The sequence below is a fragment of the Diplotaxodon limnothrissa genome, linkage group LG4 (assembly GCF_057381915.1).
Source record: "Diplotaxodon limnothrissa isolate DT_005_m linkage group LG4, D_limnothrissa_male_GT1.1, whole genome shotgun sequence".
Classification (NCBI taxonomy): domain Eukaryota; kingdom Metazoa; phylum Chordata; class Actinopteri; order Cichliformes; family Cichlidae; genus Diplotaxodon; species Diplotaxodon limnothrissa.
This window is the reverse complement of record NC_140599.1, coordinates 21,600,643-21,672,731: the sequence shown is the minus strand read 5'-3', so window position 1 is coordinate 21,672,731 and position 72,089 is coordinate 21,600,643. Positions and strand designations below refer to the sequence as shown.

Sequence of the window (72,089 nt, the reverse complement as noted above, 5' to 3'; positions counted from 1 at the left end):
CACCACTTAAAGAGATTCCTGTTATGGGCTAAGAGTCTAAAGACCAGCAGTAAGAGCAAAGTCCAACATCAGGATTATATCACCGCGCACCAAAGGAGAAGGGAGGATACTATTAATATAAAACCAACTTCCAGCACTATGTCAGATAAGCTGGGTATTGCATTAGTTTCATGCATCTTGCTTGACTGATGAGGTGAACAGTGTTGAGTGTAATAGTTTACTATAATCACATTACATTTTTCTGTAACACAGTAATCTGATGTTTTATTGTCCTAAATCTAGTTGTTCTAAATTTAGTAATCACTTTGCAGTTACAATTATGTCATTAAATCTTGCGTTACAAAGGTTCTTAAGTTATCTGCATGATCGGCCAATAGAGCAAAAAAAAAAAGAGAAGCATTGAAAAAGCAGTTTCTCAACAGCTCAGTTACTTCTTAAAACAGAATAATTGCTACGATGCCTTCCAGTCAGGTTTTAGACAGAACCACAGCACTGAAACCGCTCTGACCAAAGTGTTTAATGACATATGTCTGAATACAGACAGTGGAAAAATGTCAGTCCTAGTTTTACTGGATCTCAGTGCAGCATTTGATACAGTTGACCACAACATATTACTCAAACGACTGGAGAACTGGGCAGGTCTTTCAGGAACTGTACTAAACTGGTTCAAAACATACGTAGAAAACAGGAAATACTTTGTATCAATAGGTAACTTCACATCTGAGCAGACAAGTATCACATGTGGAGTTCCCCAAGGTTCCATCTTGGGACCCCTTCTGTTTAACATCTACATGCTCCCACTGGCACAGATTATAAACAACAACAAAATAAACTATCACAGCTATGCAGATGACACACAAATATATATCACAATGTCACCAGGAGACCGAGGCCCTGTACAGGCTCTTGGTAAATGCATTGAGGAAATCAATGACTGGTTGTGCCACAATTTTCTCCAGCTAAACAAAAACAAAACTGAGGTAATAGTCTTTGGCGCCAAAGAAAAACGATTACAGGTCACCAGAGAACTTCAATCTATACATCTAAAAACCACAAACCAGGCGAGAAATTTGGGTGTAGTGATGGATGCAGACCTAAACTTAGAAAAACACATTAAGACAATAACAAAGTCAGCTTACTATCACCTCAAGAATATATCAAGGATAAAAGATCTGATGTCTCAACAGGACCTGGAAAAACTAGTCCATGCATTCATCTTTAGTAGGCTTGATTACTGTAACAGCATCTTTACAGGTCTACCTAAAAAATCAGTCAGACAACTACAGCTCATTCAGAACTCTGCTGCTCGAGTCCTCACTAAGACCAAAAAAGTGGACCACATCAGTCCAGCTCTGAGGTCCTTACACTGGCTGCCTGTCCGTCAGAGGATAGACTTTAAAGTTCTGATGCTGGCCTATAAAGCTCTGAATGGTTTAGGACCAAAATACATCAATGACCTCCTGACCCAGTATGAACCATCCAGATCCCTCAGGTCATCTGGATCCGGTCTTTTATCAGTTCCCAGAGTCAGAACCAGACACGGAGAAGCTGCATTCAGCTTTTATGCTCCTTATATCTGGAACAAACTCCCAGAAAGCCTCAGATCAGCTGAAACACTCAGTTTATTTAAATCCAGGTTGAAGACTCACCTGTTCTCAGCTGCATTTGAATAAAGCACCAAATCCACACTTTAAGCTTAAATTTCAAAACTTACATTTAACTACTGATTTTATCTACTGTTCTGATTTTATCTGTTTTGATTTTATATACTGTTTTGTTTGTTTGTTTGTTTGTTTGTTTGTTTGTTTGTTTGTTTGTTTGTTTGTTAATTAGTTAGTTAGTTTATTTGCTTGTTTTAATCAATTTTAAATCATGCTTTTTATTTGTTCTTGTTTCTAATGTCTCTGTAAAGCACTTTGAATCACCTTGTTATTGAATTGTGCTATACAAATAAACTTGCCTTGCCTTGCCTTGCCATTAAACGTGTCGTTTTAGACGCACTTGCAGTTTGTGAATAGCTGAGACATGGGCATTACTTTTATTTTTATTGACCCAAAGAACAACAGGGCGATGGTAAAGTGCAAAAACTGCATCCAGGACAGAAACAACTACATCATACTGCTAACACAATATCGACTCTTTGTAAACATTTGCACAGACAACAGAGAAGAACCCGGAGTTCATGCCGCTCCAGCTGATCTTCAACGTGAAACAAAGGCAGTGATGAGCTGTCAGGCTTTTCTACCTGTACATGTTCCTACAGCACAGTCTGTTTGGCCTGGTTTTTGTGTTAATATTTAAAATCTAAAGAAAAGTCGCGCTCTCAGATGAGCAATTATGTAATGTACTTTGATACTTTTAAGAAAAGTAAAAAGTAAAATTAATTAATTTCAATTCATTTTTTTTTAGTAACAACGAAAACACGGCACATGCTATACCGTGAAAGTCAAAATTCGGCCCACGCCACAGACTATAATGGACATCCTGGGTAAACACTGAGAGTAACGCTGCATCTCAACATGCATTTCACTGTTCAAGTTGTCATTGCTCCGTGAGCCTGTCAGTGTAAGTGCTCAGCTGGTAAACAAATCAGAGTTTATTAAATACACACTTGTCACTCTCCACTAGCCAAGCGTGGAAAAATTTATTTTGACAAACATTGCCCCACAAGACTTAAGTGTCCCTCGCTGACGCCAACAGATAAATACCTCTGAATTAGGAGATGGATTTCAGCAAATGTATGCTTTTAAAACATGAATTTCACGCTGTCCCTGTGGCTTATCTAAGGTCAATAAACAGCCAGTGAGTGACACACACAATTACTTAATCTAATTCTCTTCCTCAGGTTTAAATATCTGACTACTGTACACTAGGGCAAAGTGGTTAGCTAGAAAAAAACAGTCAGAATATATGCATCCACAGAAGTATTAATTAATGTAGAACAGTCTGAATCAATTCTTTTCTGTTTGAAAAACAAAAAAAGAACATATCTCAGCTTGAGCGTGTTTATTGCACCACATACTTTTGCACACTGGTGTTGACAGAAGTGCTGGAGTTGATGGTAAGCTGCTTGTTTCATGTTCTATAATTGAAGTTTTTAAACTAAATATAAATAATTCAGCATTTTATATAGTGTTGGTTATTTGGTTAGTTTATGTATTTATTTATTTTTTAGGGGACATGCTCAACCATCTGTCTAATCTTTGCAAGGTAGACAACTGAGCTGTCAAACCTACAGCTCTATAACAGTAGCAGTTATTCTGTTTGAACTGTATTGCTTTAACTGCTAGATAGCTTGTCTATCTAAGATTCTCTTGCTCTTCAGCATTGCTGAATGCAACGGTTAGGCTACAGACTTTGGGGAACTGCAATGAGAGCTTCCAGACCTGAAGGAGACCCTCAAATATGCACGCACACACATATCGTGTGAAGTTCCACTGCAATCATGGTATTTGACGCTATATGAAAACACCCTGGAAAGGTGGGAATGATAATAATAGCTGCTGTGCATTTCTTTACTTTGTACAATTCTGGCTGACGCTAACCTTTTCAGGCCTTTTTACAATTTCTGTGCTTTAATCGCACATGCTGGACTCTGTCACAAAGCTATGAAATGTAAGAAAATAAAATACAGTTATGTTTCCATTCTCCTCTTTTTTTTTCCACTGGTAATGTTTAGGTTTCAGTAGGGAAAAGGTCATCACAGCCTGTCATGTATCTTTGCTACTTGGTTTGTATTTAGACAACTTTTCTCTAGATCTCTTAGCTAGTGCTATCTGATACGTATGCCACTGTTGCATTCCTTATACAAATATCTGCTCTACCCTCTTTCCTTTACTCTCTTTCCATGTACCTTTCTCAATATGTCCACCTGAGCCACTTGTTGCTCATCTCCAGTTACTGAATCCAGTAATCTGTCAAATGTTCATCGTGATTTTGTTTAAACTTTCTCCATGCTCTTCTTTTCCGTTATCACTTTCTCTTATTTTTACCAGGTTAAGGGAGATAGCCACTCTCCATGAGCATGATTCTGCTGGGGTCTCCTGTCTCCAAGTCAAAGGGAAACACTGAATAAATTATTATTCTTGTGATTATTTTCAATTAATAATTTTCTTTTGTAATTAAACTCTGCATATATTAAACCACACAGGAGGCTTGCAACATAAAAGATCAGGGAACTCTGGACAACTACATAATGTATTCAAATTAAATTATATTTACCCTTAAACAAGCCCAGCCAGTCCTCATGTAAGTTAAACAAGACAGGGTTGTTTGCATTCCATATGGGACTGTGGCTGTGTGTATGTGCGTGCATGTGAGCATTAATGCTAGTGTGCTAGCTCTTTTGTTTGGAAAGACTGACTTGACTTTCTGAGAGGAACTCAATAATTAATTAAGAATTCTTTTATATTTTGTCCTCTCTTTGTTTCCTATTGGTTTTCTCTCTTTCAATTTTGTCTGCAATCAACTTTTAACATCTCTCCTTTTTCTTCATCCCTTGTGGGCTGAAACATTACCATAACAACAGTCAGGCACAAAAGCCCTGTGGGCATGTGACAGACTTGTGGGACGGGGACACATGGACTGCAAAAGCAAGAGAGAGAGACAGAGAGAGAGACAGAGAGAGAGGGAGACAAAGGCAGGGAGAGAGAGGCTGCCCATGCTAATATCTGCAGCTGGGCCTTTGGTTTTGTTCTCTATGCAGCTGGGCTGGATGAGAGAGCCTGGATTCCAACACACCCCCGTCGGCATAAATCTTGCCATGCTTGAGGCTGCACACACTGCAACAATGCCACTGAGTCATTCTATGCCAAGTCGGCTGGCCCTGCACATACACACACAAATGCACACAGACGCTCACATGCTCACAGATAATTTGTTGTTGTGTGGTCATGTTTATAGCTACCAGGACTTTTTTTTTTTGTCTTTTAGATGGAATATATTAAGCATTTATCATCTGTTCAGACTGAGGGTAAATGAAATCCCAGACGATGCTAATTATTCCTTTCAGCCTCATTTGCATTGTCTACAGAACAAGACCAGACAAGATTGTGTCATGTGCAGGGGTCAAGTCCAAGATTAATTTTGTCAATCTCTTGTCAGTAAAGGTCTGGAATAATTGCAAGATATCCCTGCAGTTGTTGATGTAAGGTTGGGTGAATACTTCTGTATCGAAGCAGATCCCGGACTTTAGACACAGTATGACAATTTGATGTGCCGCCTAACCGCTTAAAAATTCAACACCCACAATATTGCTCCTCCATACCACTAAAATGCATCCTTACCAGGGCATCGTGCATTAAAACAAAGCAAAACCCACACACAGTAGCAAACTTGTTTCCAAAACATTTGTCTGCAGCTTTCAGCCTATCATTAATAACCCCATAAAGAGGTCTTTATGTCTGAGTGGACAGTGTCACTTTTTGGAGTCAACTTTGACGAGATGAATGTGCATGGTGAGCTTGAATGCTTCGCAGCTGGGTGTGAGCAGGGTGCTGGTGACAGCGGGTACCAGGGCACAAATCCCATGGCAGAAAGGGCATCTTTGTTTGGCCCAGGTGCTCTCTCGATGCACTGCCCTCACATCCTGTTTAGGCTTATTCATTATGCATGAGCCGTACATTTAAAATCATGAGCTTCCTGTCAAAAGCCAGAAAGGGCCAGCTTGGCCAAGTGTGCTTTCTGTGGCTTCAGAGGGAGAATAGAAGCGTAACATTTTCAAGGCTCTGAAAAGGCTAAAAAACGAAGGCCATTGTGGCATGGGGAAGCCTTATAAAACACATTATAGCTCTTTCTGAGATACAACAAGGTCTCATAAACCAGTCAAAGCTTTCAGCTCTGTTGACATGGACTTTCATAGTTGTCTGCCGCCTCAGGCAGCTCTGTATGGACCACATAAATATGCATGATTTTAGTGACATGCAATGAATTTTGTGCAGCTTCTTGGGAAACTTTTACTTGTATCAGTTTGTCATCATCATTGGCTGCCATAATGAATAAAAATGCAAAGTCCACTCCCCTTGTGTGCCCCACTGCTCCCATGAGAAGATGTGGCTCAGTAATTACTGAGGGATTACAATAATCTACGTTTAGAAGCGTAACCTCCCCCTAGCCTTTGTGGCTCAGCACGAGATGAATCCAGTACAATTAAGCCATTTTGTTTCACTGCATGACTGTTAATTAGCATTATCTACACCACTGGCTTCAACTCTCAGACTGGGTTTCTCTAAGGTTCTCATCATTTCGTCAGTTCCCTTGGTTACAGCTAGATCTCCCAGGGTCTGGGGTCACAGGGGTCACCACCTAATGTCGTGATCAGAATACAAGAGTTTTGCCTTCAAGTGTTAAAACTATCTAAGAGACTTTTCTCTTGTATGTCATAGCCTGTTGTACTCATTATGTATGTCGTCACAATACGCTTGCTTAAAATACTAATGTGGCTGACTGTATTCTATAGTCAGCAAATTAGAGTCTACGCTTTGCAGTTCACAGTGGGTTAACCTCAGAGCAGTGGGTTACCACACCTCTGGTAAAAGGTGTCACAACCCCAAGTAAATGCCATAGCCTGGAGGAGCTCTCCCCAGTTGCCACCAATCAATATAACCAGGATCTGAGCAACAGTCAGGAGCACCACAGGTGGAGACATTAACCATTAAGAAGACATGTCTACTGAGTGTCTGGGGATAAAGTGGACCCTGTGGCCTCACTGCTTGAAGTGATCTTCAGGGCAAGTTAGCACAGTTTGGCTTAAACAGGATTTGGGGAGTGAAAACCCCTTTATCATGGCTTACAAGGATGAAACTGTAGAGCTACTTAAAGAGATCCCAAAGTTCTGTGCTCTCTTAAAAGTGGAGACATAATAAAATAATAGTCTGTTATATGATTATGTGGGTCAAACTACCAAGTAGAAACAAAGATTTGCAGTCGTGCTGAATAATAATTGAAAAATATCACTGTGGACCCATGAATATATTGAATCTCTTATTTCATTTCACAAACAGACAAAAATTAACTCAAGCTACAGAAAGAAAAAAGCAATAATAGGCCTTCGTTTTCATCCACTTTAAGTGGCTTCATTCCAGTTCTTGTACAAACTTGTGATTAACTTTAATATGAGTCCATCATTTCTTAATTTAGGCCAAACCTGAGGTCACCTGGCCCACTGTTGTAGCTTTAATCATATCACAAGCAAAAGCTCAAGAATGTTTTACGCTTTTAAAATGTATTGCACATTGTTTCATTCGACGGCTATTCCAAATAAATGTAATATAGGAATGTAGGAATGTAATATACGCACACCCAGACACACACACAGAACAAAATCATACAAAAAATGCCTTTTAGCTCATAGCAGGGTGTGTCGATATTTAGTTTGAGCTTCCAAGTTTGACTTTCATTTGCAGTTCTTACAAGCTGTCATATTAAATATGTTACTGGTATAAACTGAGATCACCCATTAGTGAAATGGAAAAATTAATTTGGCTGCGAAGTAGATTCCACAGTGAAGTCAGTGTCTGACAGCTATAATCTGGATTGCTCGCAGCCTGCTGTGGGTCTGTCTGTCCCTGCCACAGGCAAGATATCCAGTCATAAGATCCAAAAAGAATGGCATCAGTCACACTTTAATGGATCCTGGATTATTGGGCCTTCATTCCTCCACCCCTACGGGGCCCAAGGGTGGGTGGTTGGCTCCGCCACAGTCTCCAGAAGCAACCTACATCTTCCCTTGTGACCCTTTCATCTGCCTGTGGGCAAACTCAGCATGATTGCTACTAACCACAGGGTCAGAGCCTGCTGTGTCATGCTGCTCACTGGCCTCAATTTTGTCAAATTAGTAACCAATCTTAACTCTTGTTCATTGAAAGTACTTAAAGTCACACTGGGAGCACTGAGGGATCGGTTTTTCCCACTGCAGGTGGACAGACAGAAACAAATGCACTCCCCCTTATCCTGCTGATAACATTCTTTCAGGTTAAAACTGGGAGGAAGCCACTCAGGATGTTTTTTTACATTTATATCTGATCATTAATGATTCAGTCAAACTCTATATTTGAAATTATTTACATTTAAACTTATACTTGCTCTCACTTTCATCACATTTTACAATGGTGGCTTTCAAATGAATGTGCATTATTGTGACTTATTTAGCCTAATACAGCCTCTCAAACCAAGGGGCTGCTATCTGATCATTGGTACCACTTAGTGCAGACCAGCTGAGACCTCTGTTTATGCTTTAACTGGGCAGCAATAATGAGCACTGGTCTCTCACAGTGCATGAGTCAAATTAAATTCCCTTGCCAATTAAAGAGAGATTTTCACAAGGCCCTGTAGCACTGACGCTAATCTACTTGGGTGATCTACAGTGTCCCTACACTAACACACCCTCTTATATTCCGGACCACTGGTGCTAGCCTTCGTGCTGGGATTTGTTCCTGTTTTCATATGTTTCTGCAGGACTGGGAGGATGGAGCCAGTCTGTGTGTGAGCATCCTGCTTGTGGAACAAACTTGGTAAATGGCCTACTCAGGACATTTGACCCTGTGGATTTTTGATTCTTCGGTGTGGGTATTTTGGAGCTAAGACTTTTCCTCTAGCAAGGGCTAAAAGGCTCAAAAGGGTGGAAAGCAAAATATTTTTATAAGTCCTGGACGCCTGGTTGCATAAAAGGTTCCACAGGCGTTTGCATCAAACCTGGGCTGAACTGTTGAGAACACTGATTGTTTCACACACACACACACACACACACACACACACACACACACACACACACACACACACACACACATATATATATATATATATATGTATACAAAACTCCATGATTTAGAGTCATGTAGAAACACTCTTAGCAGCACTAACCTGAAGTAACTGTTTTATGTATACTGATCAGTCTCTCCCTCAATAGAGGAATCTTAGCCCACTGTTCTTAACAATGTTGCTTCAGTTCATTGAGGGTTGCAGGGATTTATTTTTGCACGGCCTTCTTAAGGTCCTCCCCAAATCATTTTATTTGAGCTCTGGACCTTGATTGAGCCTAACACTAACACCTTGGTTATTTTTTTCAGCCATTTGTTATTGATTTACGAGTGTCTTAGTCCTCTTGCACAACCAAATTTAGTCCATGATCTGTGGCTGTAAAACAAGCCCAAATCACCACGCCTCCACCGCCGTACTTGACAGCTGATATGCGCTGTTTGTGTTGATATGCTGCGTCTGGTTTTCGCCAAATGTGTCACTATGTGTTATGGCTAAACATCTCCACTTTGTTCCTGTCTATTCAAAGTACATTATTCCGGAATTTGTTTGTTGCAACCCTTCTAACCAAAAAGGGTTGTTCAGTTGTTCAGTCTTCTTTTCTTTTTTTTCAAACTGCTGCCATGAACTTTAATATGTAACTTTCTAGCTGTGGCCTGCAGAGCCTAACATGTAACTCTTGGGGTTTTTGGACATCCTCCAGTTGTGATTACGTAGCAGTTATGATAACTGCCATAGTAACAGCTTTGTAACAGAGGTGCTAAATTAATTTGTCTAGGGAACACAAAAGGAAACCCCTAAGAATCTGGAGACCTCCCTTGTTTACTAATTCTTTGTGCAATTCTCCTTTGGTCTTATAGGGCAATGGACAAATCAGATATGTGTATGTGTGTGTGTGTGTGTGTGTGTTAGGGGGTGTTCCTCTGTCGGCTGTTCCATCTTCCTACTTTGCCTGATACTAGTGATTATAAGCTAGTTTGCTGAGGTTGTCTGGTCACAGTAAATGCAGGTTAGTTGTCAGTCACTCCGTGGTCTGTTGGTGGTGAAAAGAAAGAAAAACGCAGAGTGCTGGGAAGTATAGGATCCATTTAATCAGAGGGGGAAAGCGGACTCATATTGCATGGGGACTCTTCACAATGACGTGAATTCAAATAACTACAATATTGAAACGGGACTGATGCATCTTATAAATATCATATAGGATATTTTATACAGAACATGCAATATATTTACTGTGCGTCCTTATATATAACAGTGTTAGCATAAATACTGTGATTTTACTCCCTTTTTTAAAGGTTATTTGAGAGAACAGTTTAGCCATCAATCATTGCATTAATGAGGCTCACTGGTTACCCAAAAGTTAAAAAAAGAAAAATGTTCCAGTGATATTTGAGGGTGTGAAGTTATATAAGGCTGTTTATAACTTACAGCTTTATTCACTGCCTGGGCTTTCAGAGGTGGCTGTGCTGCCACCTGGGAGCTGCTAAGGTTGGAAAAGCTATGAATAACTTTTTACCACATTCCCAGCCTTAAAAAGAAAAGCCACAATATGGATATAAACTTGGATTCTGGGAGTGAACTGAAAAATCTACAGGTATGAACACAGGTATATGTTTACATAACAAGAGGATTCTAGGAATAAGGAGGTGCTCTGTACCCGCCGTGTATTATCAAGGTTATCGAGTCTTCAATAGGAGTTATAGGCTTCCTCGTGTATTGTCACTGCCTTCATTTTGTGTTTTCAGCGTAAGACTTGCTTTCGTGACTTTATCAGCGACTGGGATTAAGTATATTTGCTCAGGAACAAGAATGCAATTAGCACAGTCACACTCACTGATCAATGCTGGCCTATCGGTAACAGCTCATGAGCAAACACAGTTTTTTTTTTTTTTACTTTAAACAGATAGGAAAGGAATGTCAAATACAATTAAAACTCCAAATAGTTAACTGCAAGTGTTCAACTGATGTTATGTAAGAGAAAAATACAATTTCCCATGTAGTCTGGCTACAATGGCCACAAACCTTTGTGAAGTCGCCTGTCTAATGTGTGCTCACAAAGCCAGGGAGTCTATTTGTCACCCCTCCCTAGTTCTCATCCCTGTGTTTCAGGTAAACAATAGATATGGGACCCCCAGCTGCTGTGCCAGGTGACCTCATCACAGTTTCGCCAATCAGCCCTCGCTCACGCAAACAAAGGTCAGCCCGGTGAAAATGCCAGTGTCGGTTCTCACAGTCACCCCGATAATATCTCCGTCCTTCCAGCCACACACTCATTGACATGGAGCAACCACACAGATAGGGTTGCAAATGGGCACTTCTATGAGTCAAAGCAGGGGTGGGTGGGACACTGGACATCCCCCCAGCGGATACCTTGTTCTCCCATTAATTGATCGCTACTTGATCTTGGATGGTGATTCAGGGGTACTCTCTAGGGCAGGCCACCAGTCTCGGTGATATGTGTGGGAACTGTTCGGAGGCCACGAAGGTGCACCTGTTAAATGGCCGTTTCGACCTATTCCCCCGGCACTCTGCCCATTGTTGGGGATTTATATTCAGTTTCCTTCTCAGATGGACACACAGTAGAGGACTGGTGGAGTGGAGTACTCTCTTTTCAGAAAATGGGCTGCTTAAAGGCAGACCTGCTATGGTAGGGAGTAATGAAAGAGTGACATAGATCTTTATGATTACTTTATGTTCCACAGATCTGATCTTTTCAAATATTTCTGTAGCAGTCATTTATAATTTGATTCTGATGGAAATGTAATGAAACAATATAGTCATGAAGACCAAACAGAATCTTTTGTGGGACAGAGGACGATCACAAGCAAGCAATTAGCCTTAATGACAGCCTGATGTCCCGTGGCCTGCTTGTTGACCTATGACCTTCAGTTTAATGAAGGCTGTAATAAGTGCCATTACTCTGTCAGCGTGGCATCTCGGTCAAAGGTGAAAAGCTAGATGACAGGTAGCCACTGTAGTGAGGACTGCAGGTGGGATGACAGTTTAAACAGACAATGAGAGGCAGGTGCAGTAATGATATCTAACAGACAAAGTGTGACAGTTGCCAAAGTGGGAGGTGTCCATGCCAAAAAGTATTTGCTATGTACAGTATGCACATTATAATAGATGCAAATTTGTCACCATTTACAATGTTTTGCCCACTTTTTTAAAAAAAAATGCTGTTTTTTACCTCTTCGGTATCCACAGTATAATGAGCAAAATAGGTCAAATTAAACATTTGGAGGGAAAATAAAACTCTGTGCATCCTGAGATAATTATTTTAGTACATTTCTCTGTTAAACTGACTTTAATTTTATTGTTGCGCTCCTTTCAGCGCTCTCTCTGTGTGTGAATTAAACCGTAATCCATATCATCGCCGTGTCATTCTAGCATGTCCACGCTAAGCTGAAGCTGCTACCCACTGACACACCACTGCTGTGATCTTCAGAGAGAAGATAGAAAGGCAAAGGAGTGGAGGAGCGGTGGGAGTGGAGTGTTGTGGGGGGTGGGGAGGGGTAGGGAAGGAGCCGGAATTACCAGATTTAAATAAAGTCAACTTTCCGGCCATCTGGCCAGTGTTTGGGATAGAGGGGAAAGCCTTGAAGGCTTGTGGAGCCTGAGTGAGAAAGCTGTATTTTTAATACTCCCGATCCAAACCTCTTAGCAAAACAAGATGCATGGTAGGTCTACCTTACAATATAAAGCACCTTGAGGCAACTGTTGTTGTGATTTGGTGCTGTATTGAATAAATTAAACTTGCTTTTGTCCTTATCACAATCCACCAGCTACAGAAATAATGTCCTTCAGTAGCATTTATGATGGGGGACATATTTGCCTAAGATCAGATACAAACAACTGTGATACTAATAATGAGGTTTAGTTATCAGTATCAACTGAGTGAATTTTAGATTGATGAGTCAGTCACAGCACAGCCTGGAGTCAGTGTAAGTGGATCTTGAGACACGCATCATGGTCCAAGAAAAGTGGCACATGGGCTGGTGAGAGGAAATCAGGAGAGGGTGACCAGGAGGACATATCCCTAAACCAAGCACTCTAAAATTAAAGACAAAACAATGTGTCAGGGCATGATTGATCAGTCTGTAGTGTTTTGTCAAAATTCAGCCGTCTTTGCAGCCCCACCCCCAGGCACTTCCTATAATCAAAGGCCATGCCCACCCATGGCTAATTAGACATTAAGCAAACGTCAAGAGGGTCTGATTTAAAGCAGCCATCCTAGACCTGAGCAAAACAAAGGGAGCAGAGTGAGGAAATGGGAAAGATCCAGATCAATACTGAGCGGGACTTTTGTTTGCTGAAATGCCATAGAGGCTGAAATAAATCAGATAGAGGAGGGAGAGAAGGCCCAGCGATTGCGTTCTCACGGCTCCCCGGGCACTGCACTGAGAACAGGCACACCTGGCCTAACAAAGCCCAGAAAAAGGGGAGGGATGAGCATGCAGGCAGGCATGCATCCACAGAACCACACACCCACAGACGCTATCTGACTTCAACTAAATCATTTGAACAAGAGGGGATTTAAAAGGATTTCCTATTGACGCCATCAGACATATAGCGTGAAGTCTCAGTAGAAGTAATACTAAAAATAAGAGGACAATAAGAGCATTCATGATAATCACAACTTTTATATGTATGTATATTAATTATTGTCAGCATCATTGCCAATACAACTTCACCATAAAAACAATAAAGCGAAAGGAGAACAGCCATGATAATTTGATAAATTGATAAATTGAAAAGTAAATTAGAAAATTGATTAAAGGGCTTCAAAAGATATAGGTGGCATTTTAATTGGCATTTCATTTCATGTGATGATGCCCGGTGGTTTCCTGCTAATGCAGATTTAAGTAGTAATATTCATATGGCGGCACCACCTCTTGGTGTTCACAATGATGCCATCAAAATGAGTTTAATTCAGCTTTGGGTTTTCCCTGATCAGTGATCACTCCATCCTTCCCCCTTTCTGCAGCATCTGTGGCAGGGCTCCCCCTGTAAATCATACTGTCACTTCTCACACTCGGCACCTCTGGAGCGTGAGCACCCGAGCTGGTTTCAATTTGTGCCTTGAGCAAAGTTAATAAGTTTGAGATAAATTTAGCTGGCCTGGCTGGAGCTGATTTGGCACGGTGTACGCTTTCACCCCCATGATTAGCCGTGGTCCTAAACTTCACTGGTAAAGCACAAAGAAAGAGTCTGTTTCACCCTAATGCGGTGTGACCCCATGCAGAGAAGCCTGTTATCACTGCTTTTTAGTGAGTTCAGGTTACAGGTGAGCCAGGTACTAAAAAGATAATACTGACATAGCGTATGCTGCTTATGTGGGCAAGGGGGGGTTCAGTTAGGAGGAAGTAGTAAGAACATCCACAAAACGTTCTCTAGCAAAGAAGAAATTCAAGCAAGTTAATTCGCCGAGGAAAGATGAAGGAGGAAGCTGTCACAGAAGAGAAACTGAGAAGTAGCACAAGTCAGGATTATACAATGACTGAAATTGTTCACAGTCGACGAGCTGGGTTTAAGGGCCACTGCCATTTAGGTAAATTTACTTTACATCAAGCTAATACTCATCTATGCTAACCTTCAGCAACTGGCGAGATGCTAGTAAGCAGTCACTTGGCTATTAACCAGCTGGAAGTGACTAGAGCCCTTTTTGCTTACAACCACATGATTGGGGGCTACCCCCAGTAACCTAATGCAGGGACCAATTATACATAATTTAAGACTTAAGCAATTTCGACAGATTTCTGGAAATTACTGTAGAGCTCTTGTTGCTGTTGCTGAAGAGAAATGACAGTGGGATATTTTGACAGGTTTTTACTACAAACCAGTTCTCAGATACACAAAAGTAGGGGTACATGGCGGCTAATATCCATGTGTTGATTGGGGCTAAAGTCAGGGGGTTAAGTAAGGTCTAGTTAGCTGGGTTCTGAATTACCACAGAGGAGGTTAAGCAAAACAACAGGCCTTCATCCCACCTGTCTACAAATTACTGCTACATAAACACGATGGCCGGTCGGCTGCATGCACACGCATAAGATAAATTTACCTAGGTGGTCGAACGTCACGTAACACAGCTGACAACTGGAGACGGGCTCAAAGATCGTGAGTTTGAGCCTAATGCTAAAAAAACTGCGAGCTGTGCCAATCTTTGTGTGTTTTGGAGAGGCTACTATTAGTAATTTTATTCACCACAACTGTATTCCATGGTTAAATGGTTGTCATTGACATTACAGAAAGAGAAGCGTGAAACTGGAACAAAGGTTTTCTATCATGGTGTAAAAATACAGTTCAGCCTGAACCCTATAACATGCACATATCTCCATTAGGAGCTGATCCTGTCTCCCCTGCTGTTTTTGGCTGTGTGATTTGGCACTGTTAACAGGTGGATGCCCCTATGTTTACTACCCGTCTCTCTGTGTTTGCTGATGGTCAGACAGGAAGCTGGCCAGACTGTGGTCAGCCTGAGTCAGTACTGGAAAAAAAGAGACAATTTTCAGATTGGTGTGAGGAAGACTTGGTGACATCACTGTTATGGGATAGCCTTCTGAAGGTGGAGGCAACTTGAGTATTTCTGGCTCTGCTTATATACACACTATCCTAAACATGAAACGCTGAAGTAGTCTCAAAATATCTGAGCAATGACATCATTTTGGATTGGAGCGGTATCTGCCTCCGTGTAAGCGTCATGATTAGGTGAAGCTTAGTATGTGCCAGGGACTTCTGTGGACATTAAATATCCCAAATTAGTCATGTCTAATCCCTATAACTGTGATTGTACTTCATACATATTAGTATTTGTGTGAATGTGTGTGTGTGTGTTTGAAAGCATGTAATTGCGGTGTGTGGTCCTATTCACATCACACATAGGTGTCAGCTCCCCACTGCTGGGCCGCTACCACTTCACCTAGAGACACAATTAAAAGCCCCGGCCGGAAAGCGGGGCTGAGCGGGTGGATGCTGAGATGAGACAGGCTTACTGAGCAGTTCCTTTCCCTCCTCGTCTCTGAAGGCTACTTGGCAAGACGCAGACGGCCCGACATGTCAGTTCCAAACAAAAGTCCAATCTGTCTCAACACAGTTGGTTGACTGCAGGACTTGAAGCAAGCCCAACACGTAGCATCTCTGTGCTTGCTTTGCACTGAGCCATGCATGCTCACACAAAGGGAAACAGGAAGGCCTGATCAGGTCAGCATTTCACAGCTATTCAGGTGGTCTGCATGTAGAGCTGCAGAACTCAAGGGACACAGCCACTGATAATTTTCTCTGGCATACGCTGATTTTTCTTTAGAGGCAGTGAGAAAAGTGTTCTTTCTCATCAAGGCCACTGCTACATGGTCAGTAATTACCAACAGATGCTTGCCCTTTATTTGTATATGTCTTTATTTTTATTTTAATATGAGGCATTAGTCAAACACAATCAATCTAATAACTGAGATTTTAAAAGGATTTTTTTTTTTACTGCTGGAATAGTTTCCTAGCAAACTTTTAGATAAACATCATAATTGATGTATGAATAAGCTGTTGATCCATGTGGCATCTTAATTATTAGATCTAAATAACATTTTGAGCATATAAATCAGGAAACTGAGACAAATCATCTGATAAATTTCTGTTCCTGGGATCCAGTGGCAATCCTATAAAATCCCACATATAGAACGCTGTTTTGTATTGCCTCTAGCAGTACATTAACCTCTGACCTTAAACTTACATTTAGGACATCTGGTTTGTGTACTGGGACCAGCGATCATTCACCTGTCATACAGTCTTAATGCACTCATATTAACAAGGCTAACAAGACTAAAAGAGCTTCTCCAAATAGATGAAATCAAATGAGGGGAAGATTTGTTTTCAAGCCTCAGACGTGTACTCGGAACAAACAAACAGATTTACTACTCAGACAAGTAAGTGCTAAGTGAAAGTGTTGCATTTTGTTAGGTAATCAAGAGAGTAATCATCAAACCTTTAAGCTTCTCTCACATCAAGTGTTTTTTTTTACTCTTTTTCACCCTTTGATGTAACGACAGAGAAAGATTTGCTTCCTTTATCAGTTATGGTCCCTCATAGCTCATAGCTTTCCAAAGATTACATTCATAGATTTTTTTCCCTCTATAAAAAGATGATTCCCAGAGTTTACAGGGGAATACTCAAATTCCCATTTCCTAAATTCTATCTAATTGGTTTTTGGCACTTCACACCCAGGTAACAGGTGTTTGTAGTATTTCCCTTCCTGAAACCTACAGTGGGTTTATTTAGGTTTTCACACTCACACTATATCCACCACCCAGCTCCCACTTTTCCCCATATAACAGGAGAAAAGCATCACTTGCGTGACTCACAGCCCAGCCAGTCTGTTACACAGCTGAGGTCTTGGATGCAACTTAGCCGTGCGCCTCTATAACACAAGCTGTAAAATGACACAACTCCTCAAGTAGCTCCTCAGCAGCTATCAAACCCCAAGTGCCTGTTAAAGCTCACTGACTCCCCCTCACCTCTACCATTCCACCCTTGTCTTATAAAACCAGGAGCCATAAAAGTGCCCCAGGGATCACTCTTTTTTTCTCCACGTGTTCTCAGTGTTGTGACAAATAGACAATTCATACATAAACATGCTGTGGCAATATTTTGGACATGATTCTTTCAATTGGGGATTAATAAGAGCTGATTTATTTGCTGAAGATCAGAGGTCAGACCACAGATGGAGAAAAATAACCACAGTGGATGCTTTGTTTCAACGTGAGTAATTTCCAGTATAAGCAGGAAAAGCAGTGATTATTCACTAGTGAGGGTCAGAATCAAGCTCGCCTGATCTGCAGTTACCTGATCTGAGTATGAAAAATATCCCAGTAATAAAGCAATAAGTCAAAAGACAATTTTATGACCAGTGTCCGTGTGGACATGAAGAAAATATTACAAGCCTAAATAGGGCTGAGGACTTGGAATGTCAGCTCCAGCAGCCCCTCCCAGCCACTGCACCACCCCTCCTACCCAGTGTTTCCACCCTTTTCCTTTTGCCACTCCTTTCCCTCCCAAACTTTTCCACAGGATTGCCAACAAAATTCAAGTTTTAGCAACTGCTGGCATTATTTTTAAAAGAAAAGCAAAAGTATTGATCGACTGATCAAATGTTATGAGATTAAATAAAAATTGGACTTATAGCACAAGTAATTTAACCACATACCAGGTGCAAAGTCTGCTGTGTTTCCTTCCAAGATTCCAAGATAGGGTTTTATACCAAACAGTCCTACTACAGGTCTTTTAAATTGCAACCTTTGCAATATTGCTTCAATTTGCATATGTTTGCAGACACTTGCAAAGAAAAAGCTGCTGAGTTCTTATAGCGCAACATGGAAATGATTACCTCCTGGCAAATGCAGATTTGTTGGCAGATTTCTGCTTGAGTATGTGTGTCTGTGCACATTCAAGTGTGTAGATACACTTGAGCACAAAGAGACTAATTGCCACTTAAACATCACTAGGTTTCATTTGACAAGTGTGCTGTGCATCAGCCAAAGCAACATCTGGACTCAAACAGAGAAATGAGATGACTGCCAAGCACATGCGTTACAGCTCAAACCTCAGCGCAGGAGAATGCCTGCAAGGCTGAAAATTAGCTGAGAAAGTGTAAAGGCTGCACAGCAGAAATGTCTTTCTGTCTCTCTTTCCGTGCTGATTCTGCAAAATACATTCGAAAAAGGAGTTGAAAACAATATGGCAAATGTTTTTTAAAGTATATGACTGTTAGATGATTTTCGAGAAAGCCTCCACAAATACAAATAAAAACTACCCTAAAGGTAAAGGTTATAGTCACCCCGAGGAAGCGTAAAAAAAACCCCTTTAAAATAAAGTCATCGAATACACAAAGATCTAATAAATATTCATTTCACTACTTTTAAGGGATACATTTATTTTACAAGTGGCTTTTACGACCAAATCGATGTACCCCTTACAGAGTGGTGTTTTCTTTTTTGGTGTGTCTGTGTTTTCAAGGATTCAAGCATGGCTAACGTTTGTGGTAATGACAAAATATAGTTACGATTAGTAGCTGAGGAAAGGTGAAAAGTGGAAGAAGATGTAACAGATAGAACAGCTTTGGAATGGCTATGGAAATATCATAAAATCTTCTCCAAATGAAATGATCTCAGGAACATTTGCCTTTAAATATTAACAGTAGCCAACGTGACAATTTTGACATGTACTTAAATACAAGGCTACAAGCATTTCCTTTTCTTGTCTTCTGTAAAATAAATTATTACTAATGATTGTAAATATGCCATACAATTAAAAACCATAACATTATTTGCTTGAGGCAAATCACACATTGTGCTACAGTAATGAAAATGGAGGTGCTATAGCCAGCCCCTAGGATTTAAACATTCAGGGTGGAACACCTCGTGCCCTTCAGGAAGTAAGGCAGAGGGGACCGTTCAGCTGCCCGGAAGACGTCGGCTATCCTCCCACCTTATACCAAATTCAAGGGTAAACTCTCACAACTCAACAACATCAGCAAAAACAAGCAGTTTTTGATCACAAACCTCCCTCTGAAAAAAAGTTGCAGTTGTTACTTGGTTTCTATAATGCTGCACACTCATCAATTCCCTACAAGAGTACGAATTGTAATAGAAACATTAAAGCAATGTTGATGTTTTGACTTCAAATACTGCTGTTATCTAATCTGCTAATGGTTTCATAATTAAAAACTTTATCATCAGACAACTTGTGTTTCCTGTCCAATGATGTTATCATAACCACAAAAACTTGCAAACTGCACAGAAGAAAAAGTGATAAACTGTTGTTGGACCCTAACTATCAACATTGGTTTCTTGCTGTAAAATTTTTCTATGCATATCATAATTGTCATGTGCAATATTAATACGGCAACAGAGCTACATCTGAAAATGCAGGTTAATCGCTAAAGCTGGAACTCCTAATGCCACCGAGTGGCTAATCAGCTTATTGATGCATTTCTTTCAAACCTAAATGCATGCTTTTTTGGCAGCGGTCCTGCTCATGTGTCCTGTTGTAACTTTGTTGGCCTTTTTCTTTCAGGCAGGCGGTGATCACACATCTGTTGTTGGTTTCACCGTATTCTACCTTTTCATATGCAATAGGTAACATTTTGCAGAGCATAAGCAATAATTGGTGAGACAACTGTTAAATGGTGATCAGGCTCTGAGTGTTGCAGAAATCTTATGACAGACTGTAAGGCATATCTGGCCTCCATTAGTCTGTCTGAGTGAATGGCTGTGAGGTTTAGTAATCTGGATTTTCATTGAAGGGTAAAGCAGGGAGATTTTTTATTTTTTATTTTTTGGTTTTTTGGGAGAGGAGTAGAGGAAGAACAGGGAAGAGACGGTTTAGGGAATTGCAGGCAAGGACATTCCTTTATGGTTTTGATTTGGGAGTGACGCTTCATCAATTGCATAGTAAACTGCCTGAGTAGAAAAAAAAACTTAATACCACTGAGCATCGAAGTGAAGTGATGAATCCAGCAATGCTGATGCTTTTTTCCCCAAGTAATGTGACTTTTCAGGCTGCCTCAGTAATCAAACTGTGGATTTTATAGATAGTGGTGATGATAATGATGATAACATTGATGTCACAGAATGTTTTACTGAAAAAGATAAATTAATAATTCTGCTGTTCATAGTAAAAAACTGATCCAAATAATACAGATGGAGGCAAAACTCTGTTAGCATTGTGTCTACCCATTAAGCAATTTACATTAGAGGGATGCTAATCCTCTCTAGTCTCCACTACAGATGGATGAGAACATTATTTATGCAATTGGCTCCACCATTATAGTTTCACTGAAACTGTAATGGCAATGCAGAGCACTGAGATCCACCGTATTTGAGACAGCCACCCTGCCAACCTTCAGGCAAAGAGCACCTCACTGGCTAATTAAGACCAGAAGTCCTCCAAAAACAAAAGAAGAAAAAGAAGAAACCCAGAGGATTTTCTTTAATTCCATACACAGGAATCCAGGTTTCACTCAGCACTCACCCAGATGCAACAAAGGGATTACTTTAACCTTCAGCTGCTAAATATTCATAAGCAAAACAGTATCCATAACAAATATATCAGCAACATTCAGTCACCAAAGACCTATGTATCTTACATAAACGCTGATGCACGGCACAGTTCAAAAATGGATTGCCTTATGCGAGGATGAAAGCAAAACAAGCTATGCAAACAAAAACAAAACAGAATAGTATCAACAGACTGGAAAATCCATTTTACTCTGCTAGATTTGCTTAATGATGGGTTAAGTAGTAGAGTAAGTAGAAGTAATAACTGCTTCATGATCAAGCCAAAAGATGGTAGATTTTGGACCGGTCTGATAAAGAAATACCTGACTTCAATCATGCCAGTGAGAAATGTATGCAGAACCCCAGAGAGCGGAGAAGTTGGGGAAGCGGAGACAGTTTTCAACACAGATAAAAATCAGCTGGCGCCTGCTGAGGAGGCGCCCGAGTACAGTATGTCCTGTCACCGCCATGGACAAAACTCTTCCTAGTCACGCCTAAAAAGAGGATTTACATCTCCATTTTCACATTTGGCTTTTGGTTCATACTAATATGAAAGTGGCCAAATGTGTGCCATGCAATATGAATGAAGGATTTCACAGCTGTTTCTTAAAATAAACAAATAGTTGTATATGTATATGCTTTCTGTTTTCTCTCTTATATCTTTAAGTCAAAGCCAGATGGCAAAATTCATAAACAAAATTCTTATATAAACTAAACTAAAACTGCCAAGTAACGTTGCGTTCTTTCCCTTTCACCTCATATTCTCCTTTTTTCCTTATGTTGTTGTTTTTTACTTGCTGTTAGCCAGCACTACTGCCCATTTTACCCCCTGTGGGACTGCACGCAGTCTCTGTTGCAAGCTCTCCCTCCCTTGCACTTGTGATCTTTGGGCTGGTGGGAAACGTGCGGAGGTATTCCATTTTCTCCCTGCTCCGTGCACTACTTTAAGCGCCATCCCAAGAGATGTGGATTGGGTTTACCGTCCAGACCTTCCACTCCCCACATGCTCATCAACACTGTATACATCCACTGGTTTTCATCAGCTCCTTCTCAGGGTCTGCCACCTGCATGTTCTTCTAAATAGATATTGTTAAAAAAAAAAGAGTTAAGCTTCAGTGAGCAACTTCAACCAAACCAAAGTGCGCTGGAGCCACAGTTTCAGGTCACAGGAGTGCGCTGAGGTGTAGGTGCTGTGTAACTCTAGATGGTTAATTACAGTGTGTCCGTGGCAGTGAAATAAGAGGGTCATAGCTTCCCGATACTCTTTTTCATGATTCAAATGTTCCTTTTCTCTGTCCAGATGGAGTTATCTCTCAACTTCTTCTAAAATCAAAGCAAGAGTCACCATCTGCTTGCTTCTCTTGTTTTGGGTTTCATTCATTCAGTCATTCAGTAATAAAAAAAAAAGCTTGTTTGTGGCTAAATTTAATGATGCTTTCTTGCCTGCATGCCCCATCATTAGAGTCATCTGATCTGCTCCTCTGCTGCACCCGCCTCACTTCACCATCTCTTGTTTGCAAGAGTTTCTTTGAAGCTTTACCACAGTGGATTATATTTACCTGTTACTTTATTTTTTACTTCAGCTAATATAGAGAACATATTTATGCATTTGACTATTGCCTCCTTGTTTTCACTTTTACATGCATGCTTGCAGTTTCCCAAACTGACACGTTCAGACACTCATTTAAAGGTTAAAGATAAATGATCCAATTCTGCTATAGTTAATTATTTGTGAGCAGGAGCAGTGCTTTGCTTTGTGCTCCAGTAGTTCCAGTAGTTCTTTCTAATAGTGTAAACTCCTCTTTAAAATACAGGGCCAATAATCAGATAGCCCAGAAACTGATGCCCGGACACAGCAAGCTACAGCAAACAAGATGGTACTCAACTGTGCAGCAAATCCAGTAAATCAGTTAGAGTTTTCTTACTCCTACTAAGAAAGGTAACCAAACTGCTCAAATATTGGATATCAGGAAATAGTGGAGAACAATTTCCTTTCAGAGTAACATTAGAATGCATGAGCCTGGCTCCCGGAGGTTCAGGGCCAGCACCGCTGGGCTGCTCCAATTAGATGGTGCTTCCCTGCTGTGTCTGACCCAGCCAGAACACAGAAGCACCCAAAGGGAGCTGGAAGGAAGAAATGGAGGAATGAGAGAAGGGAGACATACATACACACAGGCGTGAGAGCTGTGTTATGTTTGGCACGTATCACCTTATGTCTCTCACAGTCTACATACGCTGCGTGTCATGCTGCAAAGTGATCATTAGATAACTCCAAAAGGTTTAGCAAAATAAAAAGATGAAAACTCAAAAGACTAATGTGAGGAGAAAGCCTCTCATATTTAAGAACAGTTTTCATGCTTTCTGTGTATGAAATTATTGGACTGCATGGTGTAGGAACAGTAAAGAAAATAGTAAAGGTGATATTGATTGCTCCTTTTTTTAAACCCAATTAGGTCATTTGTAACTTACTGAGTTTTAAAACGTTGTATTATTACACTTAACCCACTATGTAAACCATTAATAACAAGTTTTAACTATATTTTAAGAGGTCTTTGTTTTCCACAGCACATAAATGATAACAGTAAAAGCATCATATTTTGTGGAAATAAAATCCAAACTGTCTGGAGTCAGAATCTCGCAGTCAGTTGTCAAAATTCAAATTTAACCCCGTCTCCACAGGTTACAGTCACTAAATGCAATTTGTTCACCTTCTCTTCCTTCTCTTTTTCCTTTTCTCTGAAATAAGTTTTAACAAGAATAGACTTGGCTTCCCCCCCCCCCCCCCCCCCCCCCACTGTAATAAGACACTGTTTTAAAGCCCTTGAAGTATGTCATTGTTCATTTCACCTCTGCCCTTTCTGAATGTAATAATCTTATTGCCACGGTCTAATGCTGAAATCCCTGAACACTTAAGAAGACTAGTTTTTTTCTGACCACACAAGATATTCCTGCTTCTCCTGCAACAAGCGGTATCAAAGGCACATGGTGAGCAGCTAAGAGGAAGTGCATCTGTAGAGCATCCGTTTGCGAGATTTCTGCAAAGGTTGGGGCACTGGCTCTGATGCAGGTGCTATGCTCTGGAAGGTGATTAGATATCATCACTCTTTCATTAACTTGGTATTTCTAGTATCTCCATGACCGTGTGGAAAGAATGGCCCCTTTTCATCGGTGCTCCCAGAAAATGAGCCGTGCTGAAAGAGCCAGGTTAAGTTGGGAGGATAATGAAACAAGAGAAAAGGGGGGAGAAAGCTGACAGAGGAGTAAATAGGTGCAGTGTGGGTAATTTCTTCTTAGTATTTAAACCCATGTGTTTAACAGTGTAAACACTCTAATGTCACTGAGAATAAGCAAATATCAGCCAGCACATAAACAAATGCTGTACTGAGAAATAAACAAATGGGGATCTAAACAGGCGCAGGTGACGTAGACAAGAAGGGGAAGTAGGGGAAACACATTAAAGTTTATTTTTAGGTTGCGACAGTACGGGCGACAACAAAAGTCTCCATTTCACCTGATCGCTGAAACAGGTGGAGGGAGGGGGTATGATATTCCATTTCGTAGACCAGACCCAGGCGCATACAGGTTCAACGTGAAAAGCGTCTCTGTGGGTAGGCGCTGGTCTGACATCACCCGGAGTCGTGGATAGGAGCTTTTATGTGTAGTGGTGCCAGGAAGCTGCTAGCACTGTCAGCCAGTCTGAGTCAGCGCTACGCTCTAGACACAAACGTGCAAAAATCCATGACAGAGATGAGTTTCACAACTCTGCCTGCATTCTGCTCAAAATAACCTAAACAAGAAGGCCCGGCCCTTGGGGGGTAAAGTATTTCACTGGCAACAAAAAAGAAAAACTGCAATTTATTAGTGTTTGTTATGCAAATTGTCACTGTGACATTTTTATCTTGGCGATGAGGCTTTTTATGGTTGTTTGACTGTATATTACACTGAACAAGAGTACAGCTTATTGAGTATGATTTTCAACTTTCTACTTTCTTTACGTAGTCTTCCAAAACTTATCTACTGTGTTTCTTTAAAAAATAAAACTCTAGACGTCAAAAGAAAAGCAGCAGCTCATTAATGTTGTTCAAGTAATGCTTTGTGACTGTCACCTGCTCTCGTTCCAGAGGTCCCCTGTTGAGAGCGCAATCACCTTAGCGACCTCTGCAAAGACTCGGGTAATGTCATAACATTTTGTCAACACCTTCCGAATGAGCTATTGTCATTCAGACATAATTATAGGTCAAGGCCTGTCATTGGAAATGGAGGCCAGTGACCTACAGATATCACACTCTGCTTTCATTAGCATTTCATTGTCATTCAAACTGAGTCTGAGCCACTTCACCTGCAGGCATGAAAGGTACCTGAAAGTCACTCAGCTGAGTTCAATATTGGATTTTCTTTTCAGGTGTGCTTCCAGGAAAAAAACAATTTAAAATATTGTTTAAAAACTGATGCTTGGCAGTTGCACCTATCCAAACAGCTTATGTTTACCAAGTACCATTGGTTCCACTGTCTTCCCAAATCAGAGTGTGTTTCCTTCCTTACAGATACACTATCAATAGGTACCTTCAATGTTTCAGTTTACTAGAAGCCAAGAGCAGATAAGACTGAGATTACTGCTGCACTATCTCCAGGGGAGGTCAAAGCAAGAAGAAAATATGCAAGAAAGTGCACAGCAGTGACTAGTACACACAGCTGAACCTGTACAGGGGTGAAGGCCAGAATACATCTGCTTCTCAGTTGGAAGGTATTTCCTTAGTGACATAGATAAGCTATAATCTGATTTGACCTCATGAGTGAGGTGACTGCATGGTGCACTTTAGTATCATTTTAAATCAGCTTTTTAAAAATTATGTTAATTATAAATCAGAATTTTCCTGAAATATTGACCTCTAAATGTATCTGCAGTGTTTTGGGCGGAAAGCCGTTAGGCTCTGTTTTTGTCTCCTCTGTCTTTCTGATGAAGTGGAGCTGTTGTGGTTCTGAATGGGATATCAGGGAGGTGCAAGAGAGTCAGAGCAGGGAGTAAAAGGCTGGCAAATTCTTAAAAAGTCCCTCTTAAATTTTACTCACCGCAAAATGCCAAAGCAGTGCCGAAGCACTCTGACCTGGAATGGCAAACACTGAGGAAGCCCATCCGTATGAGAATGCCATTGACAGTGGGTACTGCAACCAGTGTGGTCTGTTTCAGACATAACTTGTTTAAGAATCAGTTACAGAGAAACTGAGGAAGTACCCGGAAGGACACTTGATTTGTTTTGCCAAAAAGGATTTTGTTAGTTTTCCCTCTTGTGGTCTTTTGCATTTCTAGTGAATTATGTGCTAGTTGTGGTACGTCTCAAACAGATGTGATGTCAGTTGTGAGTGCTTGAAGCCACTTCTGGGGGGATTTTTTGTTTTTATTTATTTATTTTATTTTAGATATTTGGATAAAATCTTTTTTTTTTTAAAGAACAAGAATATGGAAAACAAAAGATCAATGCCAATACCAATTCTCCTCATAAAAACTATAATTTCTATTTCTTTCACACACTTCAATGGGAACACCACAAAGATTTGCACACCCACTAAACTAACACATCCACACACAAATGAAAGGGGGGAAAAAAAGAAGGAAAAAAATGAGGGGCGGTCTGTTCAGACGGTTGCAGTGGAATCTGAGAGTGCTAGGAGAGGTGGAAGACATGATTTGGCAGTTTACCCCCAGTGTTTGCCTCAACATTTTGACGCCATGGCTCGAAGTCAAGCTGAGAAGTTTCCCAAGACCTGCTCAGCCTGCAGGTGGGTGTTCCGCGAAAGCGCTGAGCCCGGCCCCTGAGGATGTGTGTCCCCTTGATCGAGCGTACGCCACTGTGTAGGGCACCTCAAACTCTTAGCAGTCAGCACTGTGAGGGTGCGAACATGTCCCACTCCTCTGATGCCTCTGTGTTAGCCATCACAGGGTTTACTCCTCAGTGTGTCGAGACGAGCTGCCTCGCAAACTGACAAGGCAGCAGCTCTCTTTGCACTTCCCATGTCTGTTTAAAAGCTGAAAATTCTGTAAATTAGATCAAATATTCAGTTTCTAATGAGATTATGTATTAAAGGAAAAACAACAAACCTCTACTATGTTCCTCTACTGCTTGTATTTCTCTCCAACAGCCTTTTTTACATTTGACTCTATGTCATCTAGTTATATGAAGGGAAGCTGTAAGGGCCGTCTGCCACAACATCTGGTCGACCAAGAAGGCAAGGAGCACAATGAGAAGGGAATTAAAATAAATGGGGGGAAAGGAGTTCTTTAAAATATATAGAGATTAATCAACATGTGTAAAATAGTTTATGTACATGTTTAAAACACATATTTTGACTACACCATACCATGACAAATATTCTCTATTTAAGCAACATTAAAGCTATATCAACATGTATTAACAGCAAAGATTTTGAGACTTCTCACAGTGGCATTTGTAAACGTTCACTAATAGAAATCCAAATCATAAAGTTTTGATAAAAATGGGAAGCTTTCAGTCCCTTTCTGTGTCTCCATGTGATCTCATAACTTACAGTTGGATTTCATTTCTAAAATTGAATACATGGATTAGAGGGACTGAACTCTGAACAAAGTGTCCTTTGTCCACAGGAAAACAAGTGTTGGAGGAAATCCAGAAAAGTAGATTTTGCCATTGTGACATGTTTTTCATGCACTCTTTTTTATAAAAAAATAAGTTGCCCTCACTTTGAATCTGTGAAATGTATAAACAAAATCAATGAATGTTTTATGCATTCTGATTTTTTTAAAGACAGTACATCTACTATTAGTAGAAGTTAGAGTCTAAATATGTAGAGAGTGACAAAACCTTTTTTTTTTTTAAATATAACCTGCGTGTAAGTTCTTAAGACAAATCACCCGTCCAATTCTAAATCCAAAGCTAACCTACCTCACTCAAATAATACTGAAAGTCTGTCTAAATGACGTTAGAAATAACCACCAGTGATGTCACTTGTTGAGTTTGTTTAGGGGAAAACATGAGGGTGAGCGGTCAACCTGTTTGGACCACTAATTGTCCACAGATAGGAAGCTACAATTTTTAACTGGCGATTACATTTAAATTATTAAAAGAAAAGAAAAATTAAATACCCTCCTGATTTGTTTTAATCATTGCAGCACCGCCACAAATCCACGGCTTCCTCTCAAGTTTCTGGACTGCTGTCTCCCCCTGTTGGTCAATGTGCACTGTGCAGGGAGCTGAGATGACTGAAGGCTGCCGCTCCGGAGCAGCTCTGCAGGGACTCACTGGCAGAGCTGTCTCTGTGCAGCACTAGTTTTTGACAATAACAGCCTCCCTGTATTCAAAGACCCATAAACATCAGCTCCACTCTTCATCGGTTCCTCAGCTCTGATTTAACGTAACTGACCCTGTATTTATAAAATATAAATAAATAAAATGTTTTACTTATTTCCTGTAAATTACTCACACCGCTGAATATTTATCATAGAAAAATAGCAGAAACACAAGGATAAACTTAGTTGGTAGAGCAAAGGATTAAAACTGCAACATCCCAAATCTACATTCCACCAACAAATGTATTAAAATAAATCTAAGAAGAAGAAGTTAAAGAAAAGTTGAAGATTTGTAAGTATGACTTCAGTAAAGAAACAAAAACAAACTTGATTTTATAATCAAGTTTTTAAAAAAGAAAAATACAAGAGTTTTAATGACAATCATACCTTTATTAAAGATGGGGCGGGTTTTGTGCCTGTTACCATAAAAAGGAAGTTCATCTTATCTGATTTTAATGTACGAGTAACTAAATCAGTTTATATCATAAGCATGCTCTTTTAAAAGTTACAAAGTTACAAAGTTGAAATGAAATGAAAGACAATAAGAGGGGAAAAACACGTTTTCCTAACTTGAGCTGAGTTTTCAGTTGTTGACTGCAAGACTGCTCTGGAGCAGAGTCAAATTACGTCCCGCCTACTAAAAAAGTTTCCCCCAATCATTTCCTTGCCGTTAAAACATAAATCCAGGCATCGCCTCCCGTGTCTATAGACTCTTCAGCAATCCTGCAACAGCAGTTCTCTCACGTTTGTCTTCAAAGTCACAGTTTCGAAGCTAAGTATTCGAAAGCGACCACTTACAGATGGTTTTCTTCTCTGCGAAATTGTGAGCATTCAGCGGAACAGAAATATTTCCATATTTACTTATTTTTTCTTATTTTTTTGTTTATTTTTATTTTTTCATTTTAAAGTTTGCCCCCGGCAAGCTGACACTGCAGCTTTGGGGCATATCACCTGGATATAGAAAGAAGGATTTTTCCTCCTATTTTTTTAATTATTTTTTTTAACTGCGAGAAGCTGTTCTTTAATTTTTTCGCATGAATCTCCTCGACCCTTACCTGAAGATGACAGAAGAACAGGAGAAGTGTCACTCTGACGCTCCCAGCCCAAGCATGTCTGAGGATTCCGCGGGCTCGCCTTGTCCGTCCGGGTCGGGTTCGGACACTGAAAACACTCGTCCGTCCGACAACCACCTCCTCATGGGTCAAGACTATAAGAAGGAAACCGAAGAGGAAAAGTTTCCCGTGTGTATCAGAGACGCGGTGTCTCAGGTGTTGAAGGGTTACGACTGGACGCTCGTGCCTATGCCGGTGCGCGTCAACGGCTCGAGTAAAAGCAAACCCCACGTCAAAAGACCCATGAACGCGTTCATGGTGTGGGCTCAAGCTGCACGGAGAAAGTTGGCCGATCAATACCCACACCTGCACAACGCAGAACTCAGCAAAACCCTGGGCAAACTTTGGAGGTAGGCTCGCTTTAGTTTATCGTTCACTTTTACAATGCACTTTTACGCGCCGCTGTGCGCGGCACATTATTTATTAACGTATAGATTCCTGCTCTTTCAAGTTTAGCTTTGCAGTATTTTGGTTTGAATGCTTTTACTCACCTATGCTTTTGATTTTATGAGTATTTTAAGTTCATTGTTATGCATACAATGACTTCTAAAGAATTACGATGCTAACTTTTTTTTCTTCTTTTTTGTAATGATCAATGCTAATTACCAACTGCACAGATTGAATCAGTGTGCTTAGCTTCTGCAACTGTTTACCAAGCGCAGTTTAACAAGTTTGTACAATTCCGTGTGCTATTTTCAGATTGCTCAATGAGGTAGAGAAGCGCCCGTTTGTGGAGGAGGCTGAGCGTTTGCGAGTGCAACATAAGAAGGATCACCCCGACTACAAATATCAGCCAAGGCGGAGAAAGTCTGTCAAGAATGGGCAAAGCGAACCGGAGGACAACGACCAAACTCATATCTCTCCAAATGCCATTTTCAAGGCGTTGCAGCAGGCCGACTCTCCGGCTTCAAGTATGGGCGAGGTGCACTCTCCGGGAGAGCACTCAGGTGAGGGAACAAGAAATAAAAAGCAAATATATTTTCTGTAATGTTTATGTTTTTTCAAAAGTTCCGGTTTGGATTAAAAATATATTTTTTAGAAGCCCTCAGGGCCTTAACTGGAGAACTGTTAATGATTAGTAGTTAATGATTATTAGGTTTTACAAGCCATCATGCAAATACACCTGCCTGTAGTTACAATAAACCTCTCCTGGAGGCATGTACAGTTAAGCTTTTATATCTCATGTGGGAAACATGTTCTTAAATTCAAACTTTTTTAACAAAAATGTTATGCTAAACAAATGTCTAACTTTGCCTTTGTCTCACTAGGTCAGTCACAGGGTCCACCAACACCCCCAACCACCCCGAAGACAGACCTTCCCTCCAGCAAAGCTGATCTGAAACGTGAGGGGCGGCCCACGCAGGAGGGCACTAGCCGCCAGCTCAACATTGATTTTGGAGCTGTGGACATCGGTGAGCTGAGCACTGATGTCATCTCCAATATAGGAAGCTTCGATGTTGATGAGTTTGATCAGTACCTGCCACCACACAGCCATGCTGGGGTGAATGGTGCAGCGCAGGCTGGCTACAGCAGCGGCTACCCTATCAACAGCTCCTCTGTCAGCCAGCAAGCTAGTGTTGGAGCCCACGCCTGGATGTCCAAGCAGCAGCAGCAGCAACAGCAGCTCTCTCTGACCACTCTGGGTGGAGGAGGAGAGCAAAGCCAGCAGGGTCAACAGAGAACCACCCAGATTAAGACGGAGCAGCTGAGCCCCAGCCACTACAGTGAGCAGCAGGGCTCCCCACAGCATGTCACCTATGGGTCCTTCAACCTCCAGCACTACAGCACCAATTCTTACCCCTCCATCACCAGATCACAATATGACTATTCAGACCACCAAAGTGGTGCCAACTCCTACTACAGCCACGCAGCTGGCCAAGGCTCAAGCTTGTACTCCACCTTTAGTTACGTGAGCCCCAGCCAGAGGCCGATGTACACCCCAATTGCTGACACCACCGGGGTGCCCTCTGTGCCGCAGACCCACAGTCCGCAGCACTGGGAGCAGCCCATTTACACACAACTTTCCAGGCCCTGAGGAGGCAGTCTGAGCACTGACTATATAACACATATATCCCAGACTTCTTTCTGCTCGGTGGCCTTTGCACCGTTACGTCACACACCTTTCATTGCCAACAGAAAAACATGACAAGAACTTTTTTTTTTAAGGTTCTGAAAAAACACATCTTTGGATTGGCTCACAACAGTGCCTTTTGTATTGGTTTGAATTGTGATTATATTTTTTTAGATATAATGTTTTAAAAAAAGTTAAATCCTCTGTGAGGACATACTGGCTATAAATATATTAGTATGTACTGTGTATGTGTTCTGCTCTTGTCATTACTATCATATTCAGTGTCATCAGCACCCTCGTCGTCACGATTTGAAGGTTTAACAAACGTAACAGAGCAGGAATGCCGGGTAAAAACACCCTTCAGTGGCCTTACTTCTGACTAATGTATTTTTGTACAGGAAGTAAGAAACCGTTTACTGACACTGCCGTCTCATAATAGCCTATATTCTGCTTTGAACTTTTGTACTGTACATATTTTAATGTAATTCCAATGAGATGCAAGGATTGAGCGACGCACGTTTGAAATAGATGAGAATTTTTGGCCATGATATGACCGTGTCATCAGTGAATTAGTCAAATATTCTACTTCTTGTTTGCTTTAGCTCAAGTTTATTGTGTTGGAAACGCTATAGCAGGTGCCATGTAATTCTCCTAAGGGCCTTACTGTGTTGCTAGCTGTAACAGCAATGCTTGCTTTGTTTTGTTTTCGTTTTGTTTTTTTGCCTTGAAACCATTGGTGCCTCAAGAGCTACGGCAGTGAGGCTTCGTCCACTTTGAATTGCAGTGTGAAAACTACAGCATAGTTCTGACTTCCTGCTTGATGAGATACAAGAAGTGACCTTTGACCCCATTATTCTCACCAACCATCAAGTCTGAGTCCGGTGTGTTTCTATCAAGCCTTCTGCCTCAACTTTCTTTTCCTAACCCTTGTCTTAATTTATTCTTTAGCATTAATTTTATTTGAAAATAACTATTTGCAATTGTCGTTTTAATTCAGCAGCAGCTAGCTGAGGAGAAATAGGTTGCTGTCATATGTGGTACAAATTTGTTTATTTATCATTTGTAAATGTTTTCCTTATAAAAGTTTCTTTTATTCATGATCTAGTTATGTACAGAATACTTATAATTACACGAGTAAGTAAAAAGAAAAACTGGAAGTCTTTCCTTTTGTCACTCTATTTCTAACAAATGTCTAAATGAATATAAAAGCAGCCGTTTTGTAAAGAATTTGCTGGAATCAACATGTTTTTTGTTTGTTTGTTTGTTTATCAAAAACATTGTGTTCCCCATTTTATATTCTGTCTCATTAGTTCCCATTTTGTCATCTTCTTAATGCAGTTTCCCTAGGTAAACATGGCATTTTCTTAAAAGCTTATCTTTTGTATTATATTTGTTTGCAATAAAAGCAAAACAGCAAAACGTCTTGTCTCGTCCTGTGTTTTTGTACAGCGCTGCTCGTGGTTTCCATCTGTCAGCATTTCTCACCAACACATCTGAGAGTTTCGGGGGCACTCTGGCAGTACGGGTACCTTAATACGGTGTGCAATAAGTAGTTATGGAAAAAGGCATCTAGTCATCACTGGAGATGGAGAACAACAATAGGTGGTATTTTTTAAAAAAAGGATTTAGTTCAGTTGATGTGAGAAGAGACATCCCCATCAAACCAGTTACAAAAAGGTGCTGACATGAGATCAGCAGATTGGCGATGCCACTGGATGAGTCTGAATTACCTTGGAACAGAAAAGGGGGGGGGGGGGATAATAGATTGCACATATAATTTAATTTGTGCATTACTTGGAACCAGCTTGTCATCCACCAACAGCAGTAGTTTGGTAACGCTGCACATCGACACTTCTCCCTTCTCAGACCGTGAGGTCACAGGTCCATTATTACCGTGGACTACTGCCAAGATGTATGTCCACCCCCAGCCCCCCTCGCCTGTATACTCAACGGCTTAAAGAAACAAACTAAACACTGAATATTTTTTAGTCATTACTGGCCTCGTAACATTGGAGCACGGCTGACCTTAATAAATCAGTGACAGTGTAAACACAATCAGGTACTATAGGTTTGTGTTGAAATTTGAGGCACATTCACAGATGACGTCTCTTTCCTCACGTCAACTGGACTAAAATCTTTTTTTTCTTTTTCCTGCCATCCACTGCTGCACTTCATTTCACTGTGATGACTGGACATTTTTTTACCTTGTTCTGTAGCTACTTATTAGACATCATACTAAGGTACACAAAACCTGTATTATGGATAGAGAGCCAGATATATTAACTAGACCCATCAACCATTTCAACACCTCATTGTAATGCAGACTGGAATCGGTCTGAGTGACTTTCTCCCAAAGTTTTTTTATGTGTTTTTTTTCTTTCTTTTCTTTTCTTTTTTAACCATATTTTGCACTCTTATGTAAAGAGGGGGAAAGAGAAATTGCTTCTCTAAAAATATGTCCATCAGACTAATTTATTTATTAGATAATCTAAACTGTTTGCTATTCTGAGCGAAAAATGTCTAGTGGCTGTTTAACATTTAGTTTTATGATCAGAGTAATAAAAAAATACAAAAGTAATGCTTTGTGACATCATAACGCCAGCTTTACTTCGTTCATCTGGTCTGGGATTTTCTGTGGCTTCTGGTAAAGCGTTCAGAAACTGATATGCGGTCACTTAAGGTTTATTGTGTTGAGGACACAACACTGTCCTAAGGCTTGACTTTGGTGTCTCTGGTTAAATACAAAGGTAGTAAACTTCCCCTCTAACGGTGAGGAGCATGCGGGGCATGTGAGGCCCTGAACCTACCTCCCACAGAGAGCCCCTGAGGCACATCCATCACTGAACCTCCAGTGGCTCAAACGTGGAGCTAGGCAACAGGGCAGCAGGGCCTCAGGGCTTAGGCAGTTACCGCTGATTCAGAGCAGGGCAGAACGGTGATGTGGGCGTTCATGAGAAAAGGACAGAAGAACATTAAAGAAAAGCGCCCCTTTTATCATTAAAAGCACTGATTGTCAGAAAATCTCAGGGAAAAAAATCCATCAAGAGTTGTTAAGCACGAGTTCTTAATGAAAATAAAATGTTACCTGACCTAAAATGTCTTGATGCTGCCTGAGCTTGCTCCAGCAGGCGTGACTCAGTGCTAAGGACATGATTGGCTCCTCGTGAAAACTGCTGCCTGAAAGTTAAACTGGGGCCAACATTTCTGTTCAGTAAACAAAGAAAAAAAGTCAACTTTAGTAAACACAGGTTCGCTAGTTATAGGAAATGACCAAAACATTTTTGCTAAATTGTTTCACTCTCAGGTTGTTGGCAGTGTTAGTGCATGGGAAAATGTTAAGTGTTTACACTTGCAAGTCCAGCTCCCCCCAAAATCAATCCAGATCAATTCAGAACACATAAGGTGATCATATTAACACTTCTGGTAAAATATTAGCCTGCCTTTTTTGCTTTAATATTTCTAAAAAGTATATTTTTGATCATTTCTTTTAATTGATCCTTTCTCTGAGTATAGTTTCTGTTGTTCCTTCTATGCGAGTTAAACTCACTTGATTGATTCAGGGTGAATCAAGTGAGTCTAAGTCACTCTGTTACAGAGGAAAGGTGTTTGAATGTTTATCTTTTATTATTCACAGAGAGTCTGGATAGGACATGTTTGAATTTCTCTGACTTCAGTAGAAAAAAGAAAACATAGAGATAATAGAGAACAAGATGATAGTGACTTTCATCGTATTTCATCAGAATGATGTGTCATGTAGTTTTGTCAAATGGTAGCACCACGCCAGGAAATGACATCAGTACTGAGGTTTTCCCTGTGTGAGACCACAGTGATTCATTTCTCAGGCTTTTCTGCAGGCACAGGCGGTCTTGGCCAGAGGCGAGTCAAAAGTAATGTTAAATTTAATGTAATTCATCCCAAAAAATTGCCACAAGAAATGATAATAACGTTTTCCCTGATTATAACTTCTGTTAACAATTCAAAGCAACTGCACAACATCAGATATTCAGGAAACGACATATACAGTCACAGCCTATCATTACTGGGGATCTATATTAAAAACAAATCTGGGCACAGCAAAAAAAAAGAAAAAAGAAAAGCATCTTTCTAAACTAAGCGTCCCAGCCTGCCGAGCTAGTGAGTGGATTGGGGCTGAAATGGGTCTGCCCACCAAACAGCAGGAGTGCCCTGATGAATGTTTCCGAGAAGGATCGGAAACAAGACCAAATTTTTCTTTCTTTCTTTCTTTTTTTTTCAGACAGGCCTTTCCATGGGCAATTTTCCCAGGACGACTCCATTATTATTCCGCAGAGACGTCTGCCCCCTCCGAACCCTATGGGTGGTCTTTCTAAAGGCAAAAGGAAGAGGAAAAGAAAAGAAAAGCTGAAAAAAATCTGGTGATACACCCACGGTGAGTGGACGACAATAAGATACACAATAAAGTAAAACGAAACAAACCAAAAGTCGATCTCAACAACATACTGGAAGCACACCGTACGCTGATGGACTTTGTGAGTGCGCTTTCTTTTGCTTGGAACATCAATTTTAAAAAACAAATACTGCAGATGTTCAATGAAACCAAATATTATGGATGATATTTAGTTTATTGATGACAGGATTGTTTCAATGTCCTGTATAAAGAATTTAAATTGCTCATCCAGTCCATAAAGTTGCTTCTGAAACTATTAAGACACATCCAGATGAACTACACTAAATCACATGGCAAGACAAGCTGACTACAAGGCTGTTTCCATGGAGGCTACACCCTCAGCTGAAGAACTACTGTGGGAGTAAATGGGGAGCAAATAAAGGGCACATTTCCTCCGTCCTGAACTGCATTAGGTGGTGTATAGCCGAAATCGCAATGTGATTACATGAGCAACAATAGTCTTCTTTCTATTGTGAGATTATATTTACAATAAAATTTCACAACCGTCACTGCTCAGTTTTGCTTTGTTACTGTTGGAGCAGACTTAGGAAGTAAGACTTTGCCCCAAAGCCATCCATCTTCCACAGGCCCTAGGAGGAGAGCGGCCTGTGCCAAGAGGCCGAGCCGGGCCAGCCTGCTAGAACCCTTGGTGAGTTTTGTGCCTTTGTCTGAGGATGTGGAAGAAACCTGGCACCAGCCCGAGGTCAGCGGCACAAAATTATATTACCATAATCCCATTAAGTGTGTCTGAGGCCTCATGAGCCCCAGCTCAGTCTGGGAGGAAGGTAGGTGAGGTCTGGCAGTGGGTGGTTTGTGCTAAAGTGCACAGCCAATGAATAAGATGAGACTGGCAGTTTAGGCATTTATATATATTTTTTATTTTTTTTATTTTTAAGAAGTCAAAGATCAGTCAAAGATAAATAAATGAGTAAAATCTTGGTGTCAGTCAAAAACATGCCTAAAGCATGTGTTTTATATGAGTATGTGGTACGTAAAATGCAAAAAAAAAAATAAAAATACAAAAATACAAACAAAAAGCATGTATTACAGAAAAAAACATGTATTAGCAAGACAGTCTTCCATAATTGAATCCAGGGGCCTAAACAAGAACATGGATCAACTGGGTTTGTCTATAAGCTTTATTTAATCAAGGTTTCTCATCCTTATCTCTATTATCCCTCATTGTTCAAAGAAGGATTCTCTCCAGTAATAGAGATGAGATTTTCCATCCATGTTTCCATTTGTTTCCAGTTAAGACACTTAAAGTTTTGTTGACGAACCAGCCACAGATATAGATTTGCTTATTTGGGACAGATTGTTTGAGAAAAGTCAAACTGACATGTCGGTAAAACTGATGCCATTCTCGCAGGGCATGAGGACTTGAAATAAGCCAAGCTCTGCTAGCTGATCCTTGAGACAAAGCCGAAGCTGTCATGTACATGGAGAAACTATGAGGCATGTAAGTCAGGCATGAAACCTAGTTCCTGTTTTGTTTCAGTGTTAAACCACACCTATTTATAAAATAAAAAGAGTGGAATTACTATTGCATTCATCTTTTTAATAAGACTTTTTAGCTCATAAATTAGAAACAGGAGAAATATTAGGTTGCTTTTTTTCTTAGATCATAATTGTCCGTTTCTGTTATTGCATAAAAACGACGACTTCTTAACTATCGAGTTATCTAATTCTCTTCCTGGGGCACAGGCTGGGAGAATTTTTACATGAAATGGGAGTGCACTGTTTGTGTTTCTTATATCTTTGTTGGTTGTCTGCAAAGCCACTGCTGTGACACAAGCTGCAGAGCATTATTAGCCGTTCAGCAGCCTGTTCTTTACTGACAGACCCCGGTATCTCAAACATACCTCCCTTATGTTTGTCCATTCCATCTACGGGACAACCAGTAAGCCTTAATCCCCAGTCTAAATAAGTTAATACCTCAACCAACATGTAAAAGTAAAGTTCATGGCCAAATGCAGATTCCAGAGAAACAGCCAGTACCTAACCTGGCAGTAAACCAATTAATCAAACACAGAGAGACTCTTTGTCACAGCAACAGAAAGTGACAACCAAACCAGCAGCCAGTTTGTACTAAAGGAAGAAATGAAAGAAATTTTGCATGGTCATGTGTATTTATTTGTTTTTAGCATTTATATGTGTCCTACTTTTTTCCTCCTTTCCTTCTGTACAGCTCTTTCTTTTGCTGAACCCAGTGGCCTGCATGTGTTAAGATATGAGCTGTCTCTTTTCCTTTGAGAGTGGAGCTTTTGAATATCAGCAGAAGGCCAGGAGTATTACTAACTAGAGCCAACAGCATATTTACCATCAGAACTTGCTTAAATCACTTTTATCATTATCATTTCACTGCGACCAAAATAATCAGTAGCCTGGTTTTAGTTTAGAAGCTAGTCTCTGACTTGTGTCTTGTGATTTGGTGCTCATTGTTTGCCGACAGATTATAGCTGCAGGAAATCTGACTTTTTACAAAACTGGCTGACAACAGGGTGTAAGCAAAGTCTACAGACAAAAGCAGAGCTCTGGTAATTATAACATTTTATCATATAATTTTATAGGTCTGTCAAAGAAAAATAATGTATCCATGCAGGCAGCCTCTTAAGAGCATTAATTGGTAGCAGTACTGGGATGGCGATCGGAAAGGGCTTGGTATGATTCAGCTGTGTGCCTCTATTATTTTCTCCACAGGTAGTTTAATGCTTTCCAACTACCTCTGAAGGATCAGCAATTTTAGCGTCATTGCGAGCAGAAGGGAATACTTTAAAACAAGGTGCAGGAGAGCACGCTGATGTTAGCTGTTCTGCAGCTCCGACTTTTTTGTTTTACAGATACTTCGATGGCCCCCTCCCTTTGCTGGTGATTGTCTGGCACAAACGCACCCTGTGATTTAAAACTCTTCATTAGGTGTCAAATGTATTTCCAAGAAAAGAAAACGTTTCTAAAAAAACATTTCTAGTGTTTTTTCCCCACAAGAGGTTTGGAAAACATGCAATTCGGATGTCCTAGAGTGCAATGAAGCTGCAGCAGCTGCAGGGAACAGGTGTTTGTAGTGAGCACAGGGTGAAGGGTAATGAGGTCTGCAGCAAGTTAGATGCATAAAACACAAAAAGGCAACTTAAACAGTGCAATAGTGAAAGAGAAAGAAAAATATAACTTAACCTCAACGGGAGCCATGTTTTTGTGTCTCTGTCAGATTATAAGAGTAGAAGAAAGTAGCCAGTACATCTGGAAAAAAACAGACAGTGGGAAAAGAATTAAAACTAGAAGAGACTGGGTGTTTCTTTTTTCTTCTTCTTTTTTTCTTTTGACGTGGGCTAGATGAAGGAGAAATTTGAATCGCTCACTTTATAGCAGGATCACAGAGTGGGATTTCAATAAATGGGTGAGTGCTGTGCCCAGGTACAGAGCCAAAAGTGCCAGACAGTACATCCAGCTCTCTCTTTCTTTCTCTGCCCTTCTCACTTTCTGTAACTTGCTGTGAAATTCCAAGTAGACGTCAGGAAGTAGAGAATCAGTAGGGACACATTTGTTTTTCAAGAACAGAAAAGAAAAAAAATGCATGAATTGAACGAATAATTTTAATTTCTTGTTGTTTAACCCCTGGCATTGAAACTATACTACAGAACACTGTTTCTTCTGACGCTCTCATAATTTGCTTCTGTGGTAACGCAGCCCGGTGTCACTGACCACCAGAGAGTGACATGAAGCCCTGGGAAAAATCATGCCCCTTCCTGATTTATGATACCTGTGAACACTTCGAATTTCTCTCCCAGACGTGTCAACAAACATCACAGCGCAGGTCTAGTTATGCGTGTGCTTATGTGCGCAGATCCAACGTGCCTGTTTAACACCTTGTCAAGGTTTTCCTCTTCTTCCTCGCGCATTCTCTACCTCTGTACATCCATGCTCAGTGTGACCTTTTGATCTTTGGTCACTGACCTCAAAGCCCTGAAGTCCCCTTAAAGGAGCCTCCTAACAATCTTGGAACATTTGGCTTCCAGATTTTTTTTTGTTTTTGTTTTTCCCTGAACCCTAATCTAAAACTGTTCTTTATTATGTTTGACAATGGTTTTGCTGGACATATTTTTACAGCTATGAGCCTAACAACGATACATGTCAAACGCAGCCTCATCAGCATAAACTATAAAAGTGGAAAACAAACTTGTTTTTCTACGACTTTAAATCAAATTTGATTGGGAATAATTATATGAAAATACAAATAACATGTATATGCATGTATTATATATGGTGGATATGTGGTTAAGAAAATGAACAGATGGATAGATATATATAGAAGCTATATAAATATTTGTATGAGTGTGTCCAATTTTACAAATAGAAATTGATGGGTCTGCTGCAGGCTATATGTATATGATAACATGGACCCAGGAACCTGCTTCCATGTGTCTAACCAGCCAAACTACACCACAAAACCCATGAGAACAGACTCTCCTGTAAGATCCAAGAATGCACTGTTGCATATAAATGACCCACAACAACACAGAAAGACAGAGAGCGAGAGAGAGAGAGACAGAGTGAGAGTGCAGGAGGGAGAATGAAAGACGGAGGGAGAGACAACAAAATACAGAGGAGAAAAGGGCCCCTTCCTTACTGAGGCACACACACAAGCACGCCACAGACACACACAGGCAGGCAAGCCTGTGAAATATGACAGCCCCATGGTGAAGAAGGTGGGGGTGAGGGAAGCCATATTGTAACAATCTGATTCTGTGGTCATTAATCGTATCCTGCTGTTCCAGTCTCCCCGACCGTGTGCGCTGAGCGTATGTCAAACACATTTCCCCTCTCGCGGTGGGCGCACTCCCAGCCTGCTCTAATGCTGCACAAAGACACAAACCCCGAGAGCTCCTGAAGGCAGACAGGCCAGATAATCTCCCCCTCGGACTCCAGCGCCAAGTCCAAAGCCAACCATAAAGACACAGAGAGACACGGGCATACAGGGAATGTCCTTTGGCCTGGCTGCCTTCGAAGCTGCTATTCTATTGTCACACCAAATGCTATGACAGATAATATCATGAATGAAAAGGATATATTTCGGCAAACTCCTTTAGCTACGTCCCTACTGGCCTCATAACTAAGAGCTACTGTTTAAATGTACACTGTCTCTGTTTCTTTCCACATGGCTTTCCAAATAACTCTAATCCTTTCAGTACAGTGGCATGGTTCAAGTATCTGTCCTAAGACGTCTATTCGATGAGAGCAAAAGGACACTTAAATGTCAAATTAAGCTGGAAACAAAAGCAAAAGCAATCATTTAAGAAAAACTTCCTTTATGTAACTGATTATAGTTTTATAGGTCTAGTATTCCAGAGCAATCCTAAAATCTATTCCTTGATAAACATAGACAATCTCTGGGCAACCGTCGGTATTTGGCAACTATAAAGTGGTCTATCTTCCTTTTATCCATCTCTCCCTCCATACTGCTTGTCTTGTTCCATCTTTTCCCCTCCTGCTGTGAGCTCCCTCATTAGGGAAGTGATGATGTAACCCCTCTGTTTCATCAAACGCTGTCATTTGTCATTATGACTGATAAGTGCCGAGCTGGGCCAGCCAGGAGGAGGAAGGGTCTACCTCTGACCTCCTAGCTGTGTCACTAGCTTCGCCTATCAATACAAAGTTCTATCACTTATCTGCCTCACTGCCCATCTCAATGCCTAAGTGCACAATGACAGAAGAAATGAAAAAGCTAAAATGCCTCCAATACTGTTTCCTGGCATCAGTACCAATGCTGTCAAATGTAAAAATATGACAAATATTGTCATCATCTCTCAATCTTTGCATTCCCATATTTTAAACTAGGTCTGAAAACATCTCTGAAACTGCACCGGATTACTATTGCCAGGAACCTGAGAAGCTTCTTGACATACGGAGTCTCCGGAGCAATGGAAAATCTGCCTGAAACCTCATCAATCACAGAAAAGCAGATTGGATGAAAAAAGTGCTTTTCATCAACTACTTTAAGATCCTGACAAGATAATACATTGTGAAGTTGTCACAAATACTTGACTGAAGACACATATTGATTGCAAGCCTAAGATTTTCCAGACTGCAGCTACTGTAAATGCTGCTATTAAGAGAAAATCTCTTTTATGGCTTTCATTAGAGTAGTGGAAATTGTCAACTTTGTAGGCTGAAGAATGCCACATTTATCCGAGTACATAGTCGTTTCCTGGATTTTCCACATGCGACTCTGAATCAGTTGGTTTAGGAAAATGAACCACATCAGAAACAAAGAGTGATACATCAGTAAGTAAGACTATCTAAATAAGACGGCAGTAAGAAAATGAACAATGAACACTTGGTGTATGAAGACACACTTAAAGTGATCAGATTAATTTGCCTCTGGTCAAGGGATGAGTGTAAGGAACTGGAGATGTCTTGACAGAACCCTTGACCTGTGGGTCTCGGTTTGGGTGGGTGCTCGTCAGTAGGGACAGAAGAGTGGGGTGATTGATTGAGTTTCTGTTTGTGGGCTCAGCTGGACATCCTGAAGAAATTTCCCCATCCATCAGATCGTCCAGAGTTGGGAAGGTCTGTTTCCAGATGGGCATCATTGTTCCTGGGCCACCCTGACAGACATTTGAAGGACCCGGCGAGAGCCAAAATGTTGTTGACAGCAGCCACAGACAACCCACAACACCGGCAACTGCGCCTGTCTGTCAACAACCTTCAAAAGTTGTGGCTTACACCACCCTAATCGATAACATGCACCAGATAGGACATGTAGAAACAATAAGTGTCATTACAATTACAAGCCATAACTCAGTAATCATGCACAGAACGCAGATAAAAGGTAGCAGCAATGGTGCCCTGGCAATGATCGCTGTGTCTAGTGACCAGTGAGGCGTAACATAGAGACTTAATTGTGGTGCGAGGCCTAATTGCATGGTCAGGATAGGGGGTAATGAGTTAATCGCAAGCCAGTCATCCATGATGAGAAGAAACAGGTCCCTTGCACAGTAATTACACGGATGGTCATTAACCTCTATGCTTCAGGACTTGAGAGAGGAGGATGTCTTTTGGTATCTTTTTTTACAGTCCAACCTGTAAGCATTTGGACAAGTATGCAGCCTTTTGTACTTGATCTTGAGTATATTTGAGTCAGTTTAATTGCATCTAACATATAATCTAGGGAGGATAGATGTTCATTCAGGGATGTAGAAGTACTCTTGTCAGTTTGCAAGTCATGTTGACATATTGAAAGAGCTATTCAAGAAAAAGGACCATGTAGATATTTAGGGGAAATAATGGGGATGGAAAGCATGTGATCCCACAGTTCCACTGCAAAAGGCATAACATTACTGTCTATTGGGTGATTTCCTCCATGTGGATCCAGGAATAGTGTGTCTGTGTTTACATGAGCTGATCCCCAAAATGTGTCCAGAGACTTGGCACTGCAACTGGCAAAGGCAACTGGCAAATCAGGGCACCCTAATGGAGATCCATTAAGGCCGTCTTCACAGTGAGACCAAGCAGACCAAGAAACACCTATGCACTTTGATCCATGCACTTAAACACGCAAAGCACTATGAAAGATTCCCCGCTTCATATTTTCATAATTGTTGGAGGCTACTTAAGTCAAAGCCAAGTCAGCAAATTTTACCTGGCAACGTATGAAGAGAGCCATTTGTGTGGAGAAGTGTATCAAAAAAATTTTCTTCAGTGTTTGCTTTATAACACTGAAGAAAATATGAAGGTGTCACATTGAGGTGGTAGAATATGAGCGTCTTTGTCAACCTTGGACTGAAGAAAGTGTCAGTTCACGTTAACAAGGTGTAACCATAAAGTCTCCTAAGTTCTGCTGCCAAACTAAATTCTAGTGTGGAAATTAGACCTGGTACGACTGACTGAATTACTTACAACTTCCTGTTTAAAAAAAGGAGTCAACTTTGAGCAGTAAGTACTTTTGGGGAATTTAGTGTTGGACACAAAATAAGGTACACTAAACTGCTTGAGGGATTTATATTAAAACTACTTGAGGGATCTCACAGTCACAGAAAAAATCTGCAATTTGGACAACCTACAGTTATCACGCCTTCCTCCTCTGTCTTCCTGATAGCGGTGCCTTAATTTACTGGAGATTATGTATCTGAATTTCAGGAGCGGGACCACGCCTCCAAACATGCTCCTTCCGGTTGTCATCTATATAGGTTCCCCCAGTTCTGCAAGCTGTTCATTCTCGTTTACGTGCTCCACCCTCACTCCCTCCTTGTTCCCAATTCTTAAACTCTTTCGCTCCTATTTAGTGCATGGGGATCTGCCAGGCCCAGGAGCTGTCGCCAGTCCCCTTTGAGGCCTTCCCCAAACCGCAGCTCAGTTAATGTCCAAGCATTCACCTTTACCTACTAAAATGCTGTCAAGCCTAAAATGAGGACGTGGGCCCAGCTAGTGAAATACATCATTTCACGATCAGCTTAAAAACCCCTCCGTAGATGTTTCGAGAATGTGGGCTCTCCCTATAGTCTACTTAAATAACCACTTCTTCAGTAATGAAAAGAGATCCACTGGAGGATCGACTACACTGATATCTCCTTTTCTACTGGGGCACCTCTGTTAGTGTCCCATCCTTTCTGTTTTCAGAGGCTAGACAGGATGGGATGTCATGGCAGAAAACTGCCCATTCCCTGTTGACTCAGAGCTGGAAATGAGTAAGCTGAACTCAGACCAAGTCTCACTAGGGACCAGCCGCACCTCACTTCAGACATCCAACCCTTGACATTCTTAAAAAGTCTTTGGTTATTAAGGAAAACAAACAAGGACATCAGACACACACCTCTCTGTGTGATACTGCCCTGGGTTAATCACAAAAATCAAGTGAAGCTATGATAATTTTTAACGTTCAGAAATGGTGACCACCATTTAGTCTATGAAGGAATGTGAATTTGATGCCAAATAATATTTGGAGTAAATGAAATGTGTCTATTTCACATGGAGGCTTTGCAGTTTGTTACCCCAGAAGGAGACACCATGTGCAACCTCACAAATATTTGCCTCAGTGCAAGGGGCTGCACGGTGGGATGTGATTCTCATTCCATAGGAGGGAGCTCTTTCACCCCTTCAACCTACCCCCACATCCTAAGCTCCTATTCTGCTTCCTTCCCTCCCTCCCATCTTGCCACACATCATTGCCCCACTAAACGCTGACAATTGGTGACAAATGGACTGCACTGCACACTGCGCATCAGTTGCCCCAGGAGACAGTGGCAGACTCAGGGTAGCGAAGAAGTGCAGAGGAGGAGGAAAGGAGCAGGGAGCCCTCGCAGCAGCAGGGCGCCTGGCACAGGTGGCTGAAAATCAATACAGATCCGGCCACTGATTGGGCATGACAGCACAAGAGCAGTGGAGTGTGGGAATCCACTGAGTACCACACACAGCAGATTTGGATGATGGAGGGAAAGAGAGCAAAGAAGAGCCAAGGGGAGAGGGAGGGGAAAAGAAACATTATTCCACATTATTGCAACTAGGGCAGTCCCATTTAAAACATACTCGTTCCAAACTGTGTCTTGCAGCATGAGTGAATGATTGAAGTCATTAGCAGCAGGGAGAATGGGTTATGTCAGCAAAATACACAACTGATTTGGAATGACAGCATTTCAATGATGCATTTCAATGAAACGATTCAGCAGCATCAGCCTTGAACTGCAATCCAGATATATGACGTTATCAAGATTGATATCACACACATAGGATAGCATTTAACAACAATGGCTGAAGTGAGCCTATAGAGCAGAGCTAACACACACACATGTGCACGGCATTGCTGTTCTGAAAAAGACAGCTTTGAGGACACAGTTACTCTCATGGGGTTGAATGCATGTGTCTGTTGCATTTGGAGCAGAGCTAATGCTAACCAAGCAAGCCACCCATTTTCTAAGAAGCTTATGCAACCACAGAGTCTAGCTGTTGTGGGACAAGAGGCAAAGTACTGCTCAGTAGTCCATCACAGAAGGCACAAAACTGCATGCATACATTCTACAGCCAACTTTGAATTGCCATTTACCCTAACGTGATTAACTAATGTAGGACAAATATGTCACTCAACTTCACCCAGGAGGTCCAAATCAGGAACTTTCTAACTGTGAGGCAACAGTGCCAGCTACTGTATCACCCCGTGACAAACTAAAGGAAACTCCTTTTCTCTGACATAACCTTTGAGGTGATAAATACTTGGTGGGATGGATGATTGTTATTAAAGAACATCACACGTCAAGCGCTAATACCTTTTCCTAAATTCAATCTCACTTTAAAATAAACTTTAGTGAGTAAATGAGCTCCGAAGGTTTCCTGCCGAGGTGCAAATTTGTGTGTTGGCTGAATGGGATGGAGATGGTTGTGGTCACAGTAGTAAATTTTGAAACCTGGAGTAAAATTTGTCAGCCCTCATGGTCTACTAACAAGTCACAAATTTACCTCTTTGGCTGCGAGTCTGACTGTTATGAAATTATAATGGAAAATAACCTTTAACCAAAATATGAAGACAGCATTTTCAAACAACTTTATGACTGACAGTCCACTTCAGCAAGTTCCTGTTATCCACTTGCCAAGTCTGAAGCAAACAGTGAACCATAGAAAAGAGAGACCGTGTCGCACATACACTCAAAAAGAGAATCCCTCATTTGTTAAATAGATTACATTCTGACAGGGCGATAAGGTATACTTAATAAAGAAGGATGCAGTTGGCATTTGGGCAATTCAAGTTTTGCATATTTCTATAGCTTATGTAAATAAATTACACTCCCAAAGTAATCACACTGCTCAAGTTAACAATGCAGCTGCTGATATGTTGAGCATATGTTCCGGTTCAGTGCAAATAACAAGGATTCATGTATTCATACATACAAAACCTTAATGACTTTCTGTCAAACAAACTCTTGTTGGGCATTCCACAAATTTCACTCAAAGCTGAGTGCATGAAAAACTGTCACGTTGACCACTTCACTGCTGCTTGGCATAATCATGTGACCAGATGGATCTGCAGGCCAAGAGAGATGCAGGTCAGTGAAAGAAGAGATGCAACAGCAACAAGTCTTTAAAAACTACAAATAAACATTATCTATCATAAGCAGACATAAAATACATCATCTTATAATCACAGAATTATCAAAAATGATGTGACTGAGTCATTTCAGCAACTTGAAGAACTTAATAAACTTCATCCCCAATGGGAAACATTTTTGCACTGTCAGAAAAGATTTAAACTAAGTTTGTAACCTTACCTTAACAGTTTTCAAAGCTTAATTAATGTTACTAACACATTATAAGCTGTTTTAGAACATTTAATTTAGTCAAGCTAGAGGTTCATGTTATTTATTACCAGTAAGTGTACAGTGCAATGTACACTGGTGCATTGAAGTTTACCCTGTAAAACATCCCATTATTTTTCCAGTGGTTTAAACAGCTTTTACTGAATGATTGAATTACTCCAATATTAAAACTCATTGTGTAACATAGAGTAATAGAGTAGTATCTATTTGAATTGAACTTTCCCTTCTTCAGCTTAAAAATCACAAGGCGAAATATTTTCAAGTATATAAATTTCTATTTGATTTTGATGAATGGTGATTCTTTAACGAGTCTGATGCACTGGCAAACTTAAACTTGACATAAAAGAACTTGGGTGAGTTGGGTGAGTGGCATTCCCACCCTCGTAACCCCTGGCGAAGGACCCCTCCCACATATGACAGTACAAATTAATCACGATCCCAGACAAACCCTCACCCATCATGCAACAAAAGATTTTCCCTGGCACTGTATGGCCCCCTCCAGGCAATAAATTACACGTGGGAGTGTACGTGCACATATGAATGAAACATTCAACAACGGCATCGCATGTCATAAATTTTTATTCATGCATTAAATGTTTCATTTCATTTATTTAAAAGGAACAACGCAATTTAATATAGATCCAATATGAAGCATAGCTGTTGCTAATTTTCAGCTCTTGCTGTCCCTTGTTGGGCTTTACATTCACAAAAGACTCAATTACATAAAACCATTGTACACTAAGATGATAAAACTACAAAACTTACACATGAGCAAATATCTGTGTCCCACCAGCAATGTATGTAGAGTGCATGTGAGCATTGGGTTTGTAAGCGTGTGTGTGTGTGTGTTGACACAAGCATGTGAAGGAAAATTTTTTTGTGCAAGTGTTGTGAGTGGGGATGGGGGGGTGTCGCAGCAGGGGACCGCGATCAGCTGTGTGCAGGTTGCCGTCTTTGAGCTGTGGCTGGGTGGGGGTGTGTGGACATGTCGGCCCTGTGTGTGGGAACCCTGCGCTCCTCACTTCTCATACATTGTTCTCCCGTTCCTACAAACCGTTAATGCCACAAAAGATGCTCAGCCTATTGTGGCCCGGGACAGCTGAGGGAGGGGGGAGGCCAATGGAGCGAAGGCAGGCGAGGGAAGAGAGGTCTAGCCAGACCTGAGCATGGTATAGATGTTTTGGTTACCGGCCCACCTTTTCTCTCCTCCCATCTACACTCCTGCCCTCCTCAACTATCCTCTCTGCTTCCATGCTCTTTCCTCTCCTGTCCTCTCCTGTTCTCTCTCGTCTTTGCTCCCCTGTGCGCCCCACTCCTCTTCTCTTCTTTCCTCTTCTCTCTTCACTCATCCTTGCCACTTAGACCCTCTTGAGAGGATTTGGCTGGGCCGGATTTGGAGGGGGGGGGTGCTTATCATACAAAAGAATTAAACCAACTCAAGGTCCAAGCTTTCTCTTCCAGTCTGCAATGGCTAATCTGAGAATCTGTGAAGGAGGGCTTAGGTGATGTTATATTTTCATTAGACTAGATGGCAAACAGGCCACTAATGGTAAGAGCTGTGCGTACCATTGTGATGCAAATGCTGATTATTTCTTTAATTAAAGCACTGGAGGGGGGCAAGAGGGGAGAAGGGGTGGAGTTGACACTGATAGAACTGCATGTACTTACCCCTACTAGACAAGAATTCTCACGTCCGGCCCAGACTGGATATCTGGGGCTTGGGGGGCGGCGGGGTTTAGCTGGTGTGTGAAGTGCTGGGGATTGAGGCTGAGTCTTTCAGTCTGTGACCCAGGGTTTTCATATATATTTATAATGCCTGAAGGCATACATTTTTCTGAACCTCAAAAAAGATCTTTGACTCAGTTACAAGAAAAGCTGACTAACTACACATCCAACAATACATAGAATGCATAACCTGCACTGACAATGCCTATTGAGCATTTACGGGTGAGGTAATATCTTTCTTATTATGTTTCGTATCCTGTTTGTACGGTGGCCCCTAGAGACAAAGCACGTACAAACTCCAAAACACATGCAAATTCCAAAACACATACAAACTCCAAAACACTTGCAAACTAAAGAACACATGCAAACTCCAAAACACGTACAAACTCCAAAACACTTGCAAAATCCAAAACACGTACAAACTCCAAAACACTTGCAAAACCCAAAACACTTGCAAACTAAAAAACACATGCAAACTAAAAAACACATGCAAATTCCAAAACACTTGCAAACTAAAAAACACATGCAAACTAAAAAACACATGCAAATTCCAAAACACGTACAAATTCCAAAACACTTGCAAAATCCAAAACACTTGCAAACTCAAAAACACATGCAAATTCCAAAACACAACGGAAGTGCTCCAGGACGCTAGGGGCAGTGTTGAGCTCGATTTGCAAAATAAACGGCAAGTTTGTCTGTATGGGACGGTCTAGTCTCCGTCGCGCTTCCCAGGTTGCCTAGCAACCGTGATACTAACCGCTGGAAACGTGTCATACAACTTGGTTTGACAGAAATGAGGGAGAACATATTTTGTTCATTTGTTTGTTTGTTTCTACATGAGCTTTGTGTGATTTGATAAGTATCTGAGGCTGAGACCACAGGACAGTAAAACATGATTTTTGGGCTTCATTTCTGTACTGAACAGTCATTTCAAGATTAATTAGTAAATAAGAATTAGCTGATGTTGTTCATGAGACTAAAGTCATATCACTTTGGTAATGTAAATATAATATGGCCAATATTCTAGTTATTATATTAATCATTATTAGCTATTACAGCAGTGAACATGAACTCTGTGTCAAATACTGAGCCTCAGTACAGATTCAAGTTGCAGTTATTTACATGTCTTATCACCTTAAATCTTCACTCAAAGACAAGTATCTTTGACAGTGCATATATAGGTGTATCATATATAAGAGACAAATGTTGTTCCTTCATGTTGGCATTACTAAATTTGGCTCATTGCTTACATATATTTATAAAAAGAAAATGTACAAGCTGTGATAACTGTTTCTGATAAAATGAAGAGTAGACTGATATATGAAATATTCCTTTATTGGGTGAGAAAATCAGACCATGTCATAACTGCTTTAAGTCATACAGAATAGATATCAGAGCCTTAAACAGGCTGGCTTCTGCTAAATGGGTCAAACTGGGCAGAAAGTCTACAAACACATAACATCCTTATAGAATATGATGTAACACTATAGATCAACTTACCTCAGAATATATAAAGCATATAAACAATTACAGCAATATGATGCAACAAACACAGCAGTGCTACTGATCCAAAATACTCAAAGCTTCATAGAACTGAAACAAACATTTATTTTTAGCTCCATTCTGCTGCTGATACATACTTTAGGTTTCTGAATATTACACTTGTTGCTGCCTTTCATAGTGTGTAACTTGAAGGCCCTGAGTACTTTCTCCCACACTGAAAACACTGGAATGATAAAATTATTTGAACATTACCTAATAAGACTGATTCAGGACAGACAATTAGTTATTTTAAACTTTTCTAGCAGTCCTTCACAAACAGGGAACAGTCTGTCTCTTCTCTCCATCTGTCAGCTGCTGCTGGCTCTTCCTCCTACTCTTCCTCACACACTGCTGAGTTTGTCCTGGTGGATCATCAGGGGTGCAAAGCCTCACAGATGATGTGCAGCAGTGGGTCCCTCAGTCTGTCCTCACTCTGGACACTTGCAGTTGTCACACATGGAAATCAAATGTGTGATAAGCTGCAGGATTCAAACACAAGTGTGACTTATAAACACATGTTCATACTTTTATTACACAATCAGAGAGAAAGAAACAGAGAGAGAGTGCAGGACAGACAGACAGGTTACAGTCTCAGGTGTATACACTGCTACAAAACAGCACAAAAGAAGGAGGATTTAGTGTTTGTGTTATTACGAAACAAGAGGAGTTCCCAGATGGTACAGTGGACACACATGTGTGACTCCTGTGATTAAAGCATCTTTCTTTCAGCTTAACGAGTGAACCGTCAGCTCGTTCAAACACACGTTAAAGTCCGTTTGGCTCGACACCACCGAACAGAGGCAGCAATATAACATAGCTAACATTAACAGTGCAGTGAATCTTCCTTGTGCTGTGATATTCAGGACTGCAAACCGAGCAGCATCACTGACTTTCAGCTTGTTGTGTTTGTGGATATATGACTGACTTTAATTATCCACAAAATCATCACAATCTCTGTAAGATTAAGGTCGACTATATATATTTTTTTAAAGTAAAGGCTTTAAAACCAAGTTAATTCTGAAAGTACAGACATGACTAATGTCACATAACTTTCCCGACATGTGGCCAACAATAATGGTTTAATGTTCTTCATTAAAAAAATATTTGCGCATAAATAAGTGACATAATATTCAGTACTTACTTCTGAAAGTTTACTCTTCCTCCGCTCTGCTTCCACCGTTTTTTTTTCGGCAAAATTATCCACACCACCACCGCACTATGAAGTCTGGGATATGTTGGGCCATGAAGGGAAATTATGGACGCATTTGAGGGCCGCATTTCGAGCAGCCTTTGAATTGGGAAAGCCTTCTCTTGTCGCTGTGACGTAATCGGCCTTAAAATGCGGCCTTTAAGGCTGCAAACCCCAAATCCGGTCATTGGTACTTCCTGGCTTGTGTAGTTACTAGGTAACAAAAGCTCAACACTGCCCCTAGCGTCCTGGAGCACTTCCGTTGTGTTTTGGAATTTGCATGTGTTTTTGAGTTTGCAAGTGTTTTGGATTTTGCAAGTGTTTTGGAATTTGTACGTGTTTTGGAATTTGTACGTGTTTTGGATTTTGCAAGTGTTTTGGAATTTGTACGTGTTTTGGATTTTGCAAGTGTTTTGGAGTTTGTACGTGTTTTGGAGTTTGCATGTGTTTTGGAGTTTGCATGTGTTTTTTAGTTTGCAAGTGTTTTGGAGTTTGCATGTGTTTTGGAATTTGCATGTGTTTTGGAGTTTGCAAGTGTTTTGGAGTTTGTACGTGCTTTGTCTCTAGGGGCCACCGTATGTTTGTACACATGTGTGTATATTATTTTTATTAATACCACTCTATGCATTTCCAAAGGGGGATTGCTTTGAGCTGAACTGGAGCTGTTCATGAAAACAAATAAATAAAAACAACTGATTGTTGCAATGCTTGTGCGGTTGGAAATTAAGAGACATTTGCTGATGGCTTATACCCATTCAGATAATGTGCATTACAAAGGAAGAAGGTAGAAAAACATTCACTGTTGTGTAGAGGAGCCATCCACCCTAAGGATCTGTACTGTTTGTCCTTGCCACGGTTCTGGTATTCATGGGAAGTCTCTAAGGCTGTAGACCAGATGTGGTCCTAAAGTGACTGCATAGCATGACAGGAACAACTGTAGGCACTGGAGACAGAGGGAGGGAGACAGAAACAGAGCGGTGGGTCAAATGGGTGCAAGAAGTCTCCCAAAACACCTCAGATGGTGGGTGAAAACTGTGCGTATGCATCATGATTGGTGGTGAGTGAGCGCTGCTGCTGCTCATGACTGTCGAAAGTGAATATTTGGAGGTGGTTGAGGGCGGGATAGGAAGGGGTGTGTGAGGAAACCCTGAGAACGTTTTTTTTTTCTCTCTTGGCATAGCTGTGCTGCTCTCCAGGACCACGAAGTGTTGCACCCCTGCAGCTTAAGCCTCTGTCTCTTTTTGTCCTCAGCACAACAGCCTGTGGCATTCCATGGCAGCAAATCTGGCTGTGCTGTCACATGGGGGAGATTAGCCAAACTAAGACCTCAATAGAATGCTCACTTTACTCACCCATTCCAGTAGTGGCTGCCCCCCTCCGCTACACCCCCACTTTCCAGGGCCCGAACACCCTCACACACCCAATTTAACCGTTCCTCGTCTAGACAGAGTGCAAAGCGATTATTATTGTCATTATTAAGACTTATAAGCAATGCCCTTTTTGGTCATTGTCAGATTCCCAGCAGTACACATGAGCTGCCAAGCAATGAGCCCTATTTCCCACTGGGAAGGAAACTTCCTCCATGGTTGGGCCAGTGCAGCAGACCACCCGGCCAACCTTCAGCTTCTGGGAGTAGATGCAAATATCTTGCAGTGGATTTACATCTATTTCCTATCTATTTTCTTCTCTAACTGTGGCTTCTCATGGCTTCTGGCTCCTCCGGTCCACCTCCCTTTTATAATGTAGTTTTTTTGGGCTTGGTCACAGATATTTCACAGGATTATTCTTGCAACACCGCCACTACCCACACTATCCTCATCTGGCTGGGGACACTGGGAGGAGGATCTTCTGGGAAACAAGGCTCAAGCAAGCAAGAGAGGTTTGTGGCTGCTTGAAGGGACCCGGGCTGAGCAGAACTCTCTCCTAGGGGGTACTGCAAGAACAAAGCCATCTGACTGCATTTACAGACAAAGAGAGAAACACATGTGGTTCATGTTTGTAGCATGTAGGACTTACACCATTTTTCCCTTTCTGTAGAACCCCTTCAGGCTCATTTGCATATGCATTCATGCCCAAATGAGAATTATTAGATTAAGATTTACGAGATTCTCTCTGATTTTCTTTTTTTGACAAACATCTTGCATCAGATTGGAGTCAATACACTGAAAGAGGACACTTCACATATTATTATAGTAATCTGATCATGGTTATGATTTGAGAGTTAAGCGCATTGGTACAGTTATTGGCTAAGTGAATCACTCTTTCTTTTTGGGTTAGTTTTACAGAGATGGGGAAGGCTGAGCTTCATTAGGCCCCGGAGCTGAGGCCAGAGCACGAGTCTAAGTTTGCAGCTGGGGATTGGGGGCCACAGTACAGCAGCTCAGAAAATAATTAGGTTTACTTTCACATAATGGTCTACTGGTCAGATCAGCACCATTGCTAAGCACAGGCAAAAAGCAATTTTATCGCTTCTACATAAAAGGATCTAGCTCACTGCCTCCTAAAATGGATGTCATTAATAGACCAGGTCTGGCTAAAAAGGGGTGAGGGCAGGGACACTGCAGGCAGGGTGATAGCCAATAGATTAGCAAATGATATATGGGCAAGAGCTGCACCTTTCAAACTGGGGAGCCACCTATGCTGTGCCTCAGTGGCACTGCCTCCACCTGTTTTGCATTACAGGCAGGGCAAAAGAAATGGTAAACCTCAGACCACATGGTATATCTAAAGTCATATATACCTAAGTTGATGCATGCATGATAATATAAAAAATCAATGCTGCAACTGAGGATAGTGAACATTTTTACTACCTATCTAATCTCCCTTTCCTTCCAGTACCAGTTCAGTGCTTTCTCTGAAGAGTTTAACTATGGGCACATAATTCACTAACATTGTGCACCACAAATAACAGCTCACTGGTTACTGGTTTCACCAATATGTGTACATTAATTTCTTATAACATCACCATATTTTAGATTCAACTTTAAACACACCATGCAGGCTGACTTTGTTTATCCTCATCTTTCGGTCTGCTGCCTGCTATAGTCAGAGATGTCTGCCAGCTGCAGCCAGCTGTAGCCAGCTCAGCACACTGCAGCCCAGCAAAGTCCCGGCCAAGCCTATGCAGGCGTGTTGCACCAGTGGGCCTGCTGGCATTAACTGGACAGATTAAGTCATGCTTTTACACTTGGGAGATATTGCGAGTCCCAACAAGCATTTATGCCACTGATGATCTAACACTAACAATGTAACAATGAAAGATAGCATCAGCCACTCACTGAAATTAAGTAATTCCCATAATATCTCCTACTAATGGCCAAAAATGACTCCTATCAACTTCAATCACAGAGCTAAGCTTGGCTCTGATTATGAGCCAGATATTTCAGTGTCTTTTTGGAATAAAATGCTGTGTTGTTAAAAAAAAAAAAAAAAAAGTAAAACTGATAGGGCTAATATGACATTAATAGCTATGGCTCACTGCAGTGCTGGGGGTTATGGTTGCATAAATGATCAGAGTTACTGTGCTCTCTGTCACTAAATGCGTATGGCCTTTTGGGTGTGTGCCTTCATCTTTCACCTCCATGAAAAATAAGGCGCCAGAGTTAAGTTTACCTCTCTTTGTCAGGCTTTGGGTTCCTGTCAAACAGACAAACCCTAATCACCTCCTCTTGGCAGTTGACCCAGTTAGGCTGGCTTTGCAACATGGAAGCCTTGGGCATATCCAGCACATCCATTATGAATTAATCCCAACTCATTACATCCCCGGGGTCATAGGATTACTTAAAAAAATCAAAGGAAACAAGGAGCAGATTATTTATGGGGAGACCAGGGAATGTGTTTGTCAGAGATGACCTCTTGCAGCTCTTGTGACGCACTCAAGAGCAAGAGTGAAGTAAGCGCTTGGCAAAATGAGCTAGTCTAGCTGGTGTGGGTACCTGAGATGAAGGTTCCTGGCTCTCTGAGTTTTAGCTGTTTGTGCTCCTTTCCATGTTTCCATACTTCCCATTTTCCATTCACACACAACGGTGTCTTGCCAGTGGGGTCACCGTTTCACACGACAGCTTCACACTGCTGTATTTTCTGTAACATGCCAATTTTGGTAGTAAAAAGAAATGATTTTAGACAAAATTGACAGGTTTGTGATGTTGCTGTAGCAACAATTAGCCATTATTTGACAGTCCTACTATCAGGCTGTCCAACTGGCTTGTGTGGCACCCTTTAGCCTTATAGCATCATAAGTAGTGTACAAAAAAAACAAAAAAAAACATCCTACACTTCTGTTTGCTTTCTCAGTACTCGATACTTACCATGAATTTGGATCCCTACAACACTAACTTACACAAGTTTCACTAGTACTTCTTGTTTGTGACTGTGCGCATGTGCGCCTGCTCACAGTTGTTATGTACAAATGCACAGGATCATATTTGCTTTATTTGCATGTGAGATTCCTCGCAAAAGCTGCAATGCAAGAAGTGATTCTGGAATTTCCGAAACAACATTTGACCTTTGATGTTTGATTAAGTCTTGTTGTACTTTACAGGAAAGCTTTTGCTGATGCCTTTCAGTTCTGTTCTTGTCAAAATCCTGACATTTTTCATGCAGACACACAAACATTAACTTTAAATTGAGGCAAGTGGAAATTTTTAACCCTTGGTGTGGTCTGGAATTCATTCAGCCACAGTGGCATGTAGGAAATGGGAACAAGGGAGTAAACATGCTGAGGCACAAACTGTGAATCCCCATTTTTAGGAGGAGCTGGGAATGTGTGAAATATGTATAACCCATGACAAAAGGGGATGCACCTCTGAAGACCACAGGGCACTCCCAACCAGCTCCAGAGAAAAGAGAAGCACAAGCCACAGAGGTTATATTAGATTACTACTTAGAAAGAAATTGTCATGCATGTTACGTCACTGTGCAGTGGAAATGAAAAATGAAAAGTGCATTTAGGCACAGTGAGAGACTCAAACTTCCCCTCTTGAGCAGGGTGAAAAATAAAAAGTGCTTGAATCATATCAGTAATTTCAGACAGGCATGAGAAAGTAAAGAGAAGTGAAAGAGCATAATGTCTGTGTTCAGCCCACAGTGATGATGTCAAAGCGTCTCATGAAGATCAAAAATCTGATCACTCTGACATTGTCTCCACCATGTGAAACATGACTTGGGGGAAAAACAACAACTTCTGAGCTTAAATATGATTCAGCCAAATTAAATTATTACCATCTGACTTTGATTTAAAAGAGACGCTATTAGTTTCAAAGAGGAAGTTAAATGATGAACATGACTTTTAAATGACAGTCTGCAGTAAAACCAAGTTCTTTAAGTGTTTTATGTGTATTTGTTAATATCTAACTCACAGAGTTATCAGGTGTTTCATTCTCTTTTTTAAATGCATATTTTGGTAACTTTAAGAAGAATATGGGTACAGCTCTGCTAATTTAATATTTATAAGATAATTCATATATAGCTTTTAGAGGAAGTGAAATATTCTTTCCTCAGCTATACTCTTGGATGCTGTTTGTTTGTCTGTTTGTCTGAGTTTGTCTTGGCTACTAAGTAAATCTTGTACATGCTGTTGTCCTTGATTTATCTTGTACGTTCAGGTACCGCTGCTCAAAACAACAAATTGCCAATGGAACAATTGAAGTAGTTGCAGCCATAATATTGTACAATGATTTTTTTGGGTCTTTTTTAGCACTTTTTCCTGAGTGCAGTGGAACTAAAGTCTCATACTGGGTATCAGTTTCCACTTTCCAGCTCCCTATAACTGAACAAATTGCTTTGAATCAGATTCACTGGCATGGTCTGTTCTTTGTTATATTGGTTCAGTGTGATTACAGGATCAAGACTAGGCTTTGCATCAAATGATGACAGACTACATGGATTCTCCTAGTAATGTGTTCTCCTGTAGCCAGCCATATGTTGCTAAATTCTTGGCTTGTTGCTTGTTGAAGAGCTCCGCTGACTTTGGATCATAAAGGAAAGATTAGAAAGCTTGTATGATTGAATAAAAAGCATAATAATCAAAAGCATTATCCCATTCAGGTACTGGCTGCACTTGAATTGAGTGCAAAATGTTTTTCATTATAAAATCATTCGGAAAGTGTTTTTCAGCCAAGTTGTTAAGTTATTAATATGCCACTTGCTGCTAGTTACTAACCAAGCCACTATAAATCCCAAAGTAGATTATTTGACAAATGCATGTTACCCTTCATCTGAACCCAGACGCACACCCTTTATAGATACCTTAAAACATATGCAAGTGGTGATACATGCAATTGCACAGAAAGACACAAATGTACAGATAACTTCACTGGATGATTACATTTTATTTATTGCAAACTTATAATTACCAACGTTGTCAGCTATGGCAAATTTGCTCTTCATGGCAGAAGAAGAAAAGGTTCAACTTCACATATGAAAGGTACTTTCAACTACTCCATTATTTTCCAAGAAGTCATCACAGCAGTAGATCTGCCCTGCAGGTTTGATTTGGCACAGATATTGCACCGGATGCTCTTCCTGATGTAACCCTCCCAATTATCCTGGCTTGGGACAGGAACCAAGAGTACACTGACTTTGACCTCCTGAGGCTGTATTTTCGTCTCCTCCGGGAATCACACTGTAAGCCAGTTTCACATGAAAGGCAAATGTGTTATTCACTAACCATGGAAAAGCCATACTTTACAATACCTTACTTTATTATTATTATTATTATTATTATTATATTTATATACATTAACATAATCGAAGCATAGACACAAAGAAAAAACAATAACTGGGAGGATATTGAGATGTAAGAGCTGCTGACGTCTAAATAGCAGTGCCTGAGGAAGCCGGCACCAAAAATAAAAGCAAAGTTGGGGCAATGCAGTTCTACAAATCCTGCAAATAATCTTCATCAATCCATTAAAGAAAAAGCTATGAAAAGTTTTCTTTTCCCATAAGAAAATCACTTCACACCATGTACTCCATACACAATAATACTATACAATCCTACAAGTGCCTGATGTTTCTATTTGACAGACATTCCCATGGTATCAGCTGTCCTAGGTGCTTGCCAGGATGTTGCTGTCCCACACAGCTATTTCCTCTCAGGGCCAGGTGATTGACAAAGACACAACAGACCACAGAGCCAAAACGACCCAGTGCTTTACTGCCAAGCACTCTGGGTTACAGGACTATTCCCATACTGAACAAAAGCATTGAGCAACTGAGCACAGAGAGCCATATCAATTTCAGCTTTAATGAGCACCTTCTGTAGTCAAGCCTAATAAGCAGCGTCACCAGCTATCATCTCTGTGTATACTTACAGGAACATGAAAAAACACATTTTATGATTGCGGCTGTTACTCTAAGACTAACGCACAGTCAGCCAGTGGCAGATTTATGTTGCGATAATGATAATATAGTTTATATGGAAGTGAGTAAAACATGTTTTTCAGCTATCGTACTCATCTCATCACAGCACAAAACGCGATTGTGAAGCGACATCCGTCGGAAATGAAGGAAAAAGTGCAGATGTGACAGAACACCTATCTCTGGGTTTGGGGGCTGCCTTAAGTTGTAAACAGCTGCATGTCATCCAGCTTAGAGCAATGAGACGTGACCAAGTCTCCCTCCCTGCTGCACATCTCCCAGGACCTCTTCAAGGTGAGATACCATCAGAGTGATAACATCACATGCGGGCCCCAAACATCCCTTCGTGAACAATATCACTGATTTTCTTTTTCTTTTTTTTTTATCTCTCTCAGTTCTCCTGAGTTCCACTGAACGTACGTAAGCTTTTTTTTTTTGTCAAGCGGAGACACTGAGACAAATTTTCTGTCAAAGCTCTTTTCCTTCAGGGCCCTTTCGTGAACAGTTTGATGTCCGCATCAACTGCGCTGACGATTCTCATCTGTGAGGTGCCTGTGAGTGCACAGTAAACATAAGCCCGTGCATTTCCACAGTAGTTGTTGAGCTCATCAAATTTCACAGGACAGGCTTTCTTTGACAGGTGTCCTTAATGTTTGAGTATCCGTGCGCGGGAACGCTTACGCACTCACAGTTGCCTATTATTAAAGAAAACAGTCTGCCGTCACCATAGCGATGGCAGCGCTCTGAGATGGCTGCTGGGAGCGCTGAGAGCCCCTTGTCAGAGCAGAGTTTCCACTCGGCCATTTAGGATCACACCATCTCTTCACCTCTACTCCACATTCTGTTAAACAACTGAATCTTTCTGTAAAATTACTTTTTTCTCCCTTTCCTTCCACTCATTTTCATTTTCCTCTTTCCATATAGCTTCTTATTGGCAGTAACTCTATTCGCCAACACGCTTACACTCTCTGAGACACACCTCTATTAGTTTTTAGCTTAACAGACAGACAGCACAAGAAGGAAGGACATTGGCTGTCCAAGTTTTCCCACCTTGGACAACCATAATATCCTCTTAAGGCCTCATTATCTGGCATTACTCAGGGGTTTTTTGCACCTACAGTTTTCATCCTCAGTGAACTACAAATGTGTTTTTAGATTATACAATTTATTCAGATAAAATAAAGCATGTTCCTAGCTGGCAAGTACAACCCACAATAAACACTGTCGCTCACTTTAACGTCAAGGCAAATGATTCTGTCTAAAAATACGTGAGTGTGAGTATAGCATAAAGCAACAAGTACCCGTTCATGTGTTTCACCCACCAAGCACAGTTGACTGGGCACAAGCTGTCAGCTTATGTGTTCTGCATGACTCAGATTTTCTGATTAGTGGCCTGTTTGCATAGATACTGAGCAACAAGAAACAAATGTGGCTGAAGAAAAAAGTATTCAATAAAGGAAAAGATTTGTGCAACTGAAGGTTCACTTTACCTTTGGCTTTTGACTCTTAAACTGACCTGGTTTAATTGGTTGTGTGTGAAAAATGCTGCAGATGTTCACAATCAAGCATCCATTAGCCTAAGATCTTACATATTCTACATTTTGCATCCTTGCTAAAGTGAGGTCACTTCCTGAATGTTGTGTATGCTCATCTTTGAATGCATAGCAACAAATGTGTCAGTCCTTTCCAACTCTTTCCAACAGGATGTCAGACAAAAAAGACAGTGATCTGTGTATCCGAATTCTTCACAATTACATGCTCTAATTTTCACTCTCATATGAAATGAAATATGCTGCAGAGAGCAGCAGCAGCAGCAGAGAGAGGTGGAGAATAGTAAGCTGAGGTGGACAACACACAGCAAAAAGGCTGGATTTTATATGGCTATGATAGGCTGTAACTATCAGATCATGGGTAAGTAATAAGATATTTTGTGGTATGCATGTTTAATATGTTCTTTTAATGTTTATGCATTGTTTTCTTAATAGTGCACGATATATATGCTAAACTTCACAAGAGATAAATTATTTCTCTATACCTGATTGTTCATGTCTTACAAGACATTGGATAAAGTTCATACATCAATTATGAAGCAGGTTACAACCTGGACAGAGCACCGTGTTGTTACTGACACAAAGAAACAGGCAACAACTCACATGCATATACACACCAACTTCAAGATTTAAGTTGCTGGTCCAACCTGGAGAATATTCAAGCCAATGAGGAAGAAACATCTAAACACCTTCTATCTATACAGCACTGCTGCATTAAAATTGTTTACAATTTATTAAAATGCTTTAAAAATATTTTTTCAGACATACCCCATCTCATCCATGTAGCCTGTTTAGCTTTGCTTTGTTTCTTTTTTAATGTGTTCTGGCAATCCAGCATATTTCCAGGTCACGGTCCTGCAAGCGAGCCTCTGAGAGACTGGTCATAGTGCAGCTACATGACTTAAGAATAATTTTCCACTAATGTGTAATCATCACCAGTGTGCTTTTATGAACCGGATAATACTGTAAAACTTTGGCACCCCTAGCCAAGTTCTTTCATCTCGTTCTCTTCACCCTTAATTTTGCTCTTAATTTTTAAGGCAGCGGGATAATAAAATAGCTAGTAAGAACTGGAATGGCTGCAATCTGATGACAGAACTTCGGAAGAAGCTTTTTATGTGATGCGCAATAAAATAATCACATTTCAAAGAATGAGGGAGCGCTATAAAACCTGCTGGATCCAATCTGTTAACACAAACAGCTGTCAATATATGCTGAGTACAGAAGAGTACACATCGCGCTGTACACATACATGAGCGTTGGGAGAGCATGACGATGAAGACAATACACAAACACACTTTATTCCTGTTAATCAATTTTGCACAGTCATGCGGTTCTAAAAAATGTATGCCAATTTGTGCAAGTGTGCAAACTTATACACACCCAGCACAAAGCCACTGGATATAGAGCTACTGACACTTCCTCTGGGTTGATACTCTTGAACTACAATGACAGGCAAAACAAGTCTTAGCAGAGTATATTCATGCACTATTTAATAACCCTTGGCCTAAGGCCTTCAGCATACTAGGCAGGCAGTGAAGGGTGTGGCTAATGTACTTATTAGTCTTGGACCAGACCTGGCAAGACAACAAAATATTCACACTTCTGGTGAGCAAACAGTAGTCCTTCAATTCAACAAAACTTTCCACTGATAATAAAAGCAGTATTTTTGAGCATTTTATTTGAGGATCTCTTTTTGATTAAATGAGATAAAAGTTTGTTTTGCTTGAAATGCCTGAATGTCAAGTCTTCTTAAAACCTTTGTGAAATTCAAGACAAAATATAATTGCTTAGTTTCCTGGGAAAACTTTGTATAACTGCTGCAAACTGCTGACTATTCCCATACATGACATCCCATAATTTGAGTTCCGTCTCATTCTCTAGCGGTTGTGTATCACAGAGACAACATCAACAGTAAGCCTGTCCTCCAAGTGAACTGAGCTCTGTGCCCTGACGAAGCGAAGGGGAACAACAGCCCTTATGGCTATGGGACAGGTAAATTGCACGGGGAGACAAGGAGCTGTTTGTGTGAGACAGTAACATGACACTTTCTAATGCAGGAAGTGATTTTTTTTCTCCCACTGTAAAATAAAGAATCAGACCCTGAAAGGAGGGAGCGTTATAGAAACAATACTGGCACCTTTGTGTCTGTTAAGGTGTTAGAACAAGGTGATGTATGACTGACAAGCAATATGTTCCCAAGCCATGCGTGTCTCATCGTGTATAAAAGTTCACCGCAGTTTGAGCAGCAGTGGCGATATTACCATTCAACATGGTATGGTACAAGAAAATTGCCCTTGGAGCTTGCCCAGGCAGTAACTGAGCTGTGGAAGTGTAACAGACTTCTGTGTACAAGTCGCTGCAAAGGAGACCTGGAAGGAAATTTAAAGTTCTCCTCTTTCGTGTTTATAATTGCTTGTTGCATCGGATAACACTGTCAAACTAAAGCTACAGATCTGAATCCAGCATGCATTGTAATTTGCATTCAGGTATACAATTGTACCTGGTTGCGACTCATCAGCTTCCCTCCTTTCCTTCCCTGGAAGAAATCTCTTTTTGATCACTGAAAATAAACACCAGCACCGTCCCAATGATTAAATCTCCGTCTTAATGTCTGAGCTTTATGTCCAGTTTAGCAAGGCAGTCATGTAGAGAGATGAGGGATATGGTGCTTTCTTAGAGGTTTGGCTCGAGACTTGATAGGCCTCTGTGGCATGTAACTGTACCCAAACATAAAAAGCTCCTCTGCCTTACCATATAGCCACCTTGGCAGTGCTGGTGTTATGCTAACATATCACGTCATAGCACCATCCTGTAATGCCAAGAAGCAGACACACTAATGATTTCTGCTGTGTGAAGATGGATGTGATCTTGATGAGTAACATGACCATGATACGGATAACATATGTTCTGTTGCTTCTTCCCCAGATCAGGAGGTTGAAGGATGATGAAGTGTTAAGATGCCAGATCCCTGAAAGAAAGCCGGGTGATAGTAGAGAGAAAGAAGCGGGAGCAGAGGGAGAAGAAAAAGGAATGGGAGGTATGGGATTTAAAACAGTTCTCATGCAACATGCCAAGTATTAGGCTGGGGCACGCAGTCTATGACCTCACAGCGAGGTAGAGCCTCTCAACAGTCTCACTGCATCAGCCCCTCCGCTTTTGTGGTTTTGTTTGGGACGGATCAAGAAAGCCCAAATTGAGCACAGAACATGGAGGTGGGATGGCAGCCCGAAAATTTACTGAAGTCGGCCAAGCGCTTGTGGTCGTCTAGTCAGGTCAGCACTGGTCAAGGCAGAACATTGCCCCATCCATCCAGTAAAGCAGGCTTACCCTTGTTTTCTGGCATGACTGCGTCACAAAGAGAAGCCCCTGTTTCTGACCCAGAGCCTTTGTCTTTGAAACCTTTTTGGACAAAGCTGCCATGCTGCAGTAGTGGTGCAGACCCTGGACCTGGAACAAGAATCACAGCCAACAGCTTTTGAGGTGGAACCACTGCTCAAGCCCCGCACTAATGTGAAAAGTAAGGCTGGATGTGAGAGCAAGTAGAAGGACCATTTTGGGATTAAGGAACTGTACTCTTAGTGGATAAAGTGAGGCAACCTCACATCATGCTGAGGCAAAAATGGGAAAATGATTACAAAAAAAAAAAAAACCGCTACGTAAGTTGAATATACAGTTTATTTTAACCTAAATCTCATTCCACTGACAGAGAGACTGGAAGGGGTTTTTCTCACAATTGCTGTCTCATTTTTTGATTCACAACTGGGAAATACATGACTGTCAGTTACTGTTTGTGTTCTCATCAAATATTGTGTATCTTCTCTTGTATTATTTGTAGGGCAGGTCCACACACAAACAATGTTCAGCGGGCCTGTGTGACGCAACTGCAAAGTGCACTCTGAACATGATGCTTGGTAAGTGAGACATTAGACTGTGCATGTGTGAATTGAGAACATTTGGTGTCAATCCTGTTATGCTTACATCAGAAATCTCCTTCTGTCTTTGTAGATTTTGCTCCTCTCCCACAGAGCTGAAATTTATCCAGCAGCAATGTCAGCTAGCCAGGATGCTAAACAGTCCCAGGTGCTGTCAGAGCTAAGCTAACACAATAGGCCCACCTAAACTGTAAGGCCTTTGGTTTTACCTCAAGCTGCAGGCACCTCTCACTTAAGCATCCAAACTATAACATGAAAGTAATGGGCTAAGTAACTGAGCTAACCTTTGTGCACTCATACCCTGTCATGCATAACATCTATATTTCAACTACTATGAATCTCAGTTACATTTCTATGTTTTATGGGCAGGGACTGTTTTGTTTCGTTAAGTCCTCTGTAAGCTTGTTCAATGGAGGTGCTCAGTGCTTGCTGCCAATCACTTGGGCAGGTTTAATATAACTAAAGGATGCCAAACCCAAAACCACTCTAGATAAATTTGTTGGCTTTTGTAAATCCTGCTCCTGTTTAACCAGTAAGGTTAAGGCATTTTGTTGAACTTCCTACATTACACACAATACTTCCTGTTTCTGTTTTAGAAATATATGTGTCTGCGTGATAAAAGAAGCAGAACAAACTTGACTTTTTGTTTGAGTTTCTGCTCTGAATTTGATACACACTTTTAATCTTCAGCAACTGAGCGCGGTGCAAAACCAGAGCTGTGCAGCTGCTACTTTGATGCTTGTAATCCTCCTGTTTGTCAGGTGTGGGTAGCATTGGAGTCAGTATGGTATCTGCACTGCTTAAATGGCTATTTGCCAGCAGTATGTGAGGGCAGTGTGATTGCAGACATAAGCAGGTGAAGGGAGGGGTGCAGTGACTACGTGCTTGCAGAGTGGTTTTACAGAGGCCAGGTTAAGGGGACAGAGGAAGAGAAAAAGCAGAGGATAGATCATGATAAACTACGCTCTGCCACCATGCTCTGACTATAGATATGTCATTCACATTATGCACAAATGCATACCAAGAATGAGGTAAACAATATAGTATAGTTCGCACCATCAGAGCCCTTCTTATATTCCGAAAGTCATAGAAACTCGCCACCTCTGCACCTACAACCTTTTAACCACTCTTATCTTTTCTTCCTTTTCCTTTTTTTCTTTTAGTTCTAGGAGACCAGCGGTTCTAGATAGCAGCCAAAATCCCTCGATGACATCATTGTTTCCACTGCTACCACATTACCCTAAAAATCTTTTCAACAGTGTTGTTATCTCCTCTGGCACCAGGCCAATCATTTGTTGATGGTGCTCTTTGTCACTCCATCCCCTAGTAGGAAACATAAGCATCCCTATACAGTGTATACACACACACACACACACACACACACACACACACACACACACACACACACACACACACACACACACACACACACACGCACACACACAAGCATACTCGCTGCCACCTCTGCCATGGAGAATGAGCCAATGTCTGCAGTAAGCAGACTTTGTGAAAACATGTCAGCACATATCCACTTTCTCGGAGGCCATTTTAGCTCGTTTAACTTGTCTAAAACGGAACACAAACAGTGCAAAGCTGCTCTGAACCTGTCTTCCAGTGCAGCTGAAATCTTTTTCATATCGTTTTACATCAGCAGCACCACGCAAAGAAATGGGCTGGGAACAGTGCACATCTCTCTGACTTAAGCTTTAACACAGAAAGCATGTCACCATGCCAAGTGGATCCCACCCCACAGCTGCAACACTGCAGCTTTTGGCCTGCATTGGAAGCATAGACACAAATCACTAATGTAAACCCTCAAAGACAGCCAAAGAAATAAACCCAAGCAACAGCAAAAAAAAAAAAAAAGAAGAAGAAGAAGAAGAGAGGGAGAAAAAAACGAATCATTGCAAGAGATACAACCCTATTCCAACATAATGAGATCATTTACTTCATCCTTTCTCTTCTAAACAGAGCTCTATCACTTCCTCTTACATGTCTGATAAAACCAGTGTTTTCTTTTTCTTTTCTTTTTTTATCTCTCCAAACGTTTGTTGCAGCATTGCCGGGTCAGCCACAGGCCAACTGATGCCATCCGATTGTGAGCTCTGATTTGTTGTAGTGTCTCTATCAATAGTCATCTTTATTCAGCTACTGTTTGTTTTTCAACCTACACAGAAGCTAGACACTTGTCAGCGCTCACACATGACATAATGAGCGAGAGGTGGCTCATTAGTGTGTCAGTTACTCGGAGGATACGACCATCTCGTGTCAGACAGAGAAGCACAGAGACAGAATGGAAGAAATGGGGGGAAATGCAGAGCACACAGTAGGCAACGAGTTATGAGGAAATGAAACATAAGCTGCCTTTAAAACAGTGCCATGTGGAGAGAAGCCCTACAGAGAGTAAGGTAGAGGCCTTTAGTTCCCTCTGTCATCTCTTTCACAAAAAACGATCCTATCCTTAACCCTTAACAAACAGAAGGACCAATCTAATTGTTCAAACTGTGTTAAAAGGCTGCGGCACTATCGTTTAATGCAAAACTAACATTAAAGAAGTGTTTGTAGATGCAGGTAGATAGATTTGGAAATCATCACTGATGCACAGGGTAGGTAGGAAGGGTGATATGTTACAGATAAACCAATAAAGTGGTGCAAATAAATAAATTAGCTAATTAATTGAATGAATTAATGCTGCTGGATCGACAATTAAAACGAGACAAGAAATATAGGTGCTCAGACTTTGTCTTCACATGTCAGTCTTACATTATGTCTCTTTCCAGATGCTATCTGAGTTGATTAGTGAGTGATGAGTGAGTGAGTGTGTGGATGAGTAACTAAAATGGCATTAAGACAGAACACGAAAAACAAGTATTGTTTCCTGTCTGTCACTGGGAGCCATACATAATAAAGAACAATAAAGCTCAAGTGTTCAGCCTGCAATGACAAGACATTTGTTATGAATTCATTTGTGAATTTGTTATTAATTAATCTATTTCACAGATCATTTGTTCAGTGATTAGTTTAGTCTTTATTGTCTCCCTCAGGAGAAATATGGCTTGGACAAATGTGACTATGAGAGTGAGAGAAAGAGGAACACGGCTCTAAATTCACTGCTGCTGAAGTGTACTCAACATGTTGAGTACTGACAACGAAACTACGGTGCATGTGTGCGTGTGGGTGACCTGCCTGGAGTCAAGTTAGAAGGGCTGGAAGAAAGGAGGTGAGTTATGGGTAGTGTGGTGTTGCATTGCAAGCAGGCAGTGGGTGGTAGAGGTGGTAGTGCAGTGGAGATAATCCCCGGCTTTTGCCCTAAGTCCTGTGCATGCTGGGCAGATCAGTGGCGAGGGAGGGAGGAGTAGTGCTACCCTGTGATAGTCACCCAGCCTCAAGCCTTCCACCTGACCAGCCTGGAAGCCCTGCGTCCCGCAGGCCTGGAAATTGAGCCTTCAGCTCTAATCAGGAGCTGCTGAACAGTTCCTGCTAAGTCTAGCCGAACAGACTTTGAGCTTGTAGTTGGTGCGGCTATGTCCTAAACTGCCCCGTCCACTGATGATGCTATGATCTTTTGCTCACATGCAAGGGGACCATTTAGTCTTCAACCTATTATTCATTATATCTCACTATTTGCAAATCAGTGTGTATAAAAGCCATTGCTGCTACTGAGTGAAAATGGAGTGTACTAAGGAGCACAGAGCAGGTCAGTGGGTTAATGTGTTCAGTATGGCTATGGGTTTGACCCTGGGGAGAGATGAAGCTGATAGGTTAACCCAGGGGCCGAAAGGTCAGCTAACCCCATAGCACTCTTCGAGGCTGAGCCCCTATTCAGCTGGAAATCCTGAAGAGAGACCCCTTCAACCCACACATCACCCTGCATGCAGTTGCGAGCGCCAGCTGTTTAGAAGAGAATGGAAGGAGGGAGAAAAGAAGAGGAAGTTCAGCTGACAGGATGTGCTCCAGTCCCAAGACGCTCGATCACTCCCATCCATCCCACACTATTTGTTATCAATCATACCAAGAATTTTCTTATGTTCATTTCAAGCTATTCCCCCTCATAAAAGCTGAGTTGTAATATTTTTTTAGTATCACAGCTATAAATAATGCATTTAATTGGGATACCAGTTTCTGAAAAGGTTCTGGTGTTAAAAACAAATACATACAATGCATTCCTCCCAGTGGCAATAAACTCTGTCTCTTCCTCAGCCCATCATAACCTCTTGGTAACCTCAACACCATCACCACTGTCATTATGGCCATCACACTAATCACGCTTGGCCCCAGCTGTAAAGCCACAGTATAACTCCCATGTCCGTTGCTAAATAACTCCAACATGCCCCGGTTGTAAACACTTAAACACTTAGCACACTGCTATACTGGAGGGATTTTTCAGATTGCTAAGCTGACTTTTTTTCCCCCTACACCATAAGGTCATTGTTACTTCCCTCTGTTTACTGATTAAGTTCATCTCTTGCTTTCCCTCTTTCTGGGGAGTTCCCAGGTGCTTTAAAGGCATAGTGTGAAGTGTGAGTAGACTGTATCAAAACAGGAAAAGAAAGAGTTTGACATCACTATGGGGAATTTAATGCTGTGATTCTTATTCTATGTCAAGCAAAAGCTCAGCACCAGGATCAGACTGAATTTGCATTTGGTTTCTTAGATGTTAAGAGAAAGATCAGATGGGAGCGTAACTGTGTGAAAAAAGGTTGAATCACTGGTTAGCGTGCTTCTTTCTCACAGCAAAAAAGCAAATAATGAAAGGTGTTCAGTAAGAGTAGTACATTCTAGACGTTAGTTGCATTACATTGTATGCCATGAGAAATTGGGCCTAGTCCAAACAGGTGCCAAATAACAATAACCTGCAGAGATGACAGTGTCATTCAAGCTGCTTCTGGTGGAGATGGGACTGTTTTCTAAAAGCCATTCTCAGGAGGATTCAACATGGGTACTCCCATGAGTACAATGAAGCTTCACAAAAAGGGCTGAATCATTCAATGCCGGAAATTAGATTACAAGCACATGACAGAATCACATAAACAAATAAGCTCATGCACAAATACAACCTGTTACATTCTCTCCAACTGAGAAATAAACAAAATTAACAGTGAGTGTAGGTAGTTTTATGGCGCAAGTCTTGCAACCGTCATTTTACACTGGGAGGCAAATCCACCTCCCCTACAGAAACACATTCCCGAAGAGAGGGCATACGGAGCCAATTGCTGGGAAAATTACCCAACCAACCTAAAAGCCTGCTCACTGTCAGACACTGATGTACGTTCCTGGAAACCTCAGGAAAAAAAGTGTCTCAGCATCGGAACATATCACACAAAACATCAATATTAAGAGGATCTCGCTTTTTTAGAGAAAAAAAAAGGGTTTTAGTATTTAACTTTCCCCAATCAGATTGTTTTAAGTGTTGTGTGACTACTACTCCTGCTGCATTTCACCCAGAACTAACTGACTGGAAGAGGGCCAGTGCGACGCGTTTCTCCATCCAAATAAATTTCCCTTAAATGTGTGAAATCATGCTTGATTCTGCACACAGGGGAAGTAAACTGTGGGAGTGGCTCAGCTAAGTAAACGCATTTTGTAAAGTGAATTGCTCAGTCATGGACAGACATTTTACAGATGTTTAGAAAATGTAGATTCATGATTTGATAGGTTGTGTAACTCAATGTTTTTTTAATTGGGGAGGGAGGGGGCAGGCATTATTACGCTATTATCCGTCATATTATTTAACCAGAAAAAAACATCTTGTCCAAGGTGCAGAATGAAATGCAGTGACACTGCATTAAAAGTGAAAAATAAATACAAATTTTCTATTGTTTGGAATTCAGAGTTTTCAGAGACGTGGGAAGCTTTTTGAATTTCTAATAAGAAAAGGGACGTTTTCTCTGATAAGATCACATAACATCAACTTTCTGGGCTACATTTCAAGCAGGATGAATATCAAGAGAAAGCTGCCTTTGAAATACAATCACAAGGGAAGAAAAGCCCTGAGTCTGCAGTATTTTTACATCCTCTGTTTCAAGATAAAAGCGCATCTAAGTTCGTGTCAGATTCCTATGATTTCTGCACATGCAGAGCGCATCATGGCTTTAACCTTATTTACCCACAGTTACCAGAATGTTAAGCCTTAATGGGGACATAGGAGTGTTGCAATATTTATTTTAGCATATCTCTTGCTTTTCAGCACATTGTAAGAGCAGAGGAGCCACTAAGCGTTCCACATTGAATGCAGGACAGGACTGGCACAAGTTCATGGTTTGATTTTCCCAAGCTGTGATTTTTTTTTCCTTGCAAAGTGCAAACATTGGCTATATGATGGCGACCTTGGTGTACATGCATGTGAAACGGTGTGTAGCAGCTGAATCAGAGTTGTGTGTTGGTACTGAGGGCCTCACTCATGTGTGTAGACTGTGTAAACAAGGGCCGGGTAGCTTCAGACCTGATGGCTATCAACCAGTCTAGATACAGGAGTGACAGGTCTTATCTGGCAACGCGATTGGCTGTGTACGGTACGTCTGTGTGTGTGCAACAACTCACGGTGTGTTTTAGGATTTTTCTATGCAGATCTGTCAAAGAGCAAGCTTAAGAAATAAATAAGAAAGCAAACTGCACACGCTGGCACCGCCACCATCTTTGTGCTATCATTGTGACAGATCACTACTTGAATTCTCGCTGCTCCGCGCCGCTCTGTTAGCTTTACACGTCAGGAAATGAAATTCAAGTGCTGTGTGTAAAAAGGAACTTTGGGTGTGTGTGTGTCACAGGGTCACTCTTTTTCCCTGACCAAAGAGGTCTGCTTTGGTGGGCGTGTGTGGGAGGTAGAAAACCATCATGCTGGTTTTTACAACGAAATGAGATCCCACAATATTTTTTAATTACGCAACAAAAAATGGTAAATTTACTATTTTCAGGAAGTAATTAGCTTCCTTCTTGTGTATACAGAAAATCCAGTCTTAAAGGTTGATTATAAAGACTTCAAGAACCACCTTTAATGATGAGGAACATGAACCTGTTTTTGTTTCTTGTTGAGTCAAGAAACGTCATAGAAATTTCTAACATACAAGCAAACAAACAAAAAAAGGTGTTTTACCTGGGATTCAAACGTGATGTTTCTTCCATTTAAAAAGGAAGTGATCTTTTTTTTTTCTCAAGCACTTATAAAACGTTATAAACTGTAAATAAACAACACATGGCTACATGTGCTTTTAGGGGAATTTTACTTTTACCCTAACTTACCACACACCTCTAAGGAGAAGTCTGACCACAGTGCCTTTTTTCTGAGCATTCTCACCATATTTTACGATACCTCTTTCTGACAGCTTGACATTAAGACATCATTTATCCTTGGAGCTGACAGGTTGACACCATCCTTCTAAATTCATCAGAGGCATAATGAAACATCTCTAGCTGACAATGTTTCTTTTGGTAAAGTCCAGAGTATCACCAGACTTTCTAACGAAGAAGACAAGTGCTGACCTGACCTTTGACTTGACCTTTTCTCCACAGAGAAAAGGAATGAGCAACACTGTTTGAGAGAACTGACGCCCAAAAATTTTAGTCTTTTCCATTTAAATTTGATTCTTCCTCTTTATAAGTCGTTAAAGGTCACCCAGAGCTGATGCGGTGAATCTCCCTCTGCTGGAAAATTTTCAGATTTTCTGTGTAAAATTAGGAAAGGGAATTTAAAAAAAAAAACAATCATTTGTCATAATTTTCTTAGCTGAACAGATTCGGCTCTGCCAGCTGGCCAAAGTTCAA

General features: G+C 41.0%; 1 protein-coding gene across 1 annotated transcript; it reads left to right on the top strand.

Moving 5' to 3' along the window:
* Nucleotides 1-28,842: 28,842 nt before the first annotated feature.
* LOC146633746 (transcription factor Sox-9-B-like) lies at nt 28,843-32,333 on the top strand. The gene is made up of 3 exons (XM_085351639.1): nt 28,843-29,581; nt 29,931-30,178; nt 30,500-32,333. The coding sequence occupies exons 1-3, from the start codon at nt 29,154-29,156 to the stop codon at nt 31,264-31,266; spliced, it is 1,443 nt and encodes a 480-aa protein (XP_085207765.1). The 5' UTR covers nt 28,843-29,153; the 3' UTR covers nt 31,267-32,333.
* The last annotated feature ends 39,756 nt before the right edge of the window (nt 32,334-72,089 follow it).

Coding starts and splice junctions, on each gene's coding strand:
- LOC146633746 (XM_085351639.1), top strand. CDS start 29,154: ATGAATCTCCTCGACCCTTACCTGAAGATGACAGAAGAACAGGAGAAG. Junction 29,582..29,930: donor ACCCTGGGCAAACTTTGGAG/GTAGGCTCGCTT, acceptor TGCTATTTTCAG/ATTGCTCAATGAGGTAGAGA. Junction 30,179..30,499: donor CTCTCCGGGAGAGCACTCAG/GTGAGGGAACAA, acceptor TTGTCTCACTAG/GTCAGTCACAGGGTCCACCA.